Source organism: Jaculus jaculus, chromosome 2 (assembly GCF_020740685.1).
Source record: "Jaculus jaculus isolate mJacJac1 chromosome 2, mJacJac1.mat.Y.cur, whole genome shotgun sequence".
Classification (NCBI taxonomy): Eukaryota; Metazoa; Chordata; class Mammalia; order Rodentia; family Dipodidae; genus Jaculus; species Jaculus jaculus.
In genome coordinates this window covers 53,230,947-53,303,035 of record NC_059103.1, presented here as the reverse complement: position 1 = coordinate 53,303,035, position 72,089 = coordinate 53,230,947, and the positions used below count along the sequence as shown (strand labels likewise).

The 72,089-nt window shown below is 44.0% G+C and overlaps 1 protein-coding gene across 1 annotated transcript; it reads right to left on the bottom strand.

Moving 5' to 3' along the window:
• Nucleotides 1–28,712: 28,712 nt before the first annotated feature.
• Hsd17b3 (hydroxysteroid 17-beta dehydrogenase 3) lies at nucleotides 28,713–66,932 on the bottom strand. Its single transcript, XM_004656854.2, has 11 exons — nucleotides 66,779–66,932; nucleotides 64,885–64,931; nucleotides 46,381–46,456; nucleotides 44,718–44,825; nucleotides 42,588–42,655; nucleotides 39,520–39,555; nucleotides 35,019–35,053; nucleotides 33,446–33,527; nucleotides 32,132–32,197; nucleotides 30,983–31,132; nucleotides 28,713–28,823 (listed from the first exon to the last, which is right to left on the bottom strand). The coding sequence occupies exons 1-11, from the start codon at nucleotides 66,930–66,932 to the stop codon at nucleotides 28,713–28,715; spliced, it is 933 nt and encodes a 310-aa protein (XP_004656911.2).
• Nucleotides 66,933–72,089: the final 5,157 nt, after the last annotated feature.

Below are 72,089 nucleotides of genomic sequence, written 5' to 3'. Positions count from 1 at the left end.
GGACCACAGAGGAGAGAGCAGTGGCCCAAGAGTCCACTCATATCAGAACTCTTCAGGGACCCTCCAATAATCTATCTCCATTATCAACAAAATATGAAGACATCAGGAAACAGTTTAGAAATGTCAGTCCCTCCAAAACTTCATCTTCCCACATGACTGTCTAAAACTCTCTTCAATAGAAATGCTAAGACTTAAAGTCTGTCTTTTTTTTCTCTCTCTCTTTGGGAAAAAAAATAACCCCTTGGTCAGCGACTGACAAGCCTTTCGCATCACCACATTGGTCGGTAAGTCTTCCAGGATCCTTCCTTTGGCTGGGCTGGGAGCCGCATTCCTTCAGTCTGGCAGAACTCGTCCGCTTGGCCACTAGGGGGAGCAGTGCTGGATCATACGGAGGACCACTTTCCTGAGACAGGGAAAACTCAAAACTTCATTTTCTGGGGTAGTCAGTGGGCGTCTCCGTATTCCACATGAGGGACAATGCTTCTGGACTTGGCTCTACCGCTTAGTGTAGAAGCCGAGCAATCAGCTGAGGTTTTCAAGCTCTGATCTTCTCATCTGTTCACTGAGCATGTGTGCCTCAGGGCTGGCAGCCCCACAGTGTCCCAGCTGCCTCAGATGCTCCTCTGACCTTCACGCTGTTGACGCCGTCCACCAGCATCAGATAACCTTTACTGGTTTCGTTTCATAATCGAGGAAAGAGCCAGGAGTTAAGGATTTTATGTAAACCAGGTTTGGAATGACTTCCACAGCATCCTGTATGCTGAGGCTGAGGAACAGACTTGACTGGGTATTTTATTTATTTGAGAGAGAGACTGAGAGACAGAATGGGCTGCCCCAACATACCTCAGAAGGGGCCCAACTGAAACTAAGGACAACTGGCGAAATAAGCAAGGGTGATGTTTTCCTGTGAACCGGATACCAGCACAAAGGGGAAGGAGATCAACGCAGAGAAAAATCAACTCCTACCAAATCAGAGAGCCAGAGCCTCAGAGGCCCCCAACACCTCAGCACTGAAGCAGACCAAAAATGAACCCAACATGGCTCAGGGAAATCTTGCGGAAGAGGGGGCGGAAAGAATGTCAGAGTCACATGTTGGGTCATGATTTTCAGAGACATTTATCATACTAATAACCGGGGGCTAACTCCATAATGCACGACCCATTTTCAATAACAAGGAGGGTCTAATGGGAGGGGGTAGATCACAGATGAGCCTAAATAATGGTACCAAACTGCCTGTATTTACTGAAAAGAAAACTAATAAATTAAATTAAAAAAAAAAAAAAAGAATGGGCTGGACATGCCAGGACATCCAGCCACTGCAAACGAACTCCAGACACATGCGCCACCTTGTGCATCTGGCTTACGTGGGTCCTGGGGAACGGAACCTGGGTTCTTTGAGTTTGCAAGCAGGCACCTTAACTGCTAAAACATCTGTCCAGTCCATGACCGGGCATTTTTAGCTCAGGTTTCCATGATGAAATACCGCAGACTGGACACATTATTTTAAAATATGTTCATATTTTTGACAATTTCATACATGTATATAATGTATTTTGATTCTACTCACCCCTACTGCCCTCCCTTACCCCCTCATACCTGCTGGACTCCTTCCTGACTACCCTCCTGTCTTTCTGTGTGCTGGTGACTCCCTTAGTTTAATAAGGGTTGTTTGCATGAACATGGGTGGGGTTATTTACTGGAGCAAGAGCAGCTTACCAGGGGCTCCACCAGGAAAGAAAATGTCCTCCTCTCCCCTAGCAGCCACTGACTGCTCTTCAAGAAGGGGTGGGTTGGGTGCCTTTAACAACATCAGTTTATGCATGTGATTTTTCTCTTTTGTTGTTGGTGGTTTTATGGGGTTTTTTTTGAGGTACAGTGTTTTGATCAAAGCAATCCTCCTACCTTCACCTCCTGAGAGCTGGCATTTGGCACCATGCCTGGCTGCATGTGATTTTTTTTAATTTTTTATATTTACTTACTTATTTGAGAGACAGAGAGAGATGATGGGCACACCAGAGCCTCCTGCCACTGCAAACTCCAGATGCAGGCACCACCTTGGGCATCTGGCTTATGTGGGTCCTGGGGAATTGAATGTGGGTCCTTCATGAGAGGCAGACTATTGAGGGAAGGAAAGGACTCAGCTAAAGCAGGAAAGGGATATGGGATGGGGGAATCAAAGGAAGCAGTGGAGACTGCAAGCCTCAAGTTTGGCCAGCCAGGCCAAATGAGCCAACAGGTGCAATAGTGGCATTTCTATTATGGGAGAAACCAAATGCCCTCTAATTGGACTGGAGATCCACTCTATGGGAGGGAACACATGCCTGGTACTGAAAACCTAATCAAAAGCCTATGGTGGGGAGGTCATGAGTATTAAGAGTGTGATGCCTGCTCTTGTCTGGCTAAATGCATATAGTATGCTCACCAAACTGCCATGTAAGCACTTTACTTAATGTTCATACCCATATATTAATGCTACTCTCACTTTTGGTTAGCAAAGCTTCTCTTTTCAGGTGGCAGTGACCACTAGGATGACCCAAAAAAGCACCACAGTGCTGAGAAGATGTGACAGAGGATTGTTCAGCACTGAAACATCTCTATCACACCTTCTTAGGCTCAGGGTCCATTGTGGAAGAGGTGGTGGAAAGAATGTAAGAGCCACAGTAAGGGTAGGAGTGATTACAGTGCAACTGTCCAGACAGAAATTGGCCTCAGTAGCCTCAGAATTGCAGTTCCTAGCATGACCTTCACAAGACACTCATATTAGGAGGAAAAGATGATGACATCAAAGTAAAAGAGTGACTAATGGAGAAAGAGAGAGGGAGAGGATATGATGGAGTGAGGATTTGTGAAGGGGAAAGTTGGGGAAGGGAGGGAATTAACGTGGTTTATTATCTGTAAGCATGGAAGCTTTCAATAAAAAGGAAAAAAATAAATATTTTTAAAAGCCACTAAAGATTAAAAAAGAAACAAAGTAAGACACTACCTATGAACATGCCATGATAAGACCTATTATCTTGTGTGTTCACCTAAACCATCAAATTAAGAGCAGAAATTGTTTTAACACACATTGCTTCTTGGAAGTAGGCTTGGAGTCCATTCTTTCTGGATTAAATAGGTTGGCAAGCAATGATAGTTTTTAATCCATGAAAGCCTCTCACTATTAGTATGCACAATGCTCATGCAAAGTGGGGAAACACCATTTTAGTCATTTCGGGGTGTGTATGCTTGTTTGTGTGGGGAGGCATATGTGAGTGGGGGGTGCACGTGTGTGTGGGTGCAGTGCATGTATGTACATATAGAGACCTGAGGATGACATTAGGTGTTTCCTAAATCGTCCCAATATTTATTGACACAGGGTCTCTCGCTTGAACCTGGAGCTCACATATTCTGCTAGTTTAGCTGCCCAGATTGCCCTGGAGATCCCCTACACTGTCTTCCAAATGCTGGGGTTACAGGTGGGCCACCCACCCTCACAATATGGGTGCTGGGGATCCAAACTGAGGCCCTCACACTTGTATGACAAGTGCTTTATCCACTGAGCCATCTCCCAGCTCCTAATGAAAACTTCTTCTTCTTTTTTTTTTTTTTTTTTTTTTCAAGAAGGTAGAGTCTCATTCTAGCCCAGGCTGACTTGGAATTCACTATGTAGTCCCAGGTTGGACTTGAACTCACAATAATCCTCCTACCTCTGCCTTCTGAGGGCTGGGATTCAAGGTGTGTGCCACCACACCTGGCTGAAATATTCTTTCTTAAATCTTTTTGTTATTAATTTATTTGAGATACAGAGAAAGAACAGATGTACCAGGGCCTCTATCCACTGCAGACAAACTCCAGATGCATGTACCACCTTGTGTGTCTGGCTCATGTGGGTTCTGGGGAATTGAACCTGAGTCCTTAGGCTTCACAAGCAAGCACCTTAACCACCAAACCATCTCTCCAGCCCTGAAACATTCTTTACATGTGCTAATTCGTGCAAAACCTGGGAGCCAAGTGGGTCCAGATGGGGAAAAGGATGTTCACTCATTCTCTGTCCATAAGCCTGTAGTGATTCAGCTCTCTGGAGGCCCTTGAAGACACTAGGTCAGCCCTCCAGCAAGGCCTGGCTACAGCCTATAGGAACTGCGGCAAGTAGCAGTGTGAACAGGCAAGGAAGCCCCTAAAGACAGCATCCGCTGAGCGGGACTGTAGACATAGCAAACCATTTCTTTCTTGTTCTTTCAGGAAGCTGGGTGAATGGAGATTCTCTTCAACTAGCCACTCGAGGGACCCTCTCCACAATGGGCCTTCCAAGCCGTCCTAGAAAATTCTTGAGTGCCTTCCTAACAGTTGACCCAGAGCTTTTCAAGCTCAACATTGGAGATTTGAGTCATGATCTAGACTGACATAAATGTTCTTGTATATGTGCATTTTTTTTAAATATTTTTTGTTCATTTTTATTTATTTATTTGAGAGTGACAGAGAGAGAGGGAGAGAAAGAGGCAGATAGAGAGGGAATGAGCATGCCAGGGCTTCCAGCCACTGCAAACAAACTCCAGATGCATGCACCCCCTTGTGCAACTGGCTAACATGGGTCCTGGGGAATCGAGCCTCGAACTGGTGTCCTTAGGCTTCACAGGCAAGCGCTTAACCACTAAGCCATCTCTCCAGCCCATGTGTACATACTTTTTAAAAGGAGGAAAGTTCAATTGTATGTTCTTTGTACAAACAAATTTACACCTTTTTTTTTTTGTTTGTTTTTGTTTTTTTTTTTTTTTTTTTGAGGTAGGGTCTCACTCTGGCTCAGGCTGACCTGGAATTCACTATGTAGTCTCAGGATGGCCTTGAACTCTGGGCGATCCTCCTACCTCTGCCTCCCGAGTGCTGGGATTAAAGGCGTGCGCCACCACGCCCGGCTCACCTTTAATATTTTTAAAACTGGGGCTTGGACTCTGGGCTAACATTTCCTGGTGGCAGAATCAGTTTTAGTGTTAAAAAGACTGAGTTGCTTTGAACTTTCTCTTATTGTCTTGGTCCCTCAGTCAGTGTGGGACAGTTCCACTGAATATTGCAAATGTTCCCACCCACAAGGAGAACATTGTTCTTGGGTCTACTGGAAATTGTAATGAAGAGAGAAGGGCCACTATATGTAACTAGCAGCTAACCCATGGCTCATGATTTAAGTCACTGTCCAACAAACAAGTGGCCATTGACCCAAAGTAAAAGATAAAAATGCTGACTCCCTACCTACAGAATAATCTGATTGCTAAAGCTCAAACATTTAAGTGAATTCTTTCAAACCCTGAAGGAACTAAAAACCATTTTGCTATTTACACTCAAAGTTCATTTTACACAATGTCAAGGCTTTGGCTATAAAGTGGGAGTAAAGATGAGCAGATGTGGTCCAAATAAAACAGGGTGTGATCTCAGGAAGTCACGTGAAGAAAGTGTTCCAATAATAATCAATGGCAGCCACTAAAATATGAATCAAAGAGTGATCACAGGATTGGCCACGTGTGGATCTTGGTTGATCGTGACAAGCATAGGCTCCATCGAGAAGTGAGGAGATGCTGATTGGACTAGGCCAAGGAGACTAGGTGAAGTAAGAAAGTAGAGGTGGTGACTCAGGAAAACTCTTTTCAGAAGCTTCATGAAGGAGAACAGGGAGGAGATGACAGCTGCAGTAGATATGGAGATGTGACAGATATTTTTATTGATGGTACATACTAGAGGATGTCCAGATGCTGGTGAGAATGATCTATAAGTGGGGGAGAAACTGATGGCAAAGATTATGATGTGCATAGAGATGCTGCTTGTAAAGACATTTACTGAAACATTTCTCATTATCACAGAAATAGCAAACAGCCCATGTCCAGTAGGAACCTTTACTAAATATGACCATTAAAAGTAATGTTCTAGGCTGAGCATGCTGGTGCATGCCTTTAATCCCAGCACTCAGGAGGCAGAGGTAGGAGGCTTGCAGTGAGTTCAAGGCCAGCCTGAGACTACATAGTGAATTCTAGGTCAGCCTGAACTACAGTGAGACTCTACATCTGTAAACAAAAAATGTTCTATACCTGGGCTGGAGAGATGGCTTAGTGGTTAAGCGCTTGCCTGTGAAGCCTAAGGACCCTAGTTCAAGGCTCGATTCCCCAGGACCCATGTTAGCCAGGTGCACAAGGGGGCACATGAGTCTGGAGTTCGTTTGCAGTGGCTGGAGGCCCTGGCATGCCCATTCTCCCTCACTCTCTCTCTCTGCCTCTTTCTCTGCCTGTCATTTTCAAATAAATAAATAAACATAAAACAAAAAAATTTTTTTTAATATTCTATACCTGCAGCTATGGTTATTTGATGCCTAGATACATCCACCAAGATTGGGGCCCAAGCAAGGATTTTGCTCTCATCATTCCTATTGAACATACCAAAAGTCCAAGCTGATGCAATAAGACAAGAAAAAGAAATAAGAGGCATGAAGACTAGAAAACAAGTAACAAAGCTGTATGTATTTTTACTGGGCATGACTATCTGCAAAATATTCTAAGTGAACTACAAAATAGAAAACAGCTCTCATAATGACAGGATTTAGGAAGACCAAATTTATACACAAAATCAATCATATCTATAAGCTGCAAATAGACAATTGGAAATTAAAATATAAAGCACAATAGTATTAAATTTCGGGGGGAAAAAAGGAAGAAAGAAGATAGAGGGAGGAAGAAATCAGACATAAGTCTAACAGAGTAAGCATAGTATCTGTAGATTGAAAACCAGAAAATCTGTAAGAAACCAAGGAAGAGATAAATAAATGGTGCACTACATGATGCTCATGGATTGTTGATACTTAACATAGTAATGACGTTAATTCTCCAATTAATCTAGAGAGTTCACCACAATTCAAACCAATCCCCTCACCAGATTCATAGGCACAAACAAGCTAGTCAAAAATTGAGATGGAAAGCAAAACAATTAAATCACTTAAATAACTTCTAGAAAGAATAAATTTGGAGAAATTGCACCACATGGTTTTTAAAAATATTTATTTATTTTTGAGAGAGAGAGAAAGAGAGCAGGGCCTTCTGCCACTGCCAGTGTATTTCAGACACATGTGCTATTTTTTTTTAATTTTTTTAAATTATTTATTTATTTGAGAGCGACAGACACAGAGAGACAGATAGAGGGGGAGAGAGAGAATGGGCACGCCAGGGCTTCCAGCCTCTGCAAGCGAACTCCAGACGCGTGTGCCCCCTTGTGCATCTGGCTAACGTGGGACCTGGGGAACCGAGCCTCGAACCGGGGTCCTTAGGCTTCACAGGCAAGCGCTTAACCGCTAAGCCATCTCTCCAGCCCCACACATGTGCTATTTTGTGAATCTGGCTTCACATGGGTAAAGAATTGAACCCTGGCAGTCAAGCAAGTGCCTTTAACAATTTAGCCATCTCTCCAGACCCTACACCACATGATGTTAAGAACTGCTACAGTTACAGTAATGACATAATATGATGTTAACAGAACTGTAGATGCACAAAACAATGAAACAGAAGACAGGGCTCAGGAACTGATTGACTCAGGGGAGCAACTGACTTTGACAAAGACGCAAGACTGCCTGGTGGAAGATGGGCAGTTTTCAAAAAATGGTGTTTGAGAAATTGGACAGAACATCAACCTACCCATTACATATTATGCAAATAATAATAAAAGTGGAGCGTAGATCTAAATGTAAGATATGATGCTTTTGGAAGAAAACATGAGAAAGTATGACCAAGAGTCACGTAGAGAATCAGTGGATTTAACATCAAGGACATAATCCATCAAAAAAAAAAAATCCATCAATTGGATGAAAATTAAAATGTGAGGCTGGAGAGATTGCTCAGTGGTTGAGTCACTAGCCTGCAAAGCCTAATGACCTGATTCAGTATCCCAGCACCCATATTAAGCTAGATGCACAAAGTTGTGCATGCATCTGGAGATTATTTGCAGTGGCTATAGGTCCTGGCACACCCATTCTCTCCCTCTTCCTCCTCCCTCTCTCTCAAATAAAGTATTTTTTTTAAATGTTTGCTCTGGCTGGGCATGGTGACACACACCTTTAATCCCAGCACTCAGGAGGCAGAGGTAGGAGAATCACCATGAGTTCGAGGCCACCCTGAGACTACATAGTTAATTCCAGGTCAGCCTGGACCAGAGTGAAACCCTACCTCAAAAAACCACACACACACACACACACACACACACACACACACACACACACACAAAAGTTTGCTCTGTATAATGAGTGGTAGGGAAGAGGAGATTGCTCAGTGGATAAAGCACTCACTGCTCAAGGATGAGTACCCAAATTCAACTTCAGACCCCATGTAAAATGCTGGAAGCCATTGCAGGCCCTTGTAATCCCCACACACTGACAGCGAGATGAAAGGAGAATTTCTAGAAGCTCTTGGTGACACAGAGAGAAATTTAGAAGAAATCATGTCTCATGTGAGGTGAGACAGTAATGGCAGACCTGAAGGTTGTCCTCTGACCTCCACACACATGCCAAGGCTCACACATACAAATGAATACATATACACATATGTATACACACAAATAGATAAATGAATTTTTAGGGCATGAAAATAGATGGGAAAAATGTTTCTGAACATCTTATCTGACCTTTATCCAGAATACATAGAAAATTTTCTAAACTGCACAGTAAGAAAAACAAAATTAGTTAGAAAATGGGCAAAAGAATGGACTAGGCACTTCACCATAAACAGTTAATCATCAAGCCAGGGAGATGGCTTGCTGGGTAAAGTGCTTGCCATCCAGCATGAGGACTCGGGCTTATTCCAAGAACCACCATCATATGCTAGAATGGTGTTGGGCACCTGTCGTCCCATTGCACTCCAAAGGATTCCAAGCTGGGGCGAGGGCTGGGGACATGGCTCAGAGGGTAAGAGCTCTTGCTGCACAGGCACAGGGATCTGAGTTCAATCCCTGGTACCCAAGTAAGAAGCTGGGAATGATCCTGGGGGCTTGTAACTCCACTGCTGCGGTTCCAGAGACAACAGCGTCACCAGGCCTCACTGGTCAGCCAGTCTACTAGAAAAAATGGTGAGCTCCATGTTCAGTAAGAGAATCTGTCTCAAAGAAATAAGGTGAAAGAAGGATAAAGGAAGACACCTGATGTCCTCCTCTGGCCTCAACACATGTGCACATGGGATGCGCACATCTCACAGACACAAGCACAAAAACGTTAAGAATTCAAATCTATATAATATAGCTGACGCAGCCTGTGGGGTGATTTAAGTGAGGAAGAGAAGTGGCAACCAGGTGTGGTGGTGCATGCCCACAACCCCAGCACTTGGGAGGTGGAGGCAGGAGGATCTGGAGTTCAAGACTAACCTCAGCTATATAATGAGTTTAAGACCAGCCTGGGCTGCATAGGACCAGAAAGAAAAGGAACAAGGAGGAGGAGGAAAAGGAGAAGCAGATGGAAGAGGAAACAAGCGGAAACAACAGCAGAAGAAGAATCAGGAGGAGGAGAAGAAATAGAAAAGGAAGGGAAGGAGGGAAGGAGGAAAGATGGAAGGGATAAAGAAAACAAGAAGGGGGCTGGAGAGATGGCTTAGCGGTTAAGCGCTTGCCTGTGAAGCCTAAGGACCCCGGTTCGAGGCTCGGTTCCCCAGGTCCCACGTTAGCCAGATGCACAAGGGGGCGCACGCGTCTGGAGTTCATTTGCAGAGGCTGGAAGCCCTGGCGCTCCCATTCTCTCTCTCCCCCTCTATCTGTCTTTCTCTCTGTGTCTGTCGCTCTCAAATAAATAAATAAAATTATTTAAAAAAAAAGAAAACAAGAAGGGAAGGAGGGATGGAGGGAAGAAGGAAAGAAGGAAGTAGGAAGGGAGAAAGGAAGGAAGGGAGGGAGGGTGGAAGGAAAGAAGAAACAGAGAAAGTAAACAAGGAAGGAAAGAAGGAGCAAAGCAGAAGGAGAGGGAGGGAGAAAGGAAGGAAGGAAAATGGAGGGAAGGAAGGAAAGAAAGAAGGGATGGAGGAGGAAGAGGGAGGGAGGAAGAAAGGGAGGAAAGGGGAGAAGGAAGACAAGCTGCAATTGCAGTAATTGGACTCAAAGAAAGGACTTGGTGCTACATCAAAAGATTGGCAAAAGAATATATTTTTGTATGTTTTAAGTTAGAATAAAATGTTTAACACATCAACCTTTGACCCAGTAAATCCACTCCCGAGTATAAGCCTAAGAGAAATGAAAACATATGTCCACAAACATTCTTAGGCAAGAATGCTGACAGCTGCATTGTTCCCAGTACTCAATCCTGGAAAAGCAAATGTGCATCCACAGGAGAATGGAAACAAGCCGGTATATTCCTATGTGATATAGATTTGTGAGAGAAAGTAACAAACAATGGACTTTTCACCATCCTGATGCCATCCTGAGTGTAAGAGCCTGACACATGCTGCATGATTTCATCCTCAGAAATGAGTCTGCATTGGGAAGCCCCCAGAACTCTCTAGGTTAATGGAGGTTTTGGTGTCCTGATAGGTTTGAGGATGACTCATGAGGTCCATTTGTCAAAGCTAAGACTTTGATATATTAATGTGTGTTAATTTTTAACTTGTGTAAATTTTATCTAAAGAAAATAAAATTTTGACTCCAATAAAGGTGGGGAGACAATGGGGTTACAGATGAAACAGGAATGGTGCTGACTGCTAAAGTAAGTGTGGGGACAGAGAGAATCCTTAGTGGTTAAGGTGCAGCTAAAGTGCTTCCCTTCAAAGGCTACAAACCTAAGCTCAATTCCCCAGCACCATAAAGCCAGATGCACAAAGTGGCACATGCGTCTGGAATAGGTTTGCAATGGCTGGAGACTTTGGCAAGCCATCCTCTCTGCCTCTCTCCTCTTTGTCTCTCTCTTCTTGCAAATAAATAATTATTTAAAAAAAAAAAAAACACTAGAAGACTTCTGGTCAAGATGGCGTCCACCTAACCATGCCACACATCCTGGGGAAGGAAAGGCAAGACATTAAGGGTTCATTGGGTCCTCTAGGAGACAGCAATCTCTAATAGACTTCCAGTGTGGGGGGGGGGCTCAAAGGGGCAAAAGGGGGAATTGGCAGATTCCCATGCTCTTGGGTAGCCCACCAGCCCCCAAGCCCCCTCAAGCAGCCATCCTAGCCAAAGTCCCAGCCTCAGGCTCCTCCTGCACTAACCACAGGCAAGGGCACACAGGCCAGTGTGGTTCCACCTGCCCTACAGCACATGACCTACGCGACCTCAGAGCCACTCCCCCCACCCGTGTGACCTCAGACCCACTACACCATGCCTGCGCGACCTCAGACTCACTCCTCACACCTGTGCAACCTCAGTCCTGCTCCCACCCCCTCCTGTGTGACCTCAGACCTGATCCCCCCTGCATGACTTCAGACCCACTTCTCCCCCGCTACCTCCAGCCCACTCCCTCCTCACTGAGTGACCTCAGACCTGCTCCCTCCCACCACTACAAGCTCAGACCCACTCCCCACCCCCTGCATGACCTCAGACCCAGTCCACCCTCCTGCAGGACCTCCCACCTGTCCTCCCACCCCTGTGAAACCTCAGACCCGCTCCCCCCACCCGGGTGCAAAAGCCACCCACTCCCTCCACCCCACATGAAAGCCTTTCTACTCCCCCCATCACCACAAGGGAAAGGCACCATTTTCTTTCCCACTGCAACCACAGTCCCATTCTCCCTGCCCCTACACTATGATGGGCAGACCACAGAGCAAAACGAATAGCATGAAAAATCAAATGCAAGTAAATCCAATATGATCACCAAGTCCTACAATGGATGTCTCTAGTCAAAACATAGAAAAAAAATAGGATCATAACCCCAAAATAAAGTTATGAGCAATGCAACTCTGACCAAGCTAATAGTTGAATTTGCAGAAAAGCAACAAAAAGCCAATAATTGTGTGGATGCTGTCACCACTAGACTAGACCTAATAGATAAGAAAATGGAATGGACCCAAAGAAAGTTAAAGGATATGCAGGAGAGCAGGAGGGGGGGGGCGGAAGGACCTCAAAAGCCAGCTGGCTAAGCTAAATGAAGACATAAAGAAATGCAAGGATGAAGCATCAAGAAAATCAGAAAATGGTGGGAAAAGAGAAATTGACTGAGGGATGGTGTGGTGGTTTGAATATAATAGGTGGCCCCCAATATATTCAGTTGTTTGTAGTTTGCATCTGCTGGCTACCTGGCTGGAGGCAATGTCACTGGGTGATCTTAAGGTGTGGTGGTGGGTTTCAGATTTCAATCTAAAGATATGCAAAGTGTGCCTAGCTGAAGTTCCTGAAGTGTGCTGTGGCTTTTGACCTTTAGGCTTGTACTTCTCTCTCTGTCTGCTTGGACCTGTGAAGGCAGGCCAGCTTTTTCTGCCATTATGGAACTTCCCCTGGATCTGTAAGCTTCAGTAAATCCCTTCCTCCATAACTGTGCCTGGTCTGAAAGTTCATCTCAGTGAACCTGAAGCTGTCTGCTACAGATGGAAACTATACATAGAAAAGTAATAGAAAAGGCAAACCTAATTGAACAAGCCCAAAATTCTATAGAAGCTCTCAAGAATAGAGTCAGCCATGTAGAGGATAAAAACTCAGACCTGGAAGACAAAACAGAAGAAACAGGTTGAAAGTTCAAAAGTTTCAATAAGTTCAAAATTTTCTGTGAACAGAATATGAGGGAACTGTGGTATGCCTTTAAATGTCCTTCCATTTGGATCATAGAAATACCAGAAGAGGAAGAAATTCGGACTAAAGGCATGGAGAACGTATTTAACAAAACTATTGAAGAAAACTTTCCCACTCTGTTCAAAGAAAGGCCCATCAAGATACAAGAAGCTAATAGAACTCCAAACAGACTGGACCAAAGGAAAAACTCTCCAACACATATTGTCATTAAGACTCTAAACAGTGACACTAAAGAGAAAATCCTGAAACAGCTAGGGAAAAACAGCACATCACATTTAAAGGTAACCCCATCAGAATTACTTCAGATTTCTCAATAGAAACCCTGAAAGCCAGAAGTGCCAGGAATGGAACACTGCAAAGTCTAAGAACCTATGGCTTCCAACCCAAACTACTCTACCCAGCAAAAGTATCCCTCACAATACAAGGTGAAAGAAAAACTTTCTATGACAAAACTCAGCTTTACAACTATATGAACACAAAATCAAACCTACAGAGAGTATTTGAGGAAATTTTCTACACAGAAGAATCAAATAATCAACTTCAAGTGCCTACAAGAAACAGATCACAATAACCAAGCTCAGAGAAGGCACAAAAATGTTCAAGGTCTATAAAAACACCAAACCACATAAACCAACACAATATGGCAGGGATCAAACAAAACCTCACAGTCATTACCCTAAATATTAATGGCCTTAATTCACCCATCAAGAGACATAAGCTAACAGGGTGGATCATAAATTAAACCCATCAATCTGTTGTCTTCAAGAAACCCACCTTACCACTAAAGATAGATACCTCCTCAGGGTGAAAGGGTAGAAAATAATATTCCAAGCAATGGGAATAAGAAACAAGCAGGCATAGCTATACTAATATTGGATAAGATAGACTTCATACCAAAATCAATCAAAAAAGACAAAGAAGGCCACTTCCTACTTATCAAGGGAATGATCCATCCAGAGGATATCACAATCACAAATCTTTGTGCATCAAACACAGGAGCACAACAATTAATAAAACAAAACCTACTTGACAATAAAACAGAAATAACCACCAATGCCATCATAGCTGGGGACTTCATTCTCCATTATAAGCAATAAATAGATCATCCAAACAGAAAATCAACAGGGAAATGAGAGAGCTCAACAAAACCATAGAAAAATTAGACCTAACGGATATCTACAGAACATTCACCCCAAATCCACAGACTACACATTCTTCTCAGCAGCCCATGGAACATTCTCTACAATAGATCATATACTGGGCCACAAAGCCTGCCTCCACATATTTAGAAAGATTGATGTAATCCTCTGCATGATATCAGATCACAATGCTATATTGCTGAAAATTAACAACAAAAGACCCACCAAGAATCCCATCAGCTCCTGGAAACTGAACAACAATAAATGAGTAGTGGACAAAATAAAAAATGAAATTGCAAAATTTCTAGAAATGAATGACAATGAAAACACATCGTACCAAAACTTACGGGATACAATGAAGGCAGTCTTCAGGGAAAATTCATAGCACTAAATGCCTTCATAACAAAGACAGAGGGACCCCAAATCAATAACCTAACCATCCACCTAAAGGCACTGGAAAAACAAGAATAATCCAACCCAAAAAGCTCCAGAAGGAAAGAAATAATTAAGATCAGAGCAGAAATTAATGAATTGGAGACTAAGAAAACAATTAAGAAAATTGACAAAACAAAGAGCTGGTTCCTTGAAAAAATAAACAAGGTTGACAATCCCCTGGCTAATTTGATCAAGAAAATAAGAGATGCTTCAAATTAACAAAATTAGAAATGAAAAAAGAGAGATCACAATAGACATCAATGAAATTGGGAGAATCATCAGGACTTATTTCTAAAACCTCTACTCCACAAAACTGGAAAATACAGAGGAAATCGATAAATTCCTAGACACATACCATCTACCAAAGCTAAACTCAAAGCAAATTAATCTCCTAAACAAACCTATCATACCAACTGAGATTGAAGAGGTAATCAAACATCTCCCCAAAAAGAAGAGTCCATGACCAGATGGCTTCTCAGCTGAATTCTATCAATCCTTCATGGAAGAACTGAAACCAATTTTTCTCAAACAATGCCACACAATCAGAGAGCAAGGAAAGCTCCCCAATTCCTTTTATGAAGCTAGTATCACCCTAATACCAAAACCAGGCAGAGATGCCACAAGAAAAAAACCATAGGACTATTTCCTTGATGAATTTAGATGCAAATGAACAAAATCCTCACAAACTGAATCCAACAACACATCAAAAGCATTATCCAACTTGATCAAGTGGGATTCATCCCAGAAATGCAGGGATGGTTTAACATACAGAAATCTGTCACTGTAATATACCACATAAACAAGGTTAAACTCAAAAACCACATGATCATTTCGATAGATGCAGAAAAAGCCTTTGATAAAATACCATATCACTTCATGATCAAAACATTGGAGAGAATGGGCATAGTCGGTTTATATCTAAACATAATAAATGCTATATATAAAGGTCCTAAAGCCCAAATAATACTTAATAGAGAGAGTAAAGGAATTCCCATTGAGATCAGGAACAAGACACAAGTGTCCGCTCTCACTTCTGCTCTGCAACATAGTACTGGAAGTCCTAGCTCAAGCAATAAGACAGGAGAAAGAAACAAAAGGGATACAATTTGGAAAGGAAGAAGTTAGCTCTATTCACAGATGACATGATTCTATACCTGAGAGACCCAAGAGTCTCCATCCCAAAACTCTTAAAGGTGATAAACTCCTTCAGAAAAGTAGTAGGATACAAAAACAATGCACAAAAATCAGTAGTCTTTCTATATGTAAATGACAAAGATACAGAGAAAAAAATAAGGGACATTGTTTCATTTTCTGTTTTTTAAATATTTGACTTTATTTTATTTTTTACTTTTTTTATTAACAACTTCCATGACTATAAAAATATTCCATGGTACTGCCCTCCCTCCTCCCACCTACCCCTTTAAAACTCCATTTTCCATCATAACCCCTCCCCCTCTCACTCCCTCTTTTATTTTGATGTCATGATCTTTTCCTCCTATTATGATGATCTTGTGGAGGTAGTGTCAGGCACTGTAAGGTCATGGATATCCAGGCCATTTTGTGTCTGGGGGGAGCACGTTGTAAGGAGTCCTACCATTCCTTTGGCTCTTACAGTCTTCCTCCACCTCTTCCACAATAGACCCTGAGCCTTGGAAGGTGTGATAGAGATATTGCAGTACTGAGCACTCCTCTGTCACTTCTTTCTAGCACCATGATGCCTCTGAGTCATCCCAAGATCACTGCCATCTGAAAAGAGAAGATTTTCTACCAAAAGTGAGAGTAGCATTAATATAAGGGTATGAACATTAAGAGAACTGCTTACTGAGCAGTTTGATAAGCATAGTATATACAATTAGTCAGACAGCAGCAGATGTTACACCCCTAGGGCTCATGACTATCCCTGTTTAAAATTTTCAGTTTCAGGGACACCTCCCATGGAGCAGAGATTGTTGCTAGATAATTTTCAATGCCAGGGATGGGATACCTTCCAGTGATTTGTTGGCCATGGAAGTCCCTGATGCCCAAAACACTATAGGCCATTGCCAAGGTCCTTAGTTTCCCACCAGGAATAGATGGCTAGACCCTATTGCTGAAGACTTCACATGCTTAGGCTGCAAGGCCACTGAGAAATCCTGCTGGAACTGAGCTGATAACCTTCTCCATGTAGACCAGCTGACAGAAAGCTGGAAGAAGCCATTCTGTATGCAGTTCAATGGAAGAGAGAAATCACCAGTGAAGATACTCAACAGTATACACTGCAAGCTTTATATTTGGCCAGCCAGGCCAAATGAGTCAATGGGTGCAATAGTGGCATGACTGTCATGGTGGAAAATAACTGCCCTCTAATTGGACTGTCTCATTGTCAATAGCAACAAAAAAATACCTTGGAATAACATTAATCAAGGAAGTGAAAGTTCTATACAACGAAAACATAAAAACACTCAAGAAATAAATTGAGGAGGGCTTAAGAAAATGGAAATTCCACCCCCCCACCATGCTCCTGGATAGGCAGAATTGACATTGTGAAAATGGCAATCCTGCCAAAGGCAATATACAAATTTAATGCAAAACAAATCAAAATCCCAACATTGTTCTTCAGAGATAGAAAAAAACTGGTCTCAAAATTCATATGGAAAAGTAGAAGGCCTCGAATATCCAAGCATATCCTCAGCAAAACAAACACATCTGGAGGCATCACCATACCTGGTCTAAAGCTATATTACAAAGCCATAGTAGTAAAAACAGCATGGTACTGGCATTTAAAAAAAAAGAGTATAAACCAATGGAATAGAATTGAGGACCCAGACTTTGTGTCAAGTAACTGTAGTTACTTGATATTTGACAAATATAGGCTGAATAAAAGATACCATCTTCAACAAATGGTGCTGAACAAACTGGATAACCATATGCAGGAAATTGAAACTCTTTCCACGTATCTCGCCATGTGCAATAATCAAGTCCAAATGGATCAAAGACCTCAATATAAGACTGGAAACTCAGTTACTACTGGAAGAAAATATAGGAGGAACTTTCCATGATATAGGAATGGGAAAACACTTCCTGAACAAAACCCCAGTAGTACTGGATCTTAAATAATCACTCAACCAATGGGATCACATGAAGCTGAAAAGTTTCCTCACAGAAAAATATACAATAAGCAGAGTCAATAGATTAACCACAGAATAGGAGGAAATATTTGATGAATATCCAATGGACAGAGGCTTAATATCTAGAATCTACAAAGAACTCAAAAACCTAAATAATAAAAAGTGAAACAACCCACTCACAAAATGGGGCAAAGAACTAGACAGGCAGTTCTCAGAGGAAGAAATACAAATGGCAAACACACATATGAAAATGTTCATCATGCCTAATCATCAGGGAACTGTAAATTAAAACAACTATGAGATTCCACCTTACCCCAGTAAGGATAGCAAACATTATAAAAATCGAATGAAAATAAATGCAGGCAAGGATGTGGAGAAATATGAACCCTCATCCACTGTTGGTGGGAATGTAAGATGGTACAATCACTTTGGAAAGCAATATGGAGACTCATAAAAAAGTTGACTATAGAGTTACCAACAAACCCAGTTATTCCCTTACTGGGCATGTACTCTAAAAGCTCTATGGCTCAGTTCAGAGAGATTAGCTCAACCATGTTTATAGCTGCTCAATTCCTAATATCTTAAAGCTGGAATCAACCCAGATGTCCATCATTAAATGAATGGATAACTAAGATGTGGCATATCTGCATGATGGAAATCTACACAGCAGTAAGGAAAAATGACACAATTTAATTTGAAGAAAAATGGTTGACCTGGAACAGATCATTCTCAGCAAACTCACCAAATCACATAAAGATAATCGCCGCATAATCTCACTCATCTACAGCTCCTAACCTGAATCTACCCAAGATGCCAACATACCTAGCAAGTATCTCAAGGACCGGACAATAGGGTGGGTAAGGGAGGGAGGGCAGGATAAGGGAGGGGATTGGGGACACAAAACTGGACCCAAATGGCAATAGTACCACAAAATTCTACATCCTAAAAGACAGACCAAATGGTTGAACCTTCAACAGACCCTTAGAGGGAACACCTGAATCACAAGGCCGTGGAGAGGGTAAAATGAAGACTGACCTTAATCTTCTCCTGTTTCTTTTTCTCTCTCTTTCTCTCACCCTCTTCTCTCTTTCTCTTTCATATTACTTATCTTTTGCTTCCTTATTTTCTTGGGCACTGACCTGTAACTCCCAGTACCAGCAAGTGGTTATCCTCCACAATCAGCTCTTGATCAGAGATACCTACAAGGTTTCCCAAAAGAAGACAGATTTCTGTCAGAGTACTTGGTGACCCACCAAAGGTTAGTAATAAGACCCTACTGCTGAAGACACCATATGCTGTTGACACGTAACATGGTGTGACATGGCTGGAAGCTGGAAGAGAGTCAGTCCCCAGACAGTATGTGCATCTAATGCCAGAAGGTGTTGCATGAGCGACTGGGGGAAAATGACCAATATTTGTCCAAGCAACTCATGGTCTAAGCTACTCAGCAGAAAACAACCTGATGTGATGCTCACACAAGTGAAACAGTGGCACACAGCCATGGTGGGAAACCAACTGCTATTAATTTGGCTAACTGATCTGCTCAGTGGAACGTAACCCATAACTGGAGCTGGGAAACAGTCAGAATCATATCCACCTATTAAATTCTCTCTAAACATATGTTTATCCCATTTACCTGGTTCTAACTTTACTCTCCATTGGAGAATCTGCCTCTCTTTTTCAGATCCTAAGGAGATAACCACCCCATCATACCTCAAAAGGACCCCAGCTGAAACTAAGAAGAAGTGGGGAAACAAGCAAAAGTGTTGCCTTCTTGGTGAACCTGGTACCAGCACAAGGGTGAGGGAGATAGACACAGAGAACAGTCAACTCCTACCAAACCAGATATCCAGAGACACAGAGGCTCCCAACCTCACCACTGAATCAGACCTAAAATGAACCCAACATGGCTCAGGAAATTTGCAGAAGAGAGGCAGAAAGAATGTCAGAGCCACACGTTGGGTCATGATACACAGAGACATTGCCTCCTACTCATAAGTGAGGGCTAACCCCACAATGCACAACCCACATTCCCCAATAAGGAGGGTCCCTGTGGAGCAAGGAGGACAGGGAGGAGGCTAACAATGGTACCAACTTGACTGTATTCACTGAGTACAAAACTAAAAAAAAAAAAAAAAAAAACTAAGTGTGAGCACAGTGAGTGCTATTTGGATAACCTTGACCAAGGGTTTTTCAGTGAAAATATTTAGGGAATGTGTTTTTGTCTGTGATTGCCAAGCTCCAACCAAACCTTGATGGCACCAGAAGGTTGCAGTTGTCTCTCAGTATCTGTGTCCACTTCTCGGGTTTTCAGTAGAAGTTCTGAGATGTCTCAATGGTGTGGCAGAATGCCTGTCCTCCTTGAAGCTGGTTTTAGCTATAGGACTAAAGTTCTACCTGTTAGAAGTAAAAGAATGTGTCTCACATCTGCTTCTAGGAATCTTCCTTAAAACACAATTAGAAAACACAGTTTGCTTTTCTCCCATTATCCCCTTTTCCCATCTTGCTGCCTGAATGTGGATGTGATGACTGGAGATGCAATGGCCATTTTAGACACTTGAGGAATAGTGATCAGCTGCAGCGACCTGGTATTTAAAAACTTCATGGTGTGAAGCCCATGGCCTGCCAATCTGTGGACTTTCAAGTGAAAAATAAATAAGTTTCTTCCCCTTTAAAGAAAGTATGTGGTTTCTGTATGTGTGCATGTGGAGGCCAGAGGACAGCCTCAAGTGTTGTTCTCAGAAACTCCTACCTTTTGGAGACAAGGTCTCTCCTTAGACTAGACTGGCTGGCCAGAGAGCTCCAGGGGTCCTCCTGTGTCCGCCTTCCCAGTGCTAGGACTAAAGTGCTCATCACCACATTTGACATTTTACAGGGATCCTGGGGGTTAAACTTGGGTCTTCAGGACTGCAAGACACTTCACTGATTGTGCAACCTCTCCAGCCTTCATCATCCTCTTTGAAGCCACTGTTAAAGTATCTATTGCACAATCCTAAGGGCACAGCTGAACTTGATCCCAATATATATCTATGTCATTGCATGCAGTGATGAAAGGAAGTACACTCATCTGTAGCACATGTTAGGTACAAGCAGAACAGTACTTTGGTCACTACATCCCATGAGTTGCTGTCTGAGTGGGTTTCTCTAACTTCCCTTGGGTCTAGCAGCACATAGCATGGAGCAGGAGCTGACAAATCCTTGAGGAGGTAAATAAAACATGTTTTACTCCTCATTTTTTTCTGACAAAAGACATATGGTCCTAAGGGTGATCATTAAAAGTTTCACAAATGTTCTCTCTCTTTCTCATCTGCCCCTCTCTCCCTCCCTCTCTCTCTCTCAAACAAATAGACTAATAAAAAAATTTAAGAGGGGGGATAGAGAGATGGCTTAGCAGTTAAGGCACTTGCCTGAAAAACCAAGGACCCAGATTCAGTTCCCCAGGACCCATGTAAAGCCAGATGCACAAGGTGGTGCATCCATCTGGAGTTCATTTGCAGTGGCTAGAGGCCCTGGTACACTCATTCTCTCTCTTTTTCTCTCTCTCTCATCTGCCTGTTTCCCTCTCAAATAAATAATGTTTCACAAATGGTCAAGAAGCACATGGAAGATGTTCATAATAAGTAGTCACCAGGTTAATCAGCATCAAACTATAGTGATATTCTCTCGATAGATAGATAGATAGATAGATAGATAGATAGATAGATAGATAGATAGATAGATATAAACACACATATGTATGAGTGTGCTCTTAAGCAAAAAGACAGAGAGCCAGGCATGGTATATACTATCCCAGCACTTGGGAGGCTGAGGCAAGAGGCCATGAGTTCAGATGAGCCTGAGATCCATAGAGACTCTATATTCAAAGAGAGAAGGAGGGGGGCAGGCACAGTGATGCACACCTTTAATCTCAGCACTTGGAAGACAGAGGTAGGAGGATCACCATGAGTTTGAGGCCACCCTGAGGCTACATAGTGAATTCCAGGTTAGCCTGAGCTACAGTAAGACCCTACCTCAAAAGAGAGACAGAGAGAGGGACCAAGTGCCATTGTGAGAAGGAGCTGAGCATTGGAGTAAAGCACCAGGGCTAGACACCATTCTACAGCAGCTGCTTGGGAGCCTGGTAGTGAACAAAGTAGGAGAAGATCAGTAAAGGCAGAGAAAACTGAGGAGAACCAAGATCCATTGATAAGACAAAAAGATAGCTGACTGGCCACCATGAGCTGTGCCACCTCTAATCTGCTGGGGCCCAGGAGAAATAGCAGAGGAAGCTCTCACTGCTAGCTTGACAACTAGCTCCAGGATGATGGTGATAGACATGCTGATCAATCAAAACCCACCAAAGCTAACAGACCTGTCATGGCTCAGGGAGCACTTCAGAAGGGGTAGCAGAAATATTGTAAGAGTCACAGGGTGTGTAGGAACACCCTATAAGCAGGTCTTCACAGGGACTGACTAAGACCTTCATGACCCCACAGTGAATACCATAATCCCACTGAGGAGGACCCCCAGGTTAATGGGAGTAGGGATGAGGGAATAAAAAGAGTATAACCTGTTATAATATATATACATATGTATATATTTAATTAAAAATTAAAATTGCAAATAAAGAGGAGAAGGGGAAGGGGATGGAGGAGGACAGAAGAGGAGAGGAGGAGAGATAAATAACTAGCGTTGGTGGAGAGGTAGAGAAATTGAGCCCATGTGCCCTTCTCAAGGAAGCAGAGAAGTGAGCAATGGAGGGGAAAACCTAAAGTTTTCCTCTGGCCTCCATAGGCTCACATGCATTTGCACACACAAGTGCATACACTACATACTACATAAATGCACACATACACACACCCACACACACACACAAATCCCAGACTATCCCGGGAGAGGTGGTACATGTCTGTAATCCTAGCACTCAAGAGGCTGACACAGGGTTTGAGGTAGCCTGGGTTATATACACTAATAGCCTAGGATATATATATAACAAAGTCTGGCATAAGTAGATACATAGAGAAATGAAGTATATTAATGGCTACCTAGAACTGTGTGGGTGGTGGACAGGGTGTGGAATGGAGATTGAGTGTTAACAGGGCTATGTATGGTCCTCAACATGTTCAAAAATTGTGATGATGGTTACACAATTCCATGAATGCACTAAAAAATGTATACTGTGAGTGGTTAAAGCATGCAGTGAGTGAATTCTTAAACATGTAAGTATCAACAACAAATGTGGCACCTCCAGGATCTACAATGTTATGTCATCCCAAATTGTGACCTCCTAAGTGCAAAGCAGGAGGCATGATGAGGTAAGATACATCGTCACGTGAACAAGGATCACGGCCAGTGCTGAGGAGCTTTGGTTGGCTCCTAACAACCTTGTAATTTTAAGGGGAAGGCAGAATATAGAATCAGTTCTTGCCTCACTACACACACACACACACACACGCACACACACATGGAACTGGGAAAAAGCAATCCCCAATCTGTGAAGAATGGCTCATTCTAAGAGGTGAGACAACTGATGCTTATTTTTTTTCTCTTATGTCAATAGTTTTGATATTTCCTATACTGAATTTAAACCAGGACATTATTCTTAAAACACTCTTTTGGGGGTGGGAGATGACTAAGTTGGTTAAGTACTTGTTGTAAAACAAGGAGCCTGAGTTTGAATCCCCCTTACCAATGTAAAACTTGGTGAGACAGCAAGCCTCTGTAATCTCAGGGATAGCAAAATGGAGACAGGAGGGTTCCTGGGGCCAGATGGCCAGCTAGTCAAGCCTAACTGGTGAGCTCATGGCTGGTTAAAGACCCTATCTCAATAAGTGAGGTGAGGTCTGAAGAGATGGCTTAGTGGTTAAGGCGTTTGCTTATAAAGCCAAAGGATTTTGGTTTGATTCCCCAGGACCCACATAAGCCAAATGCACAAAGTGGCGCATGCATCTGGAGTTCATTTGCAGTGGCTGGAAGCCTCAGCACGCCCATTTTCTCTCTCTCTCTCTCTCTCTCCCTCCCTCCCTCCTTCCCTCTTTCTCCTTCTCTCTCAAATGAATAAAAATAAAATATAAAAAATATTTTTTAAAAATGAGGTAGAAAGAGACTGAGGAAGACATCCAACTTTGACCTCTGGCTTTCACATGCACACACAAATGAACAGCTCCCCACCATCTATACAAGCACCCACATACATGAATACGCATACACATACACACATACATGAGCAAAAAAGGAATTTTTAAGTCAGTTTTAAAATATTTTTACACATTTTATTTATTTGAGAGGGCAAGAAAGAGAGAAAGAGGATGGACACACTAGGGCCTCCAGTCACTGTAAACTGCTAAGCCATCTCTCCAGCCCTTATATATATTTTTAACTGAGCACTTTAGTATATGAATGTTTCATTCAGCTTTGAGTTACTGGCAAAAAACACCCTACCAAGAGCAGCTTGTGGGAGAAAAGGGTTTATTTTGGTTTACAAACTCAAGGGGAAGCTCCATGATGGCAGGGGGAAATGTGGCATGAGCAGAGGGCGGACATCATGTCCTGTCAAACACCAGGTGGACAAACAGCAGCAAGAGAGTATGCCAAAATTTGCAAGGAGAAGCTGGCTATAACACCCTGGCTCCAACAATACATCACCTCCAGGAGGCACCAATGTCTAAAGTGCCACCAGCTGGAGACCATGGGGACACCTGCATCAAACCGCCATAATGAAGATACAGTAATTTGACCACGTTCAAATCCTAGTATCCACTTTATCCCCTCTCCCATGAGCAAGGGCTCTCCTCTTTCAAGGTAGTCCTTCCTCTGTCCTCTTGTCTCATTCCTTTTGTCCTCCTTTGTCCACCACATCAAAATGTTGGCAGGCCCAGAACCATGTTGGTCTTCTGGAGGTGTTGGTAACCACTGTGAGGTTCTGAATGCACCCATCCGCTGGTGCCAGGACATCAGGAATGCCTATATACCCAGGGGCTCCAGCATTACTTCTGGCCCAAAGTCAGTTTATGTTTTAAACTTTGTGAGATTCAAACAAGAGTTGAACTGGAAAGGAAAGATAATGGGAAAAAAAACAACTTTCTCTGACTGTTGTGTAAGCCCAGCCCAGACAGAATGAGACACACCTACCATCCTCAGGCTTCTTACCAGATCCTGTGACACCCAAACAGGTCCTTCTCCCTTCTTCCCTCCTGTTTCTTCATTTAACTAGCAGATGAGGGCACACGTGTGTACGCACACACGCACATACAGACTGTTCAAAACCGTGAATAAGAGATTGAAGGTTGAGGGCTGGGAGAAGGCTCAGCGTTTAAGAGCACTTGCTGCACAAGCACGAGGCCGGCATTTATGCTCTAGCTCCCAGGTAAAAAGCTGGACATAGCTAGGCATGCCTGTAACACCAAAGCCCAGAGGGGCAGAGACAGAAGGATCACCAGGGCTCCCTGGTCAGCCAGTCAAGTTAAAAATCACTAAGAGAGCCTGCGTCAGGTAAATAGACAGCAACAGAAAAGGACACCCAACCAACATCTTCCTGTGGCCTCTGCACATGTGCACCCCAGTTCAAGGCTCAAGTCCCCAGGACCCACGTTAGCCAGATGCACAAGGGAGCACACACATCTAGAGTTCGGTTGCAGCGGCTGGAGGTCCTGGCATGCCCATTCTCTCTCTCCTCTCTCCTCTCTCCTCTCTCTCTCTCTCTCTCTCTCTCTCTCTCTCTCTCTCTCTCTGCCTCTTTGTCTCTCTGTCTGTTTCTCTCAAATAAATAAATAATTTAAAAAATTTTTTAAAAGCTGGGCATGGTAGTGCATGCCTTTAATCCCAGCAATCAGGAGGCAGAGGCAGGAGGATCACCATGAGTTTGAGGCCACCCTGAGACTACATAGTGAATTCCAGGTCAGGCTGGGCTAGAGTGAAACCCTAACCTCGAAAAAGCAAAAAAACAACAGCAACAACAACAAAAGCAAAGTCGGGTGTGCTGGCACAAGCCTTTGATCCCAGCACCCGGGAGGCAGGAGTAAGAGGATTGCTGAGTTCGAGGCCAGCCTGAAACTACATATTCAATTCCAGGTCAGTCAATTCCAGGGAGTGAGACCCTACCTGGAAAATAATATAAATAAATAAAAATCTAAAAAGTAACCATTTGCAAGGCTGAAGAGATGGCTTAGCGGTTAAGCGCTTGCCTGTGAAGCCTAAGGACCCTGGTTCGAGGCTTAATTCCCCAGGACCCACGTTAGCCAGATGCACAAGGGGGCGCACGCGTCTGGAGTTCGTTTGCAGTGGCTGGAGGCCCTGGAGCATCCATTCTCTCTATCTATATCTGCCTGCCTCTTTCTCTCTCTGTCACTCTCAAATAAATAAATAAAAATGAACAAAAAAAAATTTTTTTTAAGTAACCATTTGCCATCTCTTCCAGTTCCTCAAAAAGAAAAATGCCTTTTGTATTCAAAACTACAACTCGGGCTGGAGAGATGACTTAGTGGTTAAGCACTAGCCTGTGTATCCTAAGGACCCCAGGTCAAAGCTCGATTCCCCAGGACCTACATAAGCCAGATGCCCAAGGTGGTATATGCATCTGGAGTTCATTTGCAATGGCTGGAGGGCCTGGCACGCCCATTCTCTCTCTACCTATCTGCCTCTTTCTCTCTCTGCATGGCTTTCAAACAAATTAATTAAATAAATAAACAAAAAAATTAAAAACCTGCAACTTGCTGGAGATCTGGTTCTGCAGTGAAAGGTATGTGCTTGCAAAACCACAACTACAGAGTAACACACTAAGGTTTTTGGCACTCTGTATTTTCTCTCACATTTTATTGCCCACTGTAATGTAAATTATATTAATAAGTTGTCACGTGCTATTAAACTTGTTGAGAGCTGGCTCTGAGAACAGGGTAAGCATTCCCCTATCTCAAACCCAAGCATGTTTATCTCGTGTCTTCCAAGAAGCTTGTCATGGGATAGACTGCCCCATGCCCCCCCACACACATCTCCTGGCTCTGTGACAAGGGAAAGCAAAACAAACAGCGCAAAGGTTGAAGCCACTGTGCCTTCAAAATAGACAACAAATAAATTATTCCTCCAGACTAACAAAAGACATCTCTATGGTTTATTTCTTCATATAAAAGTGCTTTGAAATGCTTATGAATTAAGGGTTAACCTGTGAAGAATTTGGGTGTCTGTATTTTCTCTCTTTCCTTTAACTGCTTACAAGATATTCCATTGTCCAAAGTCTTGAGTAGCTCTCTTTTGTTTACAAGTTCTTGCTAGAATACAATCCTCAACCTTTTGTGAGACAGAAAAAAATTCATAACAGAGCCTTTTTCAAGTCCAAGTGGCAACCAGGTTTGCCTAAAACAACAGATGAGAACTTTGCAGTGTAACAACATGTGGGCAGGAGATCCTAATTTGTTACATAATGCCATGAATGTGATTCAGACCCAACTCCTTTTTTTTTTTTTTAAATTTTTGGTTTTTTTGAGGTAGTGTCTCACTGTAGCCCAGGCTGACCTGGAAGTCTCTATGTAGTCTCTGGCTGACCTCCAACTCACAGCAATCCTCCTACCTCAGCCTCCCAGAGTGCTAAGATTAAAAGCATGCACCATCATGCCCAGCCAGTCTCAGCTCTTTCTAAAAACTTAGTAAATTTGTTTATATTGCCATGTCTCATGATATCTAGGTTAAAATTTAATTCAATAATATTCATATGCTCATGATAAAATATTCAGTCAAGATAATTGTGTTCCCTCTATGTCAGGCTTGTAATTGCTGGGGAAAATGAGTCTTAACAAAATCAAGATTTATTTAAACAAAGCTTTTTGTTGTTGGTGTTGGTTTCTCAAGGTAGGGTTTCACTCTAGCCCAGGCTGACCTGGAATTCACTATGGAGTCTCAGGATGGCACACCCCAGCCTAAACACAGCTTTTTACTAATGGTAACATAAAAGCCCAAACAGCAAGGTTGAAAGCCATTTCCCTGGGACTCCTGACTGGAAACCTGAGGCAGAAAGTGGAGAAGGGGAAGAAATAGAATGGAGACACAAACATTTTCAGACATGCATTCCAGAAGGGCTACGTAACTTAGCCTGCCCCAAGCCCCGGCTCCAGGACTGCTCCCCCAGCCTGGTACCCCTCTACATCACCGAGAGAAGGGGGATCGCTTTGAAAGTCTTCACCCAGCCGGGAGAGCCTATCCCACAGCCGGGGAGGCATCTGAGCACAAGATGCCCAAGATGCTTGACAGCTACCTGTTCCTCAACTTGCAAAATTCCAACAGGTCCTCTCAGAATGCAGACAACTGATTCTGGGAGATAGAACCATGGGACCCCATTTCATCCTTCCTAGGGACCTAGTGCTCATAAAAACTGCCAGAGAAGCCTCCGCCTTAGAACCCATGTGAAAGGGACCCTAACCCATTAGCCTAGCCACAGCCAGGGCAGTCAAGGTAGTAGAGGATACATTCTTGGGTCCTCCACACCAGAGTTAAACACTGGCATCACTCAACCTTCCCAAGAAGCGGTGCCTGAGCCTATTCCCAAGGTGACTGATCCCCACACATGTGGGCCCTTAGAAGACCTGAAGTTCCTCTTCATAAAGCAGCCACCAGGAAAGCAACATTCCCTTCTACTTCTATACAGTTCTCTCCTCCCGTTTCTGCTGACACCTGCTATTGACATAGGACATTCGTCTCTCCAGCCCAAACACTTTGTTTGGTTGCTTTTCTCTGAAGTAGGGTCTCGCTCTAGTCCAAGCTGACCTGTCACTCACTCTGTAGTCCCAGGCTGGCCTCAAACTCACAGCGATCCTCCTACCTCAGCCTCCCAAGTGCTGGGGTTAAAGGTGTGTGCCACCATGCTTTGCTCTCTTGCTTAATGCATGCTTTTATACCCACACTTTTCCAATTATCTCTAGACTTGAATAGAGTGACAAAAAAAGTGTATTTTTAAGTTTTTTAATGATTTTTTTGTTTATTTTTATTTATTTATTTGAGAGTGACAGACAGAGAGAGAGAGACAGAATAGGCTTGCCAGGGCCTCCAGCCACTGCAAACGAACTCCAGACACATGCCCCCCCTTGTGCATCTATCTAACGTGGATCCTGGGGAATCAAGCCTCGAACCAGGATCCTTAGGCTTCACAGGCAAGTGCTTAACCACTAAGCCATCTCTCCAGCCCTGTATTTTAAGTTTTGTGTCTGTGACGGTAATGGCCCCGCAATTTGGAGGGTAAAGGATGGTGGGGTGAAGGGTGACAGGTGAAAGATGGTGGGGTAAAAGGTAGTTGTGGAGGGCATGGGTGGGTAAAGAGTGGTGAGATAAAGGACGGCGGTGGGCTCCTCTGGTCACCATAGCTCCAGGTGGCACTGCACTATCTGATGTTGGCATTCTGTTTAAGGTAATCCGCATAGCGCGTCAGGAGGAGCCTCTGGAAGGCACTGCTGTAGAACACTCTCGATGGAACCAGGCTCAGGAAGCTTGCCTGGAACAGACAAATAGGAGTGTCTGAGGGAAGAGCTGAGCAAAGACATTCATTACAGCTCAAACATTTGGTCTCAAGTCATGTACTTTAAGTATTATTATTTTTGGTAATTTTGTATATTTATTTTAGAGAAAGACAGGGAGAAAGAAGCTGACAGAGAGTGAGTGCTTTGTGAATCTGACTTTATGTGAGTACTGGGGAATTGAACCTGGGCCATCAGGCTTTGTAAGTAAATGCGTTTACCTGGTAAGCCATCTCTCTAGCCCCCATTTTTTCTGACTACTAAAGTTAAATCCAAAAATCTATTAAGTAATTGCTAAAGTTCAAAGGTCTTGTGACACATTCTCAGCAAAGAAAGTTTTCTCAGACATGAAAGCTCTTTAACTGCCCTTCGACCACCTTAAGGACATTAAATCCAGAGAAGGCAGTCTGTGCTAACCATATCCCACTCACTCCCAGGTTTTGCTTGCATGAGCATTGGCTCTTCCTGGAGCCCTATTTCCCAGGTGCCTTTAGGCTTTTTTTCTAGCAAGGTTCAATTACAATGAGCTTGCAAGAAAGAATCAAGCCAGGCATGGTGGCACACATCTGTAATGTTAGCACTTAGGAGGTAAAAACAGGAGGATCAGGAGTTCAAAGCCAACCTCAGCTACACAGTGAGTTCAAGGCAAGCCTAGGCTACATAAAATCCTGCAGGAGGAAGAGAGAGGGAGACATGGAGGAAGGAAGAAAGGAAGGAAGGAAGGAAAGAAGGGAGGGAGGGAGGGAGGAAGAAAGGAAGGAAGGAAAAAAGGAAAGGCGAAGGGAGAGAGAGAAGAAGGGAGGGAGGGAGGGAGGAAAGGAGAGAAGAAGGGAAGGAGGGAGGGAGGGAGGGAGGGAGGGAGGGAGGTCACCTCTGTGTGTGCAGTGTTCGTGTCTTCTTTATTTCACATGCCATTGAACCTTACTTCCACATTGGATAGAGTTCAAGATGAGCCAGAACTGGCTGGAGCTCGCTCACTCTAGCTGGTGGTGCGGCCCTTCTCAAGTCATGTGCAGTGATGTAATCTTGGTGGCCAGATCTCTGCTGCTTACACCAAGAAAATCAGCAAGTGCCACAAATCAAAGTGGTACTCGCCCTCCCCCAGCTGTGAAATATCCTCCCGAATTCTAGGGTGTGGAAGGCTTGTCTCCTAGCTGGTGGCCCCATCAAGAGGTGCTTGAGTCCTGAGTCATGAAGGCATTGACTGCATCTGTCCATTCATGAGTCTACACTCAGCAGACCTGTAGAAGGCAGGTCCTACTTGGAGGAAGTAGGTCACTGGCACCCTCCCCCTTTCCATCCGTGTGTGTGTGTGTGTGTGTGTGTGTGTGTGTGTGTTCATGTGGGTGAGTGTGGGTGTGCACACCCATGCCATGGTACACGTGTAGAGATCAGGAGAGCACAGGGCAATTTCCAATATCTATCCTCTCCTCCCACCTTGTTGGAGGGAGGGCTGTTCATCACCGTGTTCACCCTGCTCGCTGTGCTACAAGCTTATGGCGGTTCTCCTTCTCCACCTCCCCTCTCTCCCTTAGATGTGCTGGGACTACAACACTAGTGCCCCAGCATCGGCCTTGGATGCGGTATTTGGGGAATTCAAGCTCAGGAACTCACACTTGCACAAGGCTTGCTCAGCCATCTCCCCAGCCTCTTCCTCCTTCTTCGCCACTATCAGGTGAGCAGCTTTGCTCCACCAGAAATGCCTCAACCTATGTTCTGTCCCACCTTGGGTCCAAAAGCAATGGAACCACCAACTACAGACTGAACGCTGGGAACCTAGGACAAAAAGTGGATCTTTCTTGCCTGTTTATCACAGATATTTTCTCATAGCAATAGGAAAAACTGATTGACACAATCCTGGAGGCCCGATGTTACTAACCCAGAGAGCCCAGGAAGATAGCAGCGCCCACATCTTGGTTTTTCCTACCCAAGACCTTTAGGGAGCTGCTCAGGGAGAAATGAAGTTGCCCAGGATATAAAGGTTACTGTGGGCTACACAACGGGGCCTCAGCTTCTCCCCTCCTTAAATACTCCTTTTCCCTGCAGAGACTGCAGCTGGGCAGCCCCTGTTCCTGTAAGCTTGCCAGGAGAGAAAACAGCCAAGGGTGCCAAGAGTAAGGAAGAAGTTGTGGATTACCAAGACTTCATGGGCAAGGGAGCCACAGGTTTCATCTCCAATTGTGACATAATTCAGTGATTCTTTAACAAACTCATCAGCACTCTTTGTTATCAGGTTGGTGTTTAGATATTTTGTCATGGGGGTCGAAACAGCAAACGGGGTCAGCACCTACAATGCAAAAAAAGAGCAGTCCGGGCTGGAAAGCTGTCTTAGCGGTTAAGCGCTTGCCTGTGAAGCCTAAGGACCCCGGTTCGAGGCTCGATTCCCCAGGACCCACATTAGCCAGATGCACAAGGGGCGCATGCTTCTGGAGTTTGTTTGCAGTGGCTAGAAGCCCTAGCACGCCCATTCTCTCTCTCTTTCTCTCTCTCTGACTCTTTCTCTCTCTGCCTGTATCTCTCAAATAAGTAAATAAAAATAAAATAAACAACAACAACAAAAAAAAAAAAGCAGTCCGCAGAAAACTGAGGAATTCATTCCCAAGCCACCATCCACTCCCTAGCACCTTTCTGCCCGTAGGATGGTGTGGGACCTTCAATGGAAGACAGGGCTGGAAGAAAGCTGGGAATCAGGAGGTGTGAGTTCTCAGGATGGGCCCTAACCACACATGGCATGGCTCAAGTGCTCACAAAGCACACAAGGTCACTGAAAGACTCAAAGCAGGGAGCAACAATTAAGCTTGAAGCTGAATGTCTGCCTTTTTTCTTAAATATTTTATTTATTTGTTTATGAAAGAGAAAGAGGCAGAGAGAGAGAGATGCGGGAGTCACTGGACGCGCCAGGGTATCCAGCCACTGCAAACAAACTCCAGATGCACGCGCCCCTTGTATATATGGTTTATGTGGGTCCTGGAGAATCTATCCTTTGGCTTTGCAAGCAAACGCCTTAACCACTAAGCCATCTCTCCAGCCTGCCCAAGGTCTGTTCTGATGCAGCACCGGGTAGCAACCGCATCCCAGTCCTGTCTCCACTCTCACACCCAGGGCACAGGAGAGGCGGGCAGAAGCCACAGGTGAGGAGGGATGGCAGCAGATGCAGCGACTTGGCATTGACCATAGAAACATCCAGCCAATCTCCCAGCAGGCTGCACATACATGGGCATTCCTGCAGGGGGCAGACCCACAGATCCAGAGTTCCAACCTTGGAGGACAAAACAATCCACCTTACCTGGATAATGATTCCTCTGGCTCTGTACTCCACCTGCAATGCCTTGGAAAACGTGCACACAAACGCCTGCAAAGAGAAATAACACGAATGTCCCAGAGCTTGCTCTTTCACACTTTACAGCCAACTCGATCATATTTCCAAGGGTGCCACATATGGTCCCTGCTTGGAAGAGGTGTGATAGATAACATTTCAGCTAAGAGCAGAAGAGATGGCTTAGCGGTTAAGGGGCTTGCCTGCAAAGCCTAAGGACTCGGGTTCAATTCCTCAGTACCCACGTAAACAGATGCACAAAGTGGCACATGTGTCCCATTCTCTTTCCCTCCCTCCCCTCCCCAAATAAAGAAAGAATTTTTTTTTTAATTTCAGCTAGGTGGGATTAAAATATCCTGAGATCTGGCTGAAAAGATGGCTTAGCAGCTAAGGCATTTGCCTGCAAAGCCAAAGGACTCAGGTTTGATTCCCCAGGACCTACGTAAGCCAGATGCACAAGGGGGCGCACACATCTGGAGTTCATTTGCAGTGGCTGGAGGCCCTGGAGCACCCGTTCTCTCTCTCTCCTTGCCTATTTCTGTATCCCTCTCTCTCAAATAAATAAATAAAATATTAAAATATATATATGTATCCTGAGATCCACAGTACAGCATGTGATTATAGTTAGCAAGGATGTGTTAATAATGTATTGCACACTTGAAAGCTGCTAAGAGAATAGATCTTTGAAGATGTCACCACAAAATAATAGTACAATGTGAGGTCAAGGGTATGTTAGCTAGCTTGATTCAAATATTTCATAATGTTTGCATATATCAAAAATATCCTGTGGCACACCCTGGATTATCTACCTTAATAAACCCAGAGTGAGGAAAGAGAAATGGAGGGAAATGCATCAGTAAATGGTGATGCAAGGGCAAACTTCATTCCTTGGTCCAGGAAGAACACCCTTGCTCACTGACAGCATACATCTTGGGATTAGTATCCAAGGACCAATCCATACCAACTAACCCAGGGGCTGTTATTCCAGGGCTGCTTTGTGGCCCGAGTTTGGAGATATCCAGCATGGCCTCCAGGACCAGAAGGGGCTCCCAGGCTAGGAGGTACACTAGAATCTTGGCAGGGTTGGGACACTGCCCTGCCCTGCCCACAGGGAGCAGCACCATTGTATAACATGTGTCCAGATTTCTCAGTAACCAGTTTCACAATTTCTTTATAACTCGGCCTCCAAACAGAACTTTCAACCAACTATGCAGGTGAGCCTAAGGAGAAAACACCTGGGAAATACAGGGAAGGAGGCGGATGCTGGGATGACTCATCACTTGCCTTGGAAGCCGAATACAGGGAGTAGAGAGGGCAAGGGCAGAGCGCAGCCCCAGAAGAAATGTTCAAGATGAGGCCTTTCCTCCTGAAAGGCAAAGAAGTAACAATGTCCATGGTTGACTGTTGGACCCCACTGCCCTGGAGAGAAGCAGAAGCTGGGCAGGGATGCTGACAGTCAGACCCCAAGCTTTCTGCTTCCAAGAAGGGCCAGGGCGACTTCCCCTCAGGTGTTAAGGACAACTGCATGGTGAGGCCACTTGGGAGTCATGTGACATTAAGGGCTTGTTGCTGGAAACAGGGTCTCTGCTAGGACAAATCCATGTCAGGCTATGGAAAGGTAGCTTAGCTCAGACCTGATGCAAGAGGGAAGGCACTCTCCAGGCTCAAAAAGGACCATAGGAGCCCCAGGTCCCTTTGAACTCATGAGAATGACCCTTAGTGGGACATGTCATCTGTAGAAATCTCATCTTGGGGAGAATTTGGCGGGCTTCTATCTGCTCACTCTGACATCACTACACATCTCCAGGGACCTTACAGTTGTCCTTTTGAAATTCATTATGTTTTGTTAAAAAAAAAATATTTTGGTCCTTTGAGACATAGGTATGTAGCCCACACTGGCCTCATATTCTAATGATCCTCCTGCCTCAGTGCTAAGAGATTTCAATATCCTTTTCTTTTTGGTGTGTTTGTAGGTATAGATGTGTGGCATATGCACATGTGTGTACATATGTACATGGCCAGTACTCAATAATGGGAAAGCCAGTGGAGGACATAGGATATCCTGTATCACTTCTGTTTTACCTCCTTGAGACATGGTTTATCACTGAACCAGGAGGTCACCAATTTTTTTTCTTTTTTGGTTAGACTGACTAAATAGCAAGCTTCAGAAATCCTTTTATCTCCATCTGCTCAATGTAGGGCTACAAGCATGCTCAGTCATGCCTGGCTTTTTATGTAAATGCTGGGGATTGAACTCAAGTCTTTAGGCTTGTACAGTAAGTACTTCTTACCCACTGAGCCATCTCCCTGGTCCCCAGAATACAAAGCCAACCCCATTCTTACTCTAGGGAAAATCAAACTGTTAACTATTTGCCCTTAATGAATGTCATATGAGGAATTCCAGCCCCTTGTGAGGGCTGTAATCATGACATACATAAACATAGAAAAAAAAATGGGGAAACTGACAATGTGGGATTTGACCAGTGAGATGGAGCATTCATTGTGACAAAAGGTGATACTCATGATAAAAATGGCATGGTATTGGTTTCAGGCCAGCTTGCTTCTTGTATGCTCCACATGAGTTAGTTGTTTTACTAATCCAGTGTGCACTGAAATGGCTGACCACCTCCTTCCAACATGTGCTACACTTGACCAGCTATGCATGTGTATTTGAAGAGCGGGCCAGGCCCAGAATGTTCTGTTCTCTCCTCCCATAACCTCTATGTTGTTTTGCCATGGTTATTACCAATGGCCAAAACAGCAACTAGATGAAACCTATCCCCAGAGTCCCCAAATTAGTTGAATGCCAGGGCAGGAATGCCACATCACTCCCCACATCATCGAAGACAGGTCTTACCTTGAGTCCATGTGTTTCAGAACTAGCTTTGTCATCTGCAGGAGAAGGCTAAGATTAAGCCTTGTCAAAGGAACTCAGTAGCCATGAGCAGGGGCCCTGGGGAGGTACACACTGGAGGAAGCTGGTGAGCAAATCTCAGATGATTTTGAACACGGCTGGCACACCTTAAGGCCATTTTGGAAACGTAAAACTCTGGCAACTAGACAAATGATAAACTATCCTGGAACATGAAGGATTTGAAAACATGTGGGAATTAGCTCTGGCTATGGGATGCACACAAAAGTTCTCAAGGTCCTCTTGTTCTGGTGGCAGGCAAAAGTAGGTTGGCCATCACATATGCAGCCTGTGAACTAGAAGTAGGAATGAGCAGAAGACCTATCAAGATCTAGCATCCCAAGTGCCTCGCATATATCTCCTTAATTCATTACACCCAACCAACCTTCAAGTCTGCAGAGAAGGGCAAGAGAAAATCAGGACTCTGAGGACCAGCAGACACGCTTCCCCCATGACTGTACTGTCTAGGGTGTGGTAGAAGCTTTCTAGGTGGACTGTCTCCTGCCACTGCACCTGGTCCTGTTGCCAGACCCTGTATTTGTCCCAAAGAGCCTCCAGATGATCTTCTCACTGCTGGGGCTGGGAGCGGAATGCAGAACTTCCTGAACACTGCCTCTGAAGACTGGATTTGAGGGACGTGAGGGAAGAATGGAGGACTAGACTGAGTTAGCACCTTCCATGACTGTCCACCCCTAGTAGGGGTACACTCTGCATCCCATTGGACACACTGGAACATACCCAAGCCTCCTATGTGCATGCACTAGCTTGGTGAGGTAAATGACCCCAGTACACAGGCAATCCGGAATCTCCGCCACAAAACTCCTCCCAATATGCAGTCTCTCTATGGTCTATCTTGATCATCAACTTGGTGGGATCTGGAATCACCCTAGGAGATACACCTCTTGGTACATCTATGAAGCCATTTCCAGAAGGAGTTTAACTGAGGAGGAAAACCCCACACTAAATGTGGGCAACACCATCCCCTAGGCTGGAGTCTTGGATGGATTAGAGAGGAGAAAGCAAGCTGAGCACATGCATTCATCACTCTGCTTCCTAACTGCAGGTGGAACATGACCAGCCGTCTCACACTCCTGCCGCCATGTCTTTCATGCCATGTTGGCCCTTACCAACAAACTGGGAGCCAGATAAGCCCTTCCTTCCTTTAGTGTGTGTGTGTGTGTGTGTGTGTGTGTGTGTGTGTGTGTGGTGGTGGTGGTGGTGTCATTGTCATTTTTTTGTTTGGTTTGGTTTGGTTTGGTTTGGTTTTGGTCAGGCATTTTCACAGCAACAAGAAAATTAATTAATGCAGGTACCTGTCCCTTTCCTATTATCCTCAGACCGAGTCTCCCATCTCTGCCCTTGATGAGCACAAGGCACTATCTCCAGATGGCCTCTGAGAAGGAATTAAACTTCCAGCCTACAAGGCTGATACAAGCAGGGTATATTTAGAAGCTACCCTCTAATTTCTTTTGCTCTGTTGCTTAGGGACTTTAGGATCTATCAATAAATTAAACTTTTTTTAATCAAAGCATTTCTTGGCTAAAGCAGTCAAAGAGTTGTCAACTCCACTTGGGGAAATCCACATGATCAAACAGCACAAGACTGGAGATCAATGTGTAAAAGTAGGGCTGGAGATTTAGTTAGTGGTAAAGCTGCAGACAACAGTTGCTCATAAAACTTAAAACAACGTCAACTGGGAGCTTTAAAAAGTCAGTGATCGCTTAGTATAAAAAGAATGTGTACATACTATAATAACCAAACAGGAAGCTGTAACTTACCAGCATGCGAACAGAAAACAACCAGTAGAGAACATAATTATTTTTGGCCTAGCATATACACCTGAAAATATTTTTTCTGGTTTGATCACTTTACATCTCACCCCCATATGTTAGAAAATCAGTCCTCACCACTAGTTCATGTTTGCACCACTGACATGGAGCCTTCCCCACTCTACCCATCCTCCCAACGCCCTGAAATCAAGGTTGCTAACCTGACTTCTCCACGCAGGTCTACTGACCTTCCCGAGCAATCAGCAGGGCTGCCAGGCACAGTGCGAATTTCACCAACTGAGTGAGGTGCCCATGTATAGGGCAAGTACAGGCTGAAAGCTCAGGGCTCACTGGCTATGCACATGGTAGAAGGAGAGGGCTCTATCTGCCCAGAGGAAGGGGAAATATTTTGTTCACACAAAAGCATTATTTACTCACCAAGTCATGTGCTATCAGGCTGTGTCCTCTTTTAAGCAGTGCCTCCTTCTAAACTGCCCCTGCCAAGGGATTGCCTTTTCCTTTTTTCTTTTTCTTTTTTAAATTTTACATGTGTAGGTGTGTGTGGTGTGGCCTGTCCACGTGTGTGTGTGTGTGTGTGTGTGTGTGTGTGTGTGTGTGTATGCATGTGGTGGGCAGAGGTCGACATCAGGTGTCTTCCTCAGTTGCCCTCCACCTTATTTTTTTTATTTTAGTTACTATTTGCAAGCAGTGAGAGACAGAGGGAGAGAATGGGTCTCTAGCCATTGCAAACAAACTCCAGATTCATGTGCCATTTTGTGCATCTGGCTTTACATAGGTACTGGGGAATCAAACCGAGATGGTTAGACTTTGCAGGCAAGCACCTTAACTGCTGAGCCATTCATCCAGCCATCCACCTTGTTTTTTGAGACAGGTTGTCTCACTGGACCTGGAGTTCACTGATTTGGGTAAACTCACTAGCCAGCAAGCATTGGGGATCCTGCAGTCTCAGTCTTCCCAGGGCTGAGATTTGCAGGCCAGTGCTTTTACCTGGGCCATGGGGGTCCAGGCTCTGGCCCTCATACTTTCACAGCAAGCACATTATACCCTGAGCCATCTCCTCAACCCCAAGGGATGTCTTTTTATTTTTCATATCTGCATGCAAAGAATTTGGTTTGTTACAGGGTTTTTCAAACAAAAGGGGAGCCTTTTGCTTATTCACGCAAAGGCATTGGGCAACTTTGAGGGTGTCATGCCATGAATAATTTCGTAGTGGCCCTAGTGAAAAATCTGTGAGATCAATGTACCTGAAACAATGATACATCCAACACACTTACTCACAGATGTGGAACCTGAATTTCAAGGGGGTTTCATAGCTTGTTCTCTGCTCTCCAAGTAATGAGCTGCTGAGCTGAGATCAGAATGCAGTAGTACCCACAGATCCATGAGGGTCACATTCTAAGACCCCACGTGGCTCTGAAGCCTGAAGCCACTGTAACCCGTGGTGAAGGTTAATTCACAAATTAGGCATAGTAAGAGGTTAAAAACAACTAATAATAAAACAATTACAATTTACTGCAATGAAAGTAATGTGACTGTGGTCCTCTCTCTCTCTCTCTCTATCTCTCTCTCTCTCTCTCTCTCTCTCTCTCTCTCAATATAGGTACCAACCCATCCCTGTATTCACTTTTGTGTGTGTAGTGTGTGTGTGGTGTATAAATTTTGTATATGTATATACACACCTGCAGGCCACAGATCAATGTCAGGTATCTTCCCCAATCACTCTCTACCTTATGTTTTGAGCCAGGGTCCCTCACTGTGCCTGCAGCTCACTAATTCAGCTAAACTAGCCAGCCAGCTCACCTCAGGGATCCTCCTTATCTCCACCCCCCTCCCGCACTCCCCCGCCCTCCCCCGCCTTCCCTCCACCTTTCCCCTACCCTGTGCTGAGATGACAGGCATGTACTGCCCTACCTGGCTTTTATATGGGCGCTAGAGATCCAAACTCAGGCCCTCGTGTGGCAAGCAGTGAGGCATATCCCAGCCCCGTGTGTGTGTGTGTGTGTGTGTGTGTGTGTGTGTGTGTGTGTGTGTTGGATACAAGTGATTGTGCAGATGTATGTGTACAAAGGCCGAAAGAGGACACCAGGTGTCATCCTCTATAGCTCTGAGTCGTATTTCCTGGATACAGGGCACCTCACAGAGTCTGGAGCTGCAATTTGTCAGTCAGACTGGCTGATCAGTGAGCCCCAAGGACCTCTGGCCTCTATCCTCAGCACTGAAGTGACAGATATGTATGGCCATGCCCTGCTTTTTACATGGATTTGGGGACCAAACTCAGTTCCTCATACTTGAACATCAAGACCTCTTACCTGCGGAGCTGTCTCCCCCTCCCCAAACACTCCAAATTTTTTTAAGGTACTAATTTTTTTTTTTTTTCAGAAATTGCTTAAAATCCTAAATGAGTTTCAGGATCACCAAGCCCCACATGTTCTGGATGTGGGAACAGGTTCCAGCTACTAGAGAAAATGAACCAACTCTGTATTTTCTTGCTGGGAAGAGGATAAGACAATGAAAAGGTCAGGCTCTGGCTTTTCAGTCATGAGTGATTCAATGTCATAGAAACCTCCGCCTACAGTGGAAGGCACAATGTGCCCTGAGCTGCCAGGTCTCAGCAGTGCTACATCTTGATGCATTTAACACATGTGCAGGACACATACCTTGACAACCGAGGTGATGTTGCAGTGGATGAGCCTCTGTAATAAACAACAAAGCCACAGTCATCCCATCCATTAAAGAAATGCCTTGGGAAGAAGTTGGTGCTAAAAAAGCAAGAGGTGGGCACAGGCCCACACCCCAGCATCGGCCTCCCTTGCTCAGCCTTCATTTGGCTTCTTCTGGCTGTTCATCAAATGTGCACTACAATTGCAAAGCAGCTGACATCCAAGCTGCTCCTACATCTATGTGATCTTCAGTAGAAGTCAGAAAATGTAGGGAGAGGGCTGGAGAGATGGCTTAGCACTTAAGGTGCTTGCCTACAAAGCCAAAGGCCCCAGGTCCAATTCCCCAGGATCCATGTAAGCCAGATGTACAAGGTAGCAAATGTGTCTGGAATTTGTTTTCAGTGGCTGGAGGCCCTGGCATGCCCATTCTCCCCCCCCCCTCCCTCCCTCCCTTCCTCCCTCCCTCCCTCCCTTCTCTCAAATAAATAAATAAAAATTATAAATATATAAGATGTAGCAAGAAATCCACCCACAGGGCTCCAAGGGAGGAGATGGAGTTGAACTATTTGCAATGGAGCAAAAGTAATGTTTATCTACTAGAAACCAGACTTCACATTTTTAATTTGGATGCCATTATGGATTGAATAGAAAATGGCCCCATAGGCTCATATGTTTAAAGACTTGATTCCCAGCTGGCGTTATTTGGGAAAGCTGTGGAACCTTTAGGAGGTGGAACTTTCCTGGAGGCAGTGAGTCACTTCTATTACACCCTCGGATGGAATTGCCGGGCTCCACTTCCTGTTTTCCCTCTGTTGCCTGCCAGCCAATGTGATGCCAGCTTCCAGCTCAGGCCACCATGCCATCTCCAACATGAAAAGACTTTCCCTTGAAACCATACCAAATTAAATGATTTTCCTTCCATAAATTGCTTCTGGCTAGGTATGTGCTCATACCAACAAGAAAATAACTAATACAGATGTTCTTCAGGGCTAGTGGAATGTAGCATGATACCTTCAAATGATGTTGGACAGTGCCAGCGCCCCATCCAGCCCACAACCCTGAGGGGCATGCCTGTCCCTCTATAGCATGCCATGGTGCAGAGCTAAGACGGTCAATAGATTAGGTTGTTGTATGGGTGGTTGCATGTGTATGGATATGTGATGTGTGTGTGGGTACATATGCATGTATGTGTGCACACACTTGCACATGCATGCCAGAGGTGGATGCTGGGTGTCTCTCTCTATTGCTCTCTATTTTATTTACTGAGACAGGGTCTCTCATTGAACCCAGGCCTCATCACTTAAACTAGGATAGCTTGCCAGCTTGCCCTGGAGAGCAGCTGTATCCACTTTCAGAGCACTGGGGTTACAGGGCATGCCACTGTGCCTGGTTTTTACATGGGTTCTGCTGATCTGAGCTCAGATCCTCATGCTTGTCAGCAAGCACTGAGCCATTTCCCTAACCCTTAAATGTGGTTTTTGTTTTTTGTTTTTTTTTTTCAGTTTTCAAGGTAGGGTCTCACTCAGTAGTCTCAGGGTGGCCTCAAACTCACTGCGATCCTCCTACCTCTGCCTCCCAAGTGCTGGGATTAAAGGCGTGAGCCACCACACCCAGCTTAAATGTGTTTTTGACTTGTGACATTCTTCAATTTAAGACAATTTGTTGGGAGGAAACCCATCATTAGTGAAGGTGCCTCTATAGTGAATTGCCAGCTGCAGGAAGAAGGGTTAGTGCATGGGGCCGGAGAAACAACAGCAAGGCAAGAAGACAAAGCAGTATGTAAAACACAAGATAGAAGTTCTGCGTGAACAAGAAAAGTGAAGAAGCTTCCAGAATGACCTCATCCCAGCCAAAGTGGGAGGTGCACATGTGCATGCACACACACACACCCACAGATGTGATCACATGACTTGCTGAAGGGACGGATGCACATTTGAAGCAGTAGTGTGGGAAACAGACCACAGTTAGTGTGGCAGGGACAGGTAAGAATGCCAGTCATCTGGTATCATTCACCAAGACAGCCAGCTGTGGAATGAGGAGCCGCCACATGGCAGCCTGCTGAGATTGGGACACTCCTACTGGCAAAAGACAAGGTCATAGGAAGGGTCCAATAGTCCTTCAAGGACTATCAAGTACATGAACAATCTAGTCATGTCCAACAATGGCAGCCATGGGTCTGAACTTCCAGCCACAGAGCCTGTGCACGCTCAGTGAGGGCCCCTCCTGCTTACATGTTCATCATCCTCAGATTTAAGTGTGGACTAAAGAGCTCCAAAAACAACTGTATCTGTACTGAACGTGTACAGACTTGTCTTTGTGTTGTCTTTTTAAAAAATACGCTGCCACCTGCCTCTGGGAGAAATTTTTATGTATTTATTTGAGAGTGAGAGAGAGAATGGGCACACCAAGGCCTCCAGCCACTGCAAACAAATTCCAGACACATATGCCATCTTGTGCATCTGGCTTCTGTGGGTACTGGGGAATCGAACCTGGGTCCTTAAGCTTCAAAGGCAAGCGCCTTAACTGCTAAGCCATCTCTCCAGCCTTCATCTTATTTTTCTGTGTGTACATGTGTGCATGGATATTTATTTGTATGGGTGAAAGTGTGTAGGGATGCAAATGTTATGCAATTTTGTTATATACGGGACATAAACAGCCCCGGATTTCAGTATCCAAGGGGAGATGGCCAGACTTCTTTCTTACTGAAAGCTGAGTAAGCCTTATTGCCTGGGAAATTAGACAAAGCCAAGAACTGACATAACTCCATCCAGAGCTATGAGTTTATTGGGTAAAATTTCCTTCTTCTAAAGTAAAACACAGGGCTCCAAAAGAACAGAATGGTGGTTAGGAAGGTTTTGATGTGCAAAGAAGGGCAACGGTGTCTTTATGTAAGAGAGGATCATGAAAAGATGTGCCCTGTTGTGCCAACTTGTAAGGTGAAAAGAAGGGGGTTCTCAGGATAGTCACTGCACAGTGCAGAACTTTGGCCAGACCTCCCATGACTCCCATGATGATTCCAGAGGCCCAGACCTGGATGACAGGGGATCAGACAAATGCAGACTCACCTGGATTTCATCCGATGTGTCAAGGAAATAGCTTGGGAGCAGGTTGGGAAGCATTCCAACATTATTGACTATCAGAAAGAAACAAAACAAAAATGTGGCAGACCAGCTAGCAACTTTCCCTAAAGAAACATATACAAAATGGTTTATGTACAAGGTTGCTGCAGTGTGACTGGATAGCAATGCAGAAAGTGAATAGAAAACATGTCCAAGAATCAGAAACCTGGTATATGAATTATGGTGGGCTGGTGTCCACTTGAGTCCTTGAAAACTATGGCTACTTAGAACTTAGCCACATGGGAAAGTATTTCTGATAGAAGGCTTATTGTGTTCTGTTTTTATTTTTTGGTTTTTCAAGGTAGAGGGTCTCACTCTAGTGCTGGAATTAAAGGCGTGTTCCATACCCAGCTTTGTTTTTGTGTTTGTTTTGTTTTGTTTTGAAACAGGGTCTCCTGTATCCTCGGCTAGCCTCAAACTCACTATGTAATCAAGGATGACCTTGAACTTCTGATGCTCCTGCCTCCACCTCCAGGGTGCTAGGCTTACAGGCGTGTACTGCTGCACCCTGTTTGAATGGTGTTCTGGGATGAGACCCAGGGCTTCATGCATGCTATGCAAGCTCTCTACCAAGTGAGCTGCATTCCCGTTTTAAACAGCACACTGTCCATGTGGCCATAAAATACCTTATCTGCAAATCAGTTCAGAAAACCAAAATTTCATATCACCACACTAGTTCATGGGTCCATCACAGCAATGTTTGTTTCTTAAACTGATGCCTTGAGCTGAATGCCTCAGAGTCTTCCTACTATATGTCAACACTTGCTCTGTGAAAGAAAATTCAATTTCCTATTAGAAAATAAACATTGGTGCAGCAGCTAGCGCTGTGGGGGTCAGGTCCTGAAAGAGGACAGTACTGTATGAACAAGGACACTCACAGCACTCAATTAGAAATTCAAAAGCAGCAGAACCAAGAGACTCAGAGGTGCAGAATCTTGACCCACCATGTTTTTATTGTTAGGCTTACACATGTATCGCAAATAGCTTATGTATGTCTTGAAAAACCTTCCTTGATTTCATGGCATAAAGCTTTAAGACCATGGGCTTGTGTCCTAGGAAGGCTATGATCGACAGAGCATAGAAGGCTGTATTTAGGATTTAACTTGTTTTATCTAATTTGCGGTAGGAGCAGCTGCATTCCTCAACTTTCATCAGCATCTATGTTTATCTGGCTTTGCCATCAAAAACATTCTTGACTCAAGGTACTTTGTCAACAGTGTTGGGATACAACAGTGATCTCCAACAGTTTGGGGCTACGGAGAAGGCTCAGCGGAGAAAGGGATTGCCACACAAGTATATCTGAGTTCAGACCCCCAGGACCCACGAAAAGCCAGACACTGTAAAGTGAGCATCTGCAATCTCAGCATAGCTATGGAAGATGGGAGGCAGAGACAGGAGAGCCCACCAGAAGCGCTCGGCCCAGCGAGCCTGGTGAACAGAGCAGCGAGCAATGCCAGACAGTGGCTCGAACAACGTGGAAGGTGAGGACTGACACCCGAAAGCTATCCTCTGACCTCCACTGCGGGCTGTGGTACTCACCTGCACTCACCCATGTGAGGACACACACCCACACTGCACTCACACCCACACATGGGCACATACATGCAACCACATATGTGAACACACACACACCTGCATTCACACATGTGGACACATACACACATCCACCTGTACTCACATACATGATCACATGCATGCCCACCTGTACTCATACATATGAGCACATACAGGCCCACTGCACCCACATACACAAACACTCACCTGTACCCACACGCATGAAAACACACACACACACCTGCACTTACACATATGACTCACATACACCCCCACATATACATATATCCCCAAAAGAAAAAAATATAGTTTGAAAGGTTCTAAGAATAAACCTATGCATTCTAAAATTCTGTATATAATTTTGAAAACATTAATGTTTCCTGAAGAATTGCTTTTATATTCCCCTCAATGCTTCAAAACCATCATGGTTAAGCCTAAGCTACCATGGAGAAATCAAGTGCCGGTAAGGTAATGACTTCACTGATGTATTACACCAAACTTTGCATTTTATAATTTACTTACCTAAAATCCCAATTTCTAAGCCCTTAAGATTCTCTTCAATGTCCTCATAGATGTCATCTTTGGTAAAATCTGCTTGTATGATCTTCACATGGCGCCCGGTGCTCCACTCTGTGGTAGAGACAGCAGGTGTTTCAGTGAAATAGATGCCAATGGCTCTCTTCAGCAGGAAGTTCCTGGATACTCCTGTGCTTGCTAGGCACACCGTAGGAAGCCAGCTGAAGAGCCCAATGAGAAGTGGGGAACACCCTGGGTAAGTGTTGGGAGATACTGAAAGATTTGGGAGCCATGGTTTCTTTGTGCTTCTAAGATTTGCTACAGGGACAAGTAGATGTATTTAAAATACATTTAATATAGTGGCTCTCAAAGTAGGTCCAGAATGTAAATTTCTGAGCTCTGCCCCAGACCTACTGAGTGACACCTTAGGCCGGCCAGATGGCCACCAGCATAAGACACCAGGGAAGTGACACATGCTGAAGTCTGAAAGGCCTGAACCGGGGTGGAAGCCAGGTGTGATGCCCCAGCTCAGAAGACGCCTGTTTCCAGCCCCTCCCCATGTAGACATACTAATCCCTTGTGTCTTTCCAGCACATCAGCATTTATATACATCTTACCCCCTACAACCTTGTAGGGTGACATCATTGCTCCTGTCTTCCAGAGCAGCTGACTAAGGTGCCCAGGGACCCGGCTCACTCCAAGTTCGGTGCTCATTGTTCGACTGTACACGTGTAAAAGCCACAGACAGAGTTGACCAACCTCTTGGTGAACTGCCTTAGCCTTGGCCGTCTCAGGATGCAGCAATCATGAGGCATAGTCTGAGAGTGGCAGACACTACTTACTTTTCAATAACATGATAAAAATCACATTTTAGCATAGTAAAGAAAGCACTCAATAAGGTCTTGGTTCTAAATCAAATTACTTCTAATATCCAGACTCAGTACAATGGTCCAGTGCGCTCAAGGACACACTGATGAGTGGTGTGACTTGATAGCTACATCCCTTGCCCATCTTCTAGCTTAACCTCCCCCAAAGAAGCAAGGCTGGCTCCCGAGAGCCTGCATAATTTAATAGGTCTTTATAATGGAAGACAAGTGCCTTTTGAATTAAAAAGTTGATGAACTATTAAGTTAGTTGTTAAGTTTCAAGTGACTGAAAAGGAGTATTTTGGTCAGTATTAACTGAGAAAACTTCCAAGCACTTCTCAAAAGTCAAAGATGATGTATCAACACTATGTATAAAATCCTCTGCTCAGCATTGTACTGCATTGTACGTCCTTTGTAACCATACATGGCAGATCTATTTGTCTGTTTGTTTTAAGCTGACAATGACCAGTAAGCATTATCCCGCACTCTCTGTGAGGAGCCCAGCAGAGACACTGGGACGAGGCCACAAGCCACCAGGCCACCAGGGCTCTGAGTGAGCAGAGCTGACTCTGAGGGTGAAGCCAGCCGGGATCAAAGCAGAAAGTGGCTTACTGTGCCTGGCCTCTTCTGGCTTCATGTAAGATTGAGAATCTAGGGTGGATTAACAACCTTCCCTTTGTACCCTGGGTGCCCCAGTATTCGGATGAGGACAGAGGGCAACTGAGGCTCTAGGCAGAATATGTAGCAGGACAGGGTTGTACTTGACCTGTGTGTGCCATCCCTTAATGGGTGGGGTCACTCACCAATCTCCTCCGCAACGGCCTGGAGTTTTGCCAGTGTCCGGCTGATGAGCACAATGTTGAGGCCACGTCTTGCCAGCTGGGTGTGGGTAAGGAAAACCACAAAGACCATGAGAGGACAGGTAGGACAGATTTACACCTTGGCATCAGGCTGATGCACCTAGTTACAAGGTGAGCCACCTGCTTCCCCTGGACTCAAATGTGAAGAATGTAGCAGAGTTTCTAGAACTGAATACCATGGGCTCTCATCTTGGTGTGTAGAAAGCCAAAATCAACACATCCAAGATGTCAAAGAGTAGAGAACGATTTATAACTTGCAGCAGATAAGGACAGCAAGAAATGCTCTGTCCCCAAACAAAGGAAGCATGTGGATTTTATTTAGGAAACCCATACATATTCACATTCACATAGGGGTTGGGCCATTCCTAAGCATGCTCAGTTTAGGAGTACATTCGTGATCATATTCAATTTAAGGTCATAATTTAAAGAGAAAAGATAATAGACACATTTTTTCACTTAGCTTTTCACTTTTTTACTTAGCTCAAAGTCTCATAGAAATGCCTCCAGACATGCTCAGCTTGCACCATAAAATCTTAGCTAAGAACAAAAGACTGTACAATGAGTGACTGCTGCTTTCACAACTCATAACCCACAACTCCATGGTGAATACCAGCAATCCCACTAAGGAGGGCCCTCAGTGGAATGGGGACAGGAAGGAGGGAAATGGTGGTACCAACACACAATGTGTCCATACGAAGTTTCTACTTAATTAAAAAAAAAAAAACTGAACATACTGAAGGTGCATGCCTAGCATGTGACTAACAGTTGCTGAGCCATAAGCAAAGCAGCCACCATGGGCCAGGCTGAAGCTGATACTGTAAGAGCTATGGACGCTTGCTATATGTTTGTTACATGCTAGGAATACAGTAAGAGCTCTCCTCGGGCAGGCCCTCGATCAGAGAGCCCCTTGTCTGAAACATGTGGGGCTTGCTGGACAAATGTAAAATATGAGGATTGCATACAATACATCCTGGAAGCCAATATTCCCAGCACTAGGGGCATAGTCTTGAGAAGAGTTATGACTGTCCTTGCCTGCCACAGGGGAGGAGAGAAGCCCTCCTAGATGCTGGGTAATGGTCCCCAAACTACCCAGATGTATAGGAATGAAAACAGATAAAATATAAATGATTCATCATGCCTTTTGGTTCTAGTATTCTCTAGGCATTAAGAACCAAAAAGTCATGTTTATACATATTTGCATGGCAGAAGTAAGACTGATAATAACTCAGGCTAAGAAGTGTTGGGTGAATAAGCGACTGCCCATCCTCTTAGGAGGGGTCAGTTTAAACACCAAGTTGGCAGTGGAGTCCATTCTGGAGAGCCTCATGCCTGTTGAGCCAGCATCTTCTTGATTAGACTATGCCCTTGGATGTGTACAGAAGGCTTACTTCACATTGCTCAAGAGACCAAAGCCAGAAGTCACCCTAGAGGCCATCCTCAAGGGCAGTAAGGCACAGGGGGTCCCAGAGATACTATCCTACAGCCATCCTAGAGAACAATGGCAAAGCCATCTGCATGCCTTTGCTGTGACCAAACTGTCACAAAGTCCAGAAGGGTCCAATATCCCACCCCAAGTATATCTCTTTGGCATATTTCAAGTTGGCCATTCACAAAAACTGCAGACTTCTTTGAGCAGAAAAGAAGCTCTAGACAATGGTCCTTTCATGACATAAATGAATGAACTCCCTTCTACATTCAGCAAAGAAAGAGGAGGAGGGATGGAGAGATAGGCTTCGCAGGCTGGGGAGGAAGACACAGGAGGCTCCCTAAAGCCTGCTGGCTAGCTAGTCTAGCTGAATTAGTGATTTCTCGGTTCTCCACCTCCCCAATGATGGAATTACAGTCACGGGCTTTACATGGAAACTGAGAATCTGAACTCAGGTCCTCATGCTTGCAGAGCAAGCACCATACCAACTGAGCCATCTCCTCAGACCAAACTTTCTAATTTTATAACTGCATTGCTTTTCATCTGCAACAGGACTTATATTGGTGGTATATTTTTTCTGTTTTCTTCTTTATATCATTTGAATTAAAAATATATACAAGGGCCTGGTGTGGTGGCTCATGCCTTTAATCCTAGCACTAGGGAGGCAGAGGTAGGAGGATGGCTGTGAGTTCGAGTTCACCCTGAGAATACCATGTCAGCCTGGGCTATAGTGAGACCCTACCTCGAAAAACCAATAATAATAATAATTAATTAATTAATTAAAAATATATACAAGGGCTGGAGAGATAGCTTAGCTGTTAAGGCATTTGCCTACAAAGCCAAAGGATCCTGGTTCAACTCTCCAGGACCCACAAAAGCCAGATGCACAAGGGGGCACATGCATCTGGAGTTCTTTTGCTGTGGCTGGAGGCCCTGGTGTGCCCATCCTCTCTCTCTCTCTCTTTTTCTCTCTTTCTCTTTGTCTCTCTCAAATAAATAAATTAATTAAATATTAATATATATGTAAATATGTGTGTATATATGTATATATATTTTGTATATATATATATTTGTATATATATATACATACATACATACACACACACACAAGCATCATCAAGTCATCCAGGAAATGCAAATTAAAACTACAATGAGGTTTTACCACACAATTTTGAAAATAAAGTCTGTTGAAACTAAAATAATAATGAGAAGGTGAAAACCCCCCATAAATCGAGGGCTGGCCCATTCCAAAGTCCAAAGCCAACCCTACCAATATCATCTCTCTTTCCCACCACGGACAATGCCCCACTGCCACCACTTTGGGTGTTGAAATCCATCACAAGGTTAGCTAAGGAATCAAGCCACCTCAGTGTCACAAGTCACTTTTCAGCCTCAGGAAGGGGAGACAATTTGCATTTTCCACACAATGGGCGCCCTCTGCCTGGTGAGCTTCCAGCCTTTCCAGATTGTGATTGAGTTCTTTCTCTCATGGCGTGTGAAGTGGTCTGGGCTGGAGTCGGGCTCGAGAGCACTCTGTGGTCCCGGTGGACATTGTTCTCTTTGTTGTGTGAGCAGGTCTCAATCTTTTATCCAGGAGGTTTAGGCCCAGAGGCTCCATGCAGGGTTTTTGGCCCCCTTTCAGAGTTAAGCCTTAGAAACACAGCCTGGCCCAGCCTGCCTTTCTTGGGGGGGGGGGGGGGAATAGTGGCTGGATTAATGGGCCTGGTTTTCCTCTCTGTACATTGAAGTCTGGGCCAAGGAAGGTGCTTTTGCAGTTGTTTATCTATCCAAGTTGGTGGGAACGAGAAAGACAGGGCTGCTTCTGTGTGGCAGAGAATAAAAGAAAAGGCTTGAATTCATGGGCGGAGGGCGTGAACATGGTGTGAATACGGGGCAGCCGGTTCAGAGTCCTGAAGCCCACCCTCAGCCTTCCCCCACAGCCATTCCTCTCCAGTTCCTTGCCACCTGCTTTGCAATTCCTGTAACAGAAGGCTAAGTGTCTCCTGCCACTCTAAACATACAGCCTAAGTTAATATGATTTAACTTAGTAGACTTCTGGGAAGTCTTAGAAGGTGGGAAGGGTGTGTCTTCTTTCCTACCAGTAAGTGCTATTTAAAAACTTCCATACAGTCAGTCTCTCTCGCTCTCTCTCCTTACAAATAAACAAATAAAATATCTTTTTCTTTTTTTTTGGTGTGGTGGGTGGGCAGGCAGGGATGAAAAAATATTTCCTAAAAAAATCAAAAAAGAGTTGGGGGGGATTGGAGAAATGCCTCAGCAGTTAAGGTGCTTGCCTGCAAAGCCTAATGATCCAGGTTCTAATCTCCAGTACCCACATAAAGGCAGATGCATAAAGTGGTGCACGTATCTGGAATTTGTTTGCAGTGATTAGAGGCCCAGGTGCACACCCATTTTCTTTCTCTCTCTCTCCCCACCTCTCTCTTTCTCTCTGTCTATGTTCGCAAAGAAATAACTTATTTTAAAACCTTCACATATTAAGATGGCTCCAGGGGCTGAAGAGATGGCTTAGCGGTTAAGGCGCCTGCCTGAAAAGCCAAAGGACCCAGGTCTGGTTCACCAGGAACCAGATAAACTATAAACCAGATGCACAAGGAGGCACATGCATCTAGAGTTCATTTACAGTGGCTGGAAGCCCTGGAGCGCCTATTTTCTCTCTCTCTCCCTCCCTCTCTCTCTCTCTCTTTCTCTCTCTCTCTCTCCCTCCCTCCCTCCCTCCCTCCCTCTCTCTCTCTCCCTGCCTATTTCTCCCTCTCTGTCTCAAATAAATAAAATAATTTTTTCACTTTTAAAAATGAAATAAAAGACGGCTCAAATATGTGGAGAGATCAGCAAGGGGCCCTGGCACCCATAGAACATCACAGTACTTATTTGGGGGGCTTTATTTTGGCTTTGTATATTTCAGACTTAATTAAGCTGGAGCAGCTGATAAACCAGAAATGGTAGCAGGCACCAAAGTAAAAAGTAAACAATCCAAAGAAAAACCGCTATGTCTAGTTCAGCAAGGTGGAAAATGTCTAGGCAGGATGCGGGAAGATGGCTTGCTTGGTCAGGTGCTTGCTGCACAAGCATGAGGAGCTGAGTCAGGACGCCTAGCACACCACGTGGAAGCTGGTCATAGTGGCACGCACCTGTAACCCCAGCACTGGGGAGGCGAAGACAGAGGATTCCCAGGGCTTCCTGGCCAGCTAAGTCTAGCTGAACCAATATGCTCTAGGTTCAGTGAGAGACCCTGCGTGGTGGCACACGCCTTTAATCCCAGCACTCGGGAGGCAGAGGTAGGAGGATCACTGTGAGTTCAAGACCACCCTGAGACTACATAGTTAATTCCAGGTCAGCCTGGGCCAGAGTGAGACCCTATCTCAAAAAAAAAAAAAAAAAAAAAACCAATAAAATAATCATGTGGCTGTGCTTTCCCATCCCCCACCTGTCTGAACCACGAACCTCCAGAGAACTCATTCAGCCCTGGGAGGCAGAGCATCCAGCACAGCTGATCAGAACACCAGATCCACAGCACAACACTGAGGAATCAAGTTGGGCAGTCAGTATTGGTGATATTAGAAGCCATCCCAAGACGTCACGAGACAAAAAAAAAAAAAAAAAAAAAAAAAAAAACAGGTACATAGGCCTGCACTGGAAATGCTAATCTCTCCATGTCAGGGCAGGTTATGGGTTACATATTCTTGGCTTTACTATACTCAATTTAGCTGTATTTGGTGGTTGACTATTGTTGCCTTTGATGCTTTCAGATTCATAGGGTATGGCAGTTTCAATATATGGCTCCCAAAATATTCAGTGTTTAATTACCTTGTAGTTTGGATCTGAAGCCACTTGGCTGGAGGCAGTGTCACTGGGTGGAGGGTCTAGCCCTCAGGTGTGGTGGTGGGGTTGAGATTCCAATCAAAAGATATGCGAAGTGTGCCTAGCTGGAGGTCCTGAAGTGTGCTCTGCTGTGTGGATTTTTGGTTTGTGGTTTTCTCTCCCTGCTTGGACCTGTGAAGGCAGGCCAGCTTCGTCTGCCATTATGGAACTTCCCCTGGATCTGTAAGCTTCAATAAATACCTTCCTCTATACCTGGGCCTGATCTGGAAGTTCATCTCAGTGAACCTGAAGCTTCTGCTACATAGGGCCTTTATCTTTTTCTTCTGTCATTATTGGGGGCAGAGTCTGATTCAGACCCAGGCTGACCTGGAACCCATTTCAGAACAGAACAAAAATCTCAGCCTCCCAGCTGACAGGATTAAGGGTATAGAGCAACACACACCCTTAAAATTTTGAGTTTTATAAGATTATCTGTTTGTTTTAATCCCCACACTTGCATACTCTGTGCTGAGTTTTATTGAATGTGTATATTTCTCAGTTGAATTTTAGAATTTGCTAATAAATCACTCCACCCAGCCCACTAGAATACTTGAGTAGCAGACAATACTAACACCTAGAACTACTTCTGTGCTTGTACTAGAGCACAAGAACTACCTTTGGCACCTTAAACTCCAACCCTGAAGGTTTATAAAGTTGGATTTTAAAGTCTAAGAGGGCTGCATATAATTAGAAACCCAAGCATCAAATCAACTCAGCATGCAAAAATCACTACATAATAATATAAGAAATAGAAAGAATCAAGACAATACAATCCCACCAAAAATTATAAATCCATCAGAAATGACCCCCAATGAAACTGTTTTAGATGAAATGCCTGAGAAAGATTTCAAAAAAAATGATTTTATCTATATTCAAATCAAAGAAGAAAACAAAGGAATTTAAAGAAGAAAACAAACTCCTAAAGGAATTCCAAGAGAACACAGGAAACCCACTTAATGAAATAAGGAAGTCATTACAAGACTTGAGTAAGGAAATAGAAATATTGAAGAAAAACCAGACAGAAATCCTAGCACTGAAAAACCCAGTAAGTCAAATAAACTCTGTGGAAAGTCTCCCAGTAGAATAGATGAAGGAGAGAACAGAATATCTAAACTAGAAGACCAGGTGGCAAACATAATACAGTCCAACAAAGAGAAAGGCAATCTAATAGGAAGGTATGAATGGGAATTTAAAGATATTTGAGGCACTATGAAAAGATAAATTATAAGAATTCAGGGTATAGTAGGAGAAGAATTTCACTCCAAAAGCATAGTAGGTATTTTCAACAAAATCATAGAAGAAAAATTTCCAAACATGAGCTCACTCTCCATTATCAAGCTACCACCAATCATGGGCTACAAGAAGGCCTACACCTATTAAATTCCTATAAAAAAAAAATAAGGATTATCCCATTTGTCTGGTGCTAACTTTACTCTCTATTGGAGAATCTGCTTCTCTTTTTCAGAGAAAAAGCAAGTCACCTATAAAGGCAAGCCCATGAGAATAACAGCAAATGACTCAACACAAACTTTAAAAGCCAAAAGGGCTTGGAATGATGTGTTCCAAGTTCTGAAAGATAACAACTGTCAACCAAGATTACTTTATCCTGCAATGCTATCTATCCAAATTGATGGATAAATAAGGACATTCCATAACAAAAACAGTCTAAAGGAATTTATGACAACTAAGTCAGCTCAACAGAAAATACTTAAAGGAATCCTTCACACTGAAGAGAAAGCAAAGCACACACATGAGAAAACAGGGAAAAATAAACCATACCCAAATAACAGTTAAAACAAGAGAGTAAAGAGAAAACAGGAAGCACGACAAAATAAGAATGGTAAGAATAAATACATACCTTTCAATAATAACTCTTAATATCAATGGCCTCAATGCCCCAACCAAAAGACACAGATTTGCAGACTGGATTAAAAGGCAAGATCCTGCTGTTTATTGCCCCTAGGAAACTCTCAATAAAAGACAAACACCGTCTTAGGGTGAAAGTATGGAAAACAGTATTTCAAGCAGGTGGGCCTAGGAAACAAGCAGGTGCTGCTATCCTAATATTTGACAGGATAGACTTCAGACAAACATTAGTGAGGAAAGATAAAGAAGGTCATTTTATACTGATTAAAGGGACACTCCAACAGGAGCACATTACAATCCTAAACATATATGCACCTAACATGGGGGCTACCAACTTCATCAAACAAACACTATTAGACTTAAGGTCACAGATAACACCAAACATAATTGTAGTGGGTGACTTCAATATCCCATTCTCATCAATTGACAGGTCATCCCATCAAAAAATAAACAGAGACCCATCTGGACTAAATGATGTCATGGAACAAATGAACCTAAGAGATATCTACAGAAAATTTCATCCAAATTCTGCAGAATACACATTTTTCTCAGCAGCACATGGAACATTCTCCAAAACAGACCATATATTATGACAGAAAGCAAATCTTAACAAATATAGGAAAATTGAAATAATCCCTTTTACTCTATCTGACCACAATGGGATTAAACTGCAAATCAGCAACAAGAAAAACTACAGAACATACAGAAATTCATGGAGACTAAACAGTACACTATTGAATGATGAATGGGTCATTGAAGAAATCAAAAAGGAAATCAATAAATCCATAGAATCAAATTATGATGACAATACAACATACCAAAACCTTTGGGACACAGTGAAGGCAGTCCTAAGAGGTAAATTTATAGTTCTAAGTATCTATATTAGGAAATTAGACAGTTCACAAGTAAACAATTTAATGCTTCACCTTAAGGCCTTGGAAAAAGAAGAACAAGGCAAACCAAAAATCAGTAGATGGGAAGAAATAATAAAGATTAGGGCAGAAATTAATGAAATGTAAACCAAAAAAAAAAAAAAAAGCCCATCCAAATCAATTAAACAAAGAGCTGGTTCTTTGAAAGGATAAACAAGATTGATAAACTGTTAGCAAATCTGACCAGAAGGAAGAATAGACAAAAATTAATAAAATTAGAGATAAAAAAAAAGGCACCATCACAACAGATAGCAAAGAAATTCAGAAAATCATAAGGACATACTTTAAGAATATATATGCCTCTAAGTTTCACATCTGAAAGAAATGATTTCCTTGATTCATATGACTTACCAAAATTAAATCAAGATGAGATAAGCTATTTAAATAGACCTATAACAAGCACAGAGGTCCAAGTAGTTATAAAAAGTCTCCCAACTAAAAAAATGTCCAGACCCAGATGGATTCACTGGTAATTTTTTACCAGACCTCCATGAAAGAACCAACACCACTGCTTCTCAAACTTTTCCATAAAACATAAAAGGAAAGAATTCTACCAAACTCCTATGAAGGCAACGTCACTCTGATACCAAAGTCAGACAAAGGGAAAAAAAAAAAGAAAGAAAAGAAAAGAAAATTGCAGACTGATCTCTCACATGAACATAGATGCAAAAATTCTCAACAAAATATGGGCAAACAGAATACAAGAATATATCAGGAAAATTATTCACCCCAACCAAGTAGGCTTTATCCCACAAATGCAGGGATGATTCAACATGCACAAATTGATAAATGTAATACACTATATAAATGGACTGAAGGACAAAAATCACAGGATCATTTCAATAGATGCAGAAAAGACATTTGACAAAACTCAACATCCCTTCATGGTAAAAGCCCTACAGAAACTGGTAATCGAAGGAACATATCTCAACATTATAAAAGCTATTTACAACAAACCTACAGCCAACATAATACTAAATGGGGGAAAAACTGAAATTTTTCCACTAAATTCAGGAACGAGACAAGGGTGTCCACTGTCCCTACTTTTATTTAATAGAGGACTGCCCTGCATGCAGCCTTATGGGAGACAGAAGCCATCAGTGGTGAAAACAGTGGACACTGCAAATCTCAAGTTTAGCCAGCCAGGCCAAATGAGCCAACAGTAGCAATAGTGATATGTCTGTTATGGGGGAAACCAACTGCTTTCTAATGGACTGGAGGCCCACTCTATGGGGGGGAATGCATGCCTGGTACTGAAAATCTAATCAAAAGCCTATGGTGGGAGGAGTCATGAGCACTAGGAGTGTAATGCCTGCTCTTGTCTGGCTAAATGCATATATTATGCTCACCAAACTGCCCTGTAAGTGCTTTACTTAATGTTCATACCCATATATTAATGCTACTCTCACTTTTGGTTACATAAGCATCTCTTTTCAGATGGCGGTGATCACTGGGATCACCCAAAAGGCACCATAGTGCTGAGAAGATGTGACTGAAGAAAGTTCAGCATTGAAACATCCCCATTACACCTTCCAAGGCTCAGGGACCATTGTGGAAGAGGTGGAGGAAAGAATGTAAGAGCTGAAGGAAGGGTAGGACTGCTTACAATTCAATCGACCAGACAGAAATTGGTCTTGACATTCATGACCTCGCAGTGCCTAGCACAATCTTCACAAGACCTTCATAATAGGAGGAAAAGATGATGAGATCAAAATAAAAGAGAGACTAATGGAGAGAGGGAGGGGATATGATGGAATTTAGATTTGTGAAGGGGAAAGTGAGGGAGGAGAGGGAATTATGGTTTATTGTCTATAAGTATGAAAGCTATTAATAAAAAGGAAAATATGGGGCTAGAGAGATGGCTTTGTGGTTAAGGTGCATGCCTGCAAAGCCTAAGGATCCCAGTTGAACTCTTGAGGTCCCACATAAGTCAGATACACATGGTGGCGCATGCATCTAGAGTTTGTTTGCAGTGGCTAGAGGCCCTGGCTCGCCCATTCTCCCTCTCTCCCTCTCTCTGTCTCTAATAAATAAATAAATAAAAAGAAAATATTTTTTAAAAAAGGAAAATATAAAGTGGCTTTTATAGAAAGTTCTAATTATGTTTGGATGAATATCCAAATGAGACACATTTAGGGGAGGAATGGGTTTATTTCAGGCTTACAGATCCAGGGGAAGTTCCATCAGTGGTGGAAGAAGCTGGCTCCCTTTCATAGCATGCAGAAAGAAACCACCAGCAGCCAGAATACACCAAAAAATAAACACAAACAGACAGCAAGCAGGACCCCCAGAGCTCAGACCTCTCTCCACACCTTTTGACTGGAAATCAGATCCACCCCCAAAAACACCTTTGGGCTAGACCCCAGGATTCATCCCCACTGACATCTCCTCCCGCTAGGTGGCTGGAGACCCAGGTTATAAGCTTTAATAAAACACTTGAGTCTATCAGGGAATACATTCAAACTATCACAGTACAACACCTGATGTCTACCTCTGGCCTCCATATGCATGGGCAAACACATACCACATACAGAAAAGAAAATGCCTTTGCAATGACTGATCTCCTCCAAGCAAACACCTTGACAAAAACTATAGCCCCAGCCCCAGCCCAGCCAGCAAAGGCTGAGTAGAAGGACAAGACACCCAGCTGGTAAGAGCAACCCTCACCCCCTTTCTGAGTGGAATCTGGGAGGGATCTGGGACTTTCAACACTGTCTCTGCTGCCACCACCCAAGGTTGGTGAAGACCTAAACTTCCACCCTGCTATGGTCTGATGTGGTGTGTCCAGCACAGGTTTCATGACAGAGGTTCATGCCTCAGCTTGGTGGTAGAACCTAAGATCTTGAGTTCAGTGGCAGGTCCTTTGGCCATTGGGAAGATGTGACCTTGAAAGAGAATAAGGCAACTGTTGTATGACCAACTATTGGGGACATCATTCACCATTACTCTTCACCAGATAGTTACCCAACAGTCACCAGTCTTGGACTTTCAGCCTCCAAAACTATAAACTAAGTAAACCTTTTTTTTTTTCTTGAAAAGGAACCTAGCCTCAGGGGTTTTAGTATATTGATGGAAAAGATACTAATAAATATCCCATGAAGCAGTAGCAAGGCACATTTTCTGCCTTTTTCCTGGGATAATGAAGAGAAGAAGGCACTTCTGTCCCTCCCAGCTAGAGCAGCAGGAAAGACCTAGGAGGGAGTCAGGTCCATTTCCTCCTAGCAGCAGCGAGGAGGCAGCAGCGCCCCCTGGTGGCAGTCAACTGGAGAACCTCTTTGTCAAGGATAAATCAGGACGCACTCTTCCCCTGCTGAAACGTCAGTATAGACCTGAACAGTTTGAGTAAAACCTGAAGTCTGGTCACATAAACCAGAAATGTCCAGGAGTCAACAAAACACTATTAATCACAGGAAGAACCAAAGAAAGACAAACATCAGATGCAAAAGTTGGGACCATGCTGATTTTAGAACTGACAAGATTTCAAAACAGAAAAATGCTTCCACCAGCCATTATTAACACATGAAAAACAAAGACTTTCAGCAAAATGTGTTTATTTTTGTTTCTGTTTATTTTGTTGCTTGTTTGTTTGTTTTGAAACAGGCTTTGATATAGCCCAAGCTGGCCTCAATACTGCTACTTAGCCAAGGGTGGCCTTGAACTCCTACATCTGCCTCCCAAGTTCTGGGATTACAGATATGTCTGACATGTAAAGGTGTATTTCCAAAAATATGTTCATGTCTTTTTTGAGATAGTATGAACATACCAAGGCCGCTTGCTACTGCAAACAAACTCCAGACTCATGCAACTTTGTGCATCTGGCTTTATGTGGATACTGGGGAATTGAACCAGGATCAGCAGGTTTTTTCATACAAGTGCCTTTAAAATACTGAAGCCATCACTGCAGCCCTGGAGGGATATTTTAAGGGTAACAATACGTACATCAGTACAGTTTAAGTGCTGTATAATGTTTAAGAAAACAAGATTGAACTTTCCGGAAGAAGATCAGCAGGTCAGCAGATAGCCTCTGGATAGGATCTACCTTATTCACTCTTTCTGGTCTGTGGCCTGCCATCCCACCATCAGAACTGAAGCACACCACTGCCAAAATCATGTGAACAAAACTCTCTCTTCTTTCTCTCTCTCCCTCTGTCTCTCTCTTTCTTTCTGTCTGTTCCAAAATGCCCCCCATAGGCTCATGTCTTTGAACACTTGGTTCCAAACTGGTGGCCCTGTTTGGGAAGGTTGTAGGGTCTTTAGAACATGAATCCTTGCTGGAGGAAAGGGTTCCTGGAGGGGAACATTGAAAATAAATGAGGTGAGGATGTGGGGAAAGAGGAACCCCACTTCATGGTTGATGGGAATGTAAACTGTTACAGCCATTGCAGAAATCACAGTGAAGGTTTCTGAGACAGCTAAATATAGATTTACCATACAACCCAGCTATACCACCCCTTAGCATATACCCTAAGGACTCTACTCACTTCCTTAGGGATACTTGCTCATTAGTGTATTGCTGATGTATTCACGACAGCTAGGAAATGGAACAATCTAGATGCCCTTCAACTAATGAATGAATAAATAAGATGTGGTATGTTTATACAATGGAGTTTTATTTGGCTATAAATAAAAATGAAATTTGCAAGTGTATGGATAGATCTGGAAAGATTACACTAAGTGAGGTAACCCAGGCCCAGAACATCAAATGCCACATGTTCTCTTATATGAATCCTAGCTTTAAATGTTTAGATTTGTATGTGAGTTGGAGTAAAATTCAGTAGTAGAGGCCAGAAATCTGGAAAAAGGGAAAGAGGAGAGGGCAGGGCTTAGGGGGAGAGTACAGTAGATATGTAAATAGAGGGGCAGAATGGTCTACATGGGTAAGTGTGGTCAAGGGAGAGGATAGAGGGGAGGACAGGGTGATGGATAAAAACTAAAGATGTTATAATAAGCCTTATGGAAACATACTTCTTCACTAACTGATGAATATACATATGAATGAGAGAGTTTGGGCAGAAGAATCCTGTGGGGGTAGATAATACTGTGCCCAGAAACCATAGAGTGTTACAAGAAAGTTTCGGAACCAGGGATGGGATGCCTTTCACTGAGTTGTTGGTAAGGGAGGCCTCCTATGCCCCCTACCCAGACAATACAGACTATTGCCAAGGCTCTTGGTTGCCTACCAGAACTAGGTGGTAAGACCCTATTGTTGCAGACTCCACACACCTGGGCTATAGTACACTGAGTCATCCAGCTAGAGCTGAGCTAGAAGTCTTCTCCCTGTTGATTGGCTGTCAAGATACTGGAAAGGCCTATGCAGCCTGCTGGGGGGAGAAAAGTCATCAGTGGTATTAATCAGCAATGGACCCTGCAAGCTTCATAGCTGGTCAGCCAGGCCAAATGTGCCAACTAGTGCAATGGTGGCATGTCTGTTATGGGGGAAAACAACTGCTTTCTGATTGGATTTGAGGCCCACTACATTAGAGGCCTAGTACTGAAAAATCTAATCAAAAGCCTATGTCAGGGACACTGGAGCAATGCTTCAGTGGTTACAAGCACTTGCTTGCAAAGTCTGATGATCTGGGTTTGATTTCCCAGTATCCATGTATAGCCAGATGTGTAAAGTGGCTGATGTGTATGTAGTTTGTTTGCAGTGGCAGGAGGCCCTAGCATGCCCATTCCCTCCCTCTGTTTCTCTCTCTCTCTCTCTCTCTCTCTCTCTCTCTCTAGTAAATAAATAAACAAAAACTTTAAAAAAAGTCCATGTCTGGGGACTTCATAAATTCTAGAAGAAAAACTCCTACTTTTGACTGGCTAACTACATATATTATGTCCACTAAACTGCTCTCTAAATACTTACATTTATGCCCAAGTATTAATGTTGCTCTCACTTTTGGTTAGAGAAGTTTCTCTTTTCAGATAGTGGTGACCACTAGAGTGACTCAAACCTCATGAAAGCACTGAGAAGCAGGGGAGTGTTCAACACTAGGACATCTCTATCATGCCATCCAAGGCTCAGAGACCATTGCAGAACAGACAGCAGAAAAAAAAAATGCAAGAGCCAAAGGAAAGGGAGGAGTGCTTTGCAATACTGCCTCCCAGACATAATGTGTCTATGGCACTCATGACTTCACAGTGGCTGATGCTGTTATCTACACAAGACCTACATAATAGGATGGTGGGGAATGGTGACATCAAAATACACCAGGGACAGACTGGAGAGATGGCTTAGTAATTAAGGCATTTGCCTGCGAAGCCAAAGTACCCAGCAGGTTCGATTCCCCAGACCCACATAAGCCATATGCACAAGGTGGCACATACATCTGGCATTCATTTATAGCAGCTGAAGGCCCTGGCATGCCCATTATATCTGCCCCCCTCTCTCTCTCTCTCTCTCTCTCTCTCTCTCTCTCTCGTAAATAAATGAAGTTTAAAACAGAAAAAATAACCTTGAAAAAAATAAAAAGAAATAGACCAGGGACTAGCTGAAATGAAGGAGAGTTCACTGGAAGAGAATAGGGAAGAAGGGACAAAGAAGGTGCTGGGAGGGGACTATCATCATGGCATATTGTGCACATGTGTAGATATTGTCAATAAAAAGTTTAAAACTGGGCTGGAGAGATGGCTTAGCAGTTAAGCGCTTGCCTGTGAAGCCTAAGGACCCCGGTTGGAGGCTCCGTTCCCCAGGTCCCACGTTAGCCAGATGCACAAGGGGGCGCACGCGTCTGGAGTTCGTTTGCAGAGGCTGGAAGCCCTGGCGCGCCCATTCTCTCTCTCTCCCTCTATCTGTCTTTCTCTCTGTGTCTGTCGCTCTCAAATAAATAAATAAATAATTTTTAAAAAAAAAGTTTAAAACTATAAGTTTGGAAAAGCTTATCTACACCAAGCATTTTGCTCTCCTTGTCCCACTAAATCTAAGAAAAGCCCAGGTGAGCTGGTCGTCACTTCCCATTCACTGATGTGAAAATTCAGCCAGTAAGCATCAGAGGTTAGGAATGAACACCCACATCTGGTAAGCTCCAAGTCTTGGGGTCCTGACCCTCCAGCCCCCCTCATTGAACTCCTTGGAGCAGTACTTAGTAGAGAAGGATGAGGTCTCTGGAAGAGAGAACAAACCCTGCATGAAATAGTGGGTGGGAGCCCAGAAACTTGTGTAAGTAACCTCAAGAAAGAACATAAGGAAAGAAAGAAAAGATTTCACAGAGAACAGCAAGGCAAGAATTGGTCAAGGCCAGAACAGAATGTTAGGACATGAAGGTACAAGGAGGTATCTTTTGTGCTGATGGTGATCTAGAAGCCCAGAGAAGTGTCACTCAGCCAAAGTCTCTAGAGACTCTCAGAGTGATGGTTGACACCATAGATCCTGCAAGCTCCTGCTTCATCAAACAGTAAAGAATTTAATAACTGATGGGCTGGAGAGATGGCTTAGTGGTTAAGTGCTTGCCTGTGAAGCCTAAGTACCCCTGTTGGAGGCTCAGTCTCCAGGACACATGTTAGGCAGATGCACAAGGGGGCGCACGTGTCTGGAGTTAGTTTGCAGTGGCTGGAAGCCCTGGCGTGCCCATTGTCTCTCTATCTATCTGCCTCTTTCTATGTCACTCTCAAATAAATAAATAAAAATGAACAAAAAAAGAATTTAATAACTGAGAATACCATCCACTTGTGCATCTCCTCTATGTAGAAAAAAAAAGTCTGAGTCTTTAGCCATCGAAGAGAAGCTTAGAGATGTCTCAGTTGGCAAATTGATTGCCACATAAGCATAAGAACCGAGTTTGGATCCCTAGCATCCACATAAATGCCAGGCAAGGTTGTGCACACCTGGAATCCAAGTGCTGGAGAGGTAAAGACATGAAGATCTTTGGGGCTCACTAGCTAGCATAGTTGAATCAGTGAACCCCTTGCTCTATGAGAGGCCCTATCTGAAAAATAAGGTAGAAAGTAACTAAGGAAGACACCAGATATCTACCTCTGGCAGCCACATGTGTACCCACAAATATACTAATATGCTTATTCATGTCAGCACACCATGCACACATACATATGCCAAAATGAGAAACCCAGAAAGAGAGAGAGAGAGAAGGCCACATGTAGGTCAAGTCAGTATGAATTCAAGGATAGAATCCAGGAAGCAGAAGAGTCTAAGTTGCTCAATAATATCAAAACTCTTGAGGTAATCCAGAGGTCATGGAGCTTTTGATGGAGGTATTCAGCCTTTCCAGTCAAACTGACTTCTAAATTTCTATCTTTTTTGAAAATATTTCATTTGTTTGTTATGAGAGATATGGGCATGCCAGGACCTCTTGCTACTGCAAATGAACTCCAAATGCATGGTCCACTTTGTGCATCTGGCTTTACATGGTACTGAAGAATTGAACTTAGAGTTGCAGGCTTTGCAAGCAAGTGCCTTTAATCACCGAGCAATCTCCTCAGCTCCTAAATATTCATCGTTTTAAAAAATATTCACTTGCATGTGTGTGCACATACGTGTGTGTGTGTGTGTGTGTGTGTGTGTGTGTGTGTGTGTGTATGGGACCCACCAGGTCTTCTTACTGCTGCAAACAAACACCAAACACTGGCACCATTGTTGTAGCTGGCTTCAGTGGGTGGCTTGGCAATTGAACTCAGGCCAGTAGGCTTTGCAAGCAAGCCATCTCCCCAGGCCCTAAATATCCATCTTTTAAAAATTATTTATTTGGGGCCGGGCGTGGTGGCGCACGCCTTTAATCCCAGCACTCGGGAGGCAGAGGTAGGAGGATGGCCATGAGTTCAAGGCCACCCTGAGACTACAGAGTTAATTCCAGGTCAGCCTGGACCGGAGTGAGACCCTACTTCAAAAAAACAAAAAAAAATTATTTATTTGCACATATGTATGCACATGTGTGTATGTGTGTGTATACCACCAGGGCCTCTTTCTGCTGCAAACAAATACCAGACAGTTGTACCATTTTTGTGTCTGGCTTAAATGGTGGCTTGGGAATTGAACCCAGGCCACCAGGCTTTGCAACAAGTGCCTTTAACTACTGAGCCATCGTCTCAGATCCCTAAATATTTATCTTTATAACTCTCTCATCCCTAGTTACAAAGGTGTTTTCTTCTTTTTTTTTCTTCTTTTCAGTAATGAGAGGCAGTTAATGCAAAGATTCATAACTGGTGCAAGGGCTAAAATATAAGAGACTGATGAGTGTTCAGCCCCACACGGGACACACACATCATTGCCTTCAGGCAGGGACAGAGCTCTCCTCCCCATTCCCTCCCTCTTCCATCCTTTCCAAACCCTCTTCCACTATGTTCCCTGAAAACATTAGCACCACGTGTGCACCTATACACACAAACAAAAATCATAATCTTGTAGCTTGGATGCCTCCTTAAATAATACATCTATCTGGGCATCAAGGAAATGACTTAGTTGGAAAGTTCCTTGCTTATTTACATGAGGATCTGAGACTGGAAACCCAGTACTCACATAAATGCCACATGTGTATGGCAGCCTGCGCCTATAACCTCAGCATTCGGGGGGCAGACTGAGCATCCCTGACACCAGCTGACTAGCTGGACTAGCTGAATCAGTGAGCTTTGCGTTCAAGGGAGAGACCTAGCCTCAATAAATAGAATGGAGAGTGATGGAGGAAGTCACTTGGGTTCAACCTCTGGCCTCCACACACACACACACACATGCACCCATATGCCTACACACATGTAAAGACATATATACACATGCACATCACACACAGAGACAAATGTAAGACAGGAAAACCAAGTGATACTCAAAGATAACTAGCGATTACCTTAGGAATGTGTGCACGTGTGCATGCATGTGGAGCCAGAGGACAACCTCTAGTGCCATTTCTCAGGCACTGTCAATCTTTTTTGAGGCAGACTCTGCTATTGGCCTGGAACTTACAATTTAAGCTAGCCTGCCCAGAAAGCAAACCCCAGAAAGCCCCCTGCCTCTGCTCCCTGGCACTGGGACTACAAGGGCACACCACAATACCCAGATGTCTCGTATGCCCTCAAGCTTGCAAGGCAAGCACTTTCCAACTCAGCGATTGCCCCAGGTCCAGATGTGTGTGTGTGTTAGTCTGCTTTTCTGTGAAAGATACCTTCCTTCTTAAATAAATGTCTATGACTTTATATTCAGAAAAGTGGTGTGTGCGGAGCAGATGTCACATGGTTACAAGGGAGAAGGCTGTCTCCAAGGAGACAACTTCAGAGCTGGGCATGGTAGCACCTATAGTCCCAGGTATTCAGGAAGCTAAGGCCAAAGATCTGCTTGAGGTCAGCTGGAGCTGCACGGCATGACACTGTTGAAATAAAAGCACAGATGCTAGCCACGAGTAGACGCCTTACCTCGAATGAGTATGCTTTCCCAATTCCATCGCCTGCTCCGGTGATCACTGTGGAAGGCAGGAATAGTTTTTGTATAATGATGCATCTCTAGGAGCGGGGGAGAGGGCTCAGTGGGTGAAATGCTTGTCATGCAAGCATGAAGACCTCAGCGTATATCCCAAACCCATGTGAACTGAGTGTGGTGGCTCATGCCTGCAATCTCAGTGCTGAGCCTAATGGGTAAGCACCAAGCCAGTGAGAGACCCCGCCTCACAAAAGGTGAACAGCACCTGGGGAATGATACCTGAGACTGTCTTCTCACCTCTATATACATCCACATGCACCTGCACACACACTCATGAACATGCACGTACGTGCATTAAAAAAGAATTCAGTTTTAAACCGCTATTTCTCACTGGCTACATTCCTTGCAAGTCTAGTGTCCAGAGCGCCCAGTGTTACAGCAAAGCTTCATCCACTCAAGTCTTTAGACTTTGGTTGCTCCTCCAGTCACACTCAAAATGAAAGATTTTCTGTTGTTATGAGGGCATTTACTTTGTTTGTTTGTTTGTTTGTTTGTTTGGTGGAGTAATGGTTGAGACTAGAAAACTGAAATGAAATGTAACAGAGCACTCAGTCAAGAAGCATTCCATCCCACCTCTTAGGGGTCTGGACAGTGTAAGTCTCGGCTCTCAAGGCCAAGCATGCACCCTGCTATCGGCCCGCCCCTGCTCAGTGGTCATCCTCATAACATCTCAAGGTTCCTTCTGCAGAGGGAGGTCTTGCCCTTCCCACTCCCACCCTACATGCGGCAGCTCTCAATGCTAGTGAAAGATAGTGGACACAGTGAAGACAGGCTAATACACAAAGGGAGTGCAAGGGCCTCAGAGACCTTGACGAGCTTATACTCTACCCAGCTATCTATTCACCCCAAAGTCATTAGGTCTTCTAGTCCTTCATCCTCGACAATGGGTACAGAATGTGACAGTTTCACATGGGTCAGTTCCGCACATACACACCTGCGATTGACCTTGGCAGTAACAATGAAATACATGCTTTAAAAATATGAACAAAAGATACAGTTAGCTTACTTGGGCATGAAGTTCAGGGTTCTTACTCTCTGGGGAAGTTTAAAACTTCAGCCTCTAATGCCTGGGTTTTCTTCATGTCCCTCCACTTGGAATATATGTTCTCCCTGATGTCTCTCTATGGTTGAAAACATTGGACTTTGGTTCATAAAAACTGAGTCCCTAGCCCCATTTTAAATTTCTTTGGGGATGGTGTTTGCAGAGGGTCTAAGTGGGCTGTGCAGAAGTATAGACCTGCTCAGCATGTGCAGAGCCTAGAGTTTAGATCTCGAATATACTTGGGCTCAGATGACTTAGCAAGGCCACTGGATACAGCATCAATACACACACTGAAAATATGAAAAGCATCAGTTAGAAATTCATGTCACCCTAAACAATTTCTTATATGGTATTTTGTAAATTTTCCATGGCTAAGTTTGTAAGATTGCCAAGATTAGTAAATAAGGACACAGAATACTCAGTTAAATTTTTAAATAAATTAGGACTTAGATTTCAAAATTTTAGAAATACACTTTAGCAAAATGGAAGTATGCTTGAGTTGATAAATCTGGAGTTGAGGGTGTAGGTATTTCTGCCTTATTTCTAATTTGAAGCATCAAAAACCTCCCCAAAGACTCAGCTAGGGGAGTTGACCAGGCAGGGACAGAGAAGCAAGGGCTAAGAAGCTCTCTTCCCACTCCCCATAGATATTTTGCAGATGATTCTAACTTCACTCATGCTTTGTAGTACCACAAAATAAATTTAAAGTCCCCAAGGAATCTTGAGACAAAAACAAGAATAAGCAGAAACAATGAAAGAAACAAGACATAGATAGAAGCTTCCCTTACCTGCCCATTGTCCCATTGATTGTAAGAAAGAGCTTGGCAGAACTTTCCAGAAGCTGAAGAAAATGCATTTGAAGAATCTCATGCACTTGGCCAGGCAGGCCAGACACACCAGTAATCCCACAGAAATGAAGAACTGTTCCACAACTTCCTCCATGACTGCCTACGGCAGATGCTACCCAGACCTGGCCCCTGCCCTCTGTGTGCCTCCCAGGGCAAACAGCCTGGGGGCCTGCCAAAATCTCCTTCCGGGAGGCATTGGGTGTATTCCATCTACTAGGGGCATTTAGATTAAAGTTACTTCTTTACACAACCCTCTGATTCACAGGCTTTTGAATAAAGTATTCTTCCTAATATCTTTATAGCACTGTTGGGCTTTGTCACTGTGGAGGGGCTGAAAAGGCCATGGGCTGGGGAGATGGCTCAATGGATCAAGCGTTTGCCATGCAAGCATGAGCACTCAAATTCAGATCCCCAGCATCCACAGAAAGTGGGGCATGGTGTCCATGGTTCCAGCATTCCTATGTCAAGAAGAGAGGTGAAGATGAGAGAATCCACAAAAAGCAAAGCCAAGCTAGCCTGGTGAATATAACAGTGGACAAGAGACCTTGCCTCAATGAGATGGAAGGTGAAGACCAACACTCAAAAGTTGTGCTCTGACCTCCACACCCACTGTGGTGTGTGCATACATGCATACACGCACACATGCACACACACGTGTACACCCCACACATACTCACACACATACACACACACACACATCCCAAAGGCCATACAAAGTGAAAATAGCATCTTGAGGTCTCCCAAATGTTCATTTGTTGAAAGCCTGGTCCCCTTACACCCAGTATGGTGATGCAGGAGGTGATGGAATCTTTGTGAAAAGTTCTTAAATCATGAGATAGGGCTGCCATCAGAGGGGAATACTGGTCACTTGGAGAGCATTTTTTTCCCCAGAAGTGAGTTATAAAGGCTTAACTCTAGCCTGGCATGGTGGTGCACACTTTTAATCCCAGCACTCGGGAGGCAGAGGTAGGAGGATCGCCATGAGCTTGAGGCCACCCTGAGACTACATTAGATAATTCCAGGTCAGCCTGAGCTAGAGTGAGACCCTACCTCGAGAAAAAAAAAAAAAAAAAAAAAAAAAAGCTTAACTCTGACCTCCAAATCTCTCTAAGACTTCATGTTCTGAGAGGGTGTCCCTGCCTGCACATGCATTTCCACCATTACAGTCCAGCAGAAGGCGACATAATGCAAGGATCCTTACCAGAACCTGCACCATACTAGTTGGATGTTTAGCCTACAAAACGTTAAGTTGACTCAGACTCTTCTCTTCATAAAATTAGCTTGCCTCGGGGATTGTATTTTAGTAATAATGAGCTAACTGAAATGATATCAAATCCAATTCATGTGTCCAAGTAGTCAGCAAATATTTATTGGCTGCCTACCAATTAGTGGTCATAGTTTTGAAGCACTGAGGATATATTAGCACAGAGGCAGAATTTCTATCTTTTTTTTTTTTTTTTTTTTTGGTTTTTCAAGGTAGGATCTCACTCTAGCTCAGGCTGACCTGGAATTAACTCTGTATTCTCAAGGTGGCCTCAAACTCACGGCGATCCTCCTACCTCTGCCTCCCGAGTGCTGGAATTAAAGGCGTGCACCACCACGCCTGGCTCAGAATTTCTATCTTTGAGCTTAGATTCTAGGATGGGGGACAGACAATAAGCAAATAAATAAGATAAGGTCAGACATAAGGGCCAGGGGAGAAACATACTATTACCTGTGTGACTGGAAAGACTGACAGGTCAGGAGTTACCTCAGGAAGGTTTTCAGCAGAAATTCCCTGATGAGGAAGCTGTTTGGGTGAAGTCTGATAAGAAGGAGCCAGCCTCAGAGATGAGGATCTCCTTCCAGAGGAAAAGAGCCACTGCTTCATTATTCTGAACTGAGAAGATCCCTATGAGTGTGAAATAACTATGACCACATAGTGGAGACTCTCATCTGTGGAGAGCAGGAGTAACCATGGCTGGATAGTGGGGACAGTGGTCTATGGAGAGCAAGAGGGGGAAATGGGTCCTCCTAGTGAGGAAACTCAATCTGAGTGCCCAAGCAACATGAAGCCATTGCAAAGGACTAGGAAATAGACACACATCCTCTGAATTATAACTCTGAAAGTTCATAGATTCTGGGAAGAAGTGGTCTTTGGGGGATAGAGTTAAGAGATTTGCACAGCGAGCAGATTTAGGTGTGAGGTGACTATGATAGCAATTGTCCGGGTCTGTGTTGTATTGCTAGGACGAAGTGCTGGGAAGTCGGCTCAGTGGGTAAAGCACTTGCTATACAGGCATGAGGACCTGAGTTTAGGTCCCCAGCACTCATGTACAATGTTGGGCATGGCGGTACGTGACTACAATTCCAGTGCTGGGAGGAGGAAACAGGTCGTTCTCCGTGAGCCTGTTGGCTAGCTAGTCTAGTTGAAACAGTGAGCTCTAGGTTCAGTTAAAGACCTCGTCTCAGGAAAAAAGTAAGGTAGGGAGAAATTAAGGAAGATACCTGTGCTGGTGGTTTCAGGTGTCCCCACAAACATGTGTTTTGAACGCTTGACCCCCAGCTGATGGCAATTTACAAATTGCAACTTTCTTGGAGGGGATAGAGTTATGAGTGTTATAGCCAGCTTCCTTTTCCCAGTGTTTGGCACACTCTCCTGTTGCGGTTGTCTATCTCATGTTTGCCAGAAGATGATGTTCATGCCATGTTTTCCCTACCATCATGGAGCTTCCCCTTGAGTCTGTAAGCCAAAATAAACCCTTTCTTCCCACAAGGTGCTTTTGGTCAGGTGCTTTCTGCCAGCAATAAGAAGTTAAGTACGACAGTAAAATTAATACCAAGAAGTGGGATTGTTACTGATAGAAAACTGATTCTTTGGCTTTGCCTTTTGGAATTGATCCACAGGAGGAATGTGGGTGGATTTGAAACCTTGACCTGAGAAATGGCTTGCAGGGCTGTCAGTGTAGCTTGATGGATTCTGGTAGGAGTTGAAAGAGCTGAATACGGTAAGAACTATGAACTGTGAGATTTTGCTTATGAGGGGAAGAATAAAGTCTGCAGGGACTGGGCTAGAAGCAGTTTGTATGAGAGGCTTACTGCATTCTGCCTGCTGATGTCCTGAGAATTTGCGCGGGGTTGCGCAGCATACAAATGGACTGGTGTGAGCAGACGAATATGGCACACAGAGGAAATCTTTGGGCTGAAACTGCTGCCCTTTCAGCTGCAGTCATTTTAGAGATTACAATCATTGACATTGGGTCAGCTGATCTACACTGGGACAGCCGGAAGAATGCAGACTCTTTTGGAAGTAAGTAGCTTAAACACTGAAGGAGTGTCCTGCTCACCAAAGTCAGCTTTATCACCCCCAGATTATCCAATTAATATCTCACCAGGTACTATGGAGTATAACAAATGCAGAAAAGATAAGGTCATTGTATTTGCAACATGGTTTTTGTTTGTTTTTTTTTGTTTGTTTGTTTGTTTTTGTTTTGGAAATGACCCTGGCCAGTGAGAAGCAGGCTTGTTGTGTGGAGGCTGGATGGAGCCATGAGGATGAACCCTGGGTTGCAGTGGAGACCCAATGGAAATGCCAGGACTATGGAATGGCTGCCTAGAACGGCAGCCAGCACTGAATGGAATATACCTAAGGGTATGAACAGAAAATCTGGGCGGGGGGGGGGGCGGGGGGAGAACTGGAACTCCAGAACTTGTCACTGGTTAGAATTATCTGGACTTAGAGTTTGATGTTTACCCTGTCTGTTTTAAATCTTGTATTGGTTCAGTCTTTGTTTGTTATGTCCAATGCCATCTTTTGTAATGTGAATGTTCATTCTGTGCCTTTATGGTAGTTTTTTGTATTTTGTATTACAGCTCAGTTCAAAGACCTTGGACTATGAGGATGTTCAAACATCACTGGAATTCATGTAAAAAAAAAAAAAAAACTATAGGGACTTGGACTAGAGAGATTGCTCAGTGGTTGAGGTACTTGTCTGAAATGCCTAATGACCCAGGTTCTATTCCCCAGACCCATGTAACCCAGATGCACAAAGTGGTGCATGCATCTGGAGTTCATATGAAGTTGCTAGAGGCCCTGGTGTACCTATTTACTTTTTCTCTCTTCCTCTCACCCCTTGCAAATAAATAAATAAAGTATTTTTTTAACCATGAGTACTTTAAAAATTGGATTGAATGCATTTGTGTTTACATCATGAATGGTTATCAGTTTTGGGGAGCCAAGGGTGGAATGAGGTGATTTGATTCACGTGTCCCTCATAAATGTATGGGTTCTGAATGCTAGGTTCTCAGTTGATGGCATTTGGGAGTTGCAACCTTATTGGAGGTATGTTGTTGAGGGTGAGCTTATGGATGTGACAGCCAGCTTCCCCTTGCCAGTGTTTGGCACACTATCCAGCTGGTGGTGTTCATCCACCTGATGTTAGCCAGAGGTGATGTCCATCCTTTGCTCATGTCATGTTTTCCCTGCCATCATGAAGCTTCCCTTGATCCTCCTGCAACTGCTTTTGGCTGGGTGCTTTCTGCCAGGAATGAGAAGGTAACTGCAACACCCTACATGCACCTCTGACCTCCACATGCACATACATACATATGAGCACATACACACATACTCACACACCACAGAGAGAGAGAGAGAGGCTGGGTGATTAGTAAAGAAACTGGGACCTGGTGTGATGGTGCACACCTTTAATCCCAGAAGTTGGGAGGCAGAGGTAGGAGGATAGCTGTGAGTTCAAGGCCAGCCTGAGAATACATAGTAAGTTGCAGGTCAGCCTGGGCTAGAGCAAGACCCTACCTTGAAACCCCCTACAAAAAAAAAAAAGAAAGAAAGAAAAGAAAAGGAGCCAGGCATGGTAGTGCACACCTTTAATCCCAGCACTCAGGAGACAGAGGTAGGAGGATCAACATGAGTTCAAGGCCACCCTGCGACTACAGAGTGAATTCCAGGTCAGCCTGGGCTAGAGTGAAACCCTACCTCAAAAAGAAAAGAAAGAAGGAAGGAAAGGAGGGAGGGAGAGAGGGAGAGAAGGAAGAGAGGGAGGGAGGGAGGAAGGGAGGAAGGAAGGAAGGAAGGAAGGAAGGAAGGAAGGAAGGAAGGAAGGAAGGAAGGAAGGTGGGAGAGAAAGAAAGAAGGAAAGAAAGATACTGGGGCTATTGAATCCACAGTTCAGAAGGTCCAAGTGCATGGCCTGGGTATCTGCTATGCAGTGCTGAGGACCTTGTAGGGACAGCCACACATGATGGGGCTGCATGG

What these genes read in the sequence shown, in the direction of transcription:
- Hsd17b3 (XM_004656854.2), bottom strand. Translation starts at nt 66,932, where the DNA reads ATGGAGGAAGTTGTGGAACAGTTCTTCATTTCTGTGGGATTACTGGTG. An exon ending in ATCAATGGGACAATGGGCAG is followed by an intron (nt 64,932 to 66,778) that starts GTAAGGGAAGCT and finishes TGCCTTCCACAG; the next exon opens with TGATCACCGGAGCAGGCGAT. An exon ending in CCCTTGCCCATGAAGTCTTG is followed by an intron (nt 28,824 to 30,982) that starts GTAATCCACAAC and finishes TGTCTGTTCCAG; the next exon opens with GCAAGCTTCCTGAGCCTGGT.